This window comes from Micromys minutus, assembly GCF_963924665.1.
Source record: "Micromys minutus genome assembly, chromosome: 5".
NCBI classification, from domain to species: Eukaryota; Metazoa; Chordata; class Mammalia; order Rodentia; family Muridae; genus Micromys; species Micromys minutus.
In genome coordinates, this window is record NC_137974.1 from 58,529,657 (window position 1) to 58,601,745 (window position 72,089).

The 72,089-nt window shown below is 48.9% G+C and overlaps 1 pseudogene across 1 annotated transcript; it reads left to right on the forward strand.

Annotated features, from left to right (window-relative positions):
- The first annotated feature begins 18,536 nt into the window (after positions 1 to 18,536).
- On the forward strand, positions 18,537 to 49,593 carry LOC308421156 (eukaryotic translation initiation factor 1-like; annotated as a pseudogene). The gene is made up of 3 exons: positions 18,537 to 18,683; positions 49,054 to 49,166; positions 49,357 to 49,593. The product of its transcript is annotated as a eukaryotic translation initiation factor 1-like (transcript).
- Positions 49,594 to 72,089: the final 22,496 nt, after the last annotated feature.

Below are 72,089 nucleotides of genomic sequence, written 5' to 3' on the forward strand. Positions count from 1 at the left end.
CATGCTGCCATGTTCCCTCCATGATGATAGTGGACTGAACCTCTGTAACTGTAAGTCAGCCCCAGTTAAATGCTGTCCTTTATAAGAATTGCATTGGTCATGGTGTCTCTTCACAGCAATGGGAACTCTAGAGTAGATCCCAAGCCTCAGGTGAGATCACAGAGTACCCACACTTTTGTTTAAGTGCAAGGGCCCTGTGCAAAGAACATAGCTATACAGTGCCCAGACTTGTTACCCACTAAGACAACAGTTAAAACACAAAAGTCACTACCTGTCTCCAGAGGCTGCATATCTATGAGTTCATCCAAGGTAATCCGATTAAAGAACTCCAGCTGTGCAGAACGTGTAGAGACTATTTCTTCCTGTCATTATCCCCTAAGTGACACAGTATAACATCTGTTGACATCATAACAGCTGTGTATTATTATAAGTAATCTAGAGACAATTTAAAGAACATGGAAGGAATGTGTGTGAGACATGTGTGAATGCTATGCCATTTCAATTAAGAGTCTTGGGTATCAGAAGTACTTGGGAGATCCTGGAACCGAGCCCCCTCGGATGTTGAGGGACAGCCATAATTTCTGTGTGATAAGAGAAAGCCAACTCAGAGTGGGGAGGGTGACTGGGCACTTGGCTCCTTTGGTAAAGGCCTACCCAGTATGAAGGAAGTCGGAGTTCAGGCCTAGGCATTTCATAAACCAGGTGGGCGTGGCACACACCTGTCTACCCAGCACTCCGGAGGCAGGAGAGGAAGGATGAGGAAAAGTTCAAGGTCATCCATGACTACACAGTGAGTTTGAGGCCAGCATGGTTCACACAGGACTCGGTCTTAAAACAAAATAAAAAATGTCCTTTCCCAGAGTCTGGCCGCCAAGTTCTTACTCCCTGTCATACATATTTTTTCCAGTTGCCTTCGTTGGGGTGGGGGCGGGGGACATTAGAGCCTTCTCTGTTCGTGCCTTTAGCTTGGTTTGGGTTTTCTGTTTGGATCCCAGATTTACAGACTCCTTGGTCCGTGGCAGTCTTATTAATGGTCTGCGCTCTGCCCACTTTTATTGACACTGCTTAGTAACATTGGTTTTACTAATGTAATAAATGTCCATAAACCCATCATCCAGAACAATGGCTCATCCTTCACGCCAGTCTTCCCCTCACTCTGCCTTAGGCCCCATCTGGGGTAACTTCCATTTTAATCCCAGGCCCACATTCCCTTGCTTAACACTTTTGTATAGTTTAATTACATGCATATGAATTCCATAAAATTAAGATTTCCTACTCAGGGTTTTTAATTTTACTCAAGAGTGTCATGCAGCAAGCCTTCTCTTGGGACCTTTTTGTCTTGGTTTCCTGTTGCCAGGTTCCATCACATTGTGGCATGCCAGGCTAGCCGTTCGTGTTTTTTTTTTTTTTTTTTTTTTTGACCGCTGTCTAACGTTTTCCCATGTGACCACACAACCACAGCTCATTCATCCTCTCTGCTGCTTATGGGCACTGGGGAAGGCTCCAGATTTTTCTTTCATGAGCAATACTGCTCTGAACATTTTTACTCTGGCCTCCCTGGTTCAGCAGTTGATGTCTCAGAGTCAAGTTGGCTTAAGTAAAGTAAGGCGGGAGGGTTGTGTGTCTTCAATAGAAAAGAAGCAGGCTCTTAAAGACACTTCTCAGCAGGGCCCCCAAAACACCCCCATCACCCCCCACCCCTGCTCTTGACTGTACTCACTGAACAATGGATCCACATACAGGCTTCCAAGCCTAGTGCCCAACCCAGCACTGTGGAGCAAGAACAACTGGAACAACTCTCCGACCACCAGAGACTTTAACCATCCCAGACCGGCAGTGAGGAAGGTAACCACAGGGGCTGCTCACTCTGGGCTGTAGCCCCAGTGTGTCTCTCTGTACACTTGGGATGCACCATCCCAGAAAGTAACCCCTACTCCCATGCCACACCACAGTGAGCATGCACTGATTACAGTGCATACAGCTGACAAGTGTCCCAGATGGGAAGGAAATAACAACTCCAGGCCCACCCTTGCCCTACCAGGCTTCTCTGGGGACCCTGAGTGAATCACCAACCTCTGTGAGACCAGAGTGTCCTTACTGAGCCTAAGGGAGGTGCATGCCCAGTGAGATAAGAGGTCTAACATCCTTTGGATGGAAAGTTCAAGAAGGTGGGGAGCCTGAGAGCAGGGCCAGGGCCTCCAAACTACACTGTCACTGTCACCTCAGGAAAGACGATAGCTCCTTCCCAGGCAGAAATACTGTATCAGTGTCCCTCACCTACACTACCAATGGGAGTGGACCATTCTCACAGGAGCAGGAAGGCATATAAGGACAGGGAAATCCAGGAACCAGGGACACAGCATGTGAAGAAAACAAAATTAAAACCTGGTTCTCTCCTTCACACACAGCATGTGACACAGCATCTGGCTAGAGAATTTCAAGTTGGCTTTCTCATCTTCAAAATAAGAATGTCAAGATGGCACAGAGGCTCATGCCTTTGGCCCTATAACTCAGGGGTCAGATCTCTGGAAAATGGGCCAACCTGGTCTATATATTGAGACTTTATGTCTTACTTACCTTTCTATTTGCTGTGACAAACACCATGACCAAGGTAACTTATGAAAAAAAAAGCATTTAGTTTGGGAGCTCATGGTCCCAGGGAGTTAGAATCCATGACCATCGTGGCATGGAACATGGCACAAACACACAAGCAGGTGTGGAGCTGGAGCAGTAGCTGAAAACCTGATCCACGAGCACAAGGCAGAGTGAGAGAAAGCTACCTAGGAACTGCCCACCCCCAGTGACACACCTCCTTCAAGAAGACCACACCTCCTAATCCTTCCCAAACAGTTTCACCAACTGGGGACCAAATGTCCAAATATGTAAGTGTAGTGATTAGAATCAGTTCTACTTCCCAGTCTCATGCTCCCAGAAGTAAGACTCAGACTCAAAACATATTTACAAATACCTTGGCCATATAGCTAGACTCTTGGCTAGAATCATAACTTAGATAAGTCATTTATTTTAACCTATGTTAATTCTGCCTCGTGGATGGCTACCTGTGCTCAGGTACCATGTGTCCAACTCGTCACATCTCCCTGGTAGACTCTCCCACCTGGGAATCCTATCCCACAGTGCTCTCTCCTCCCGGTTCTCTCACCTCCTATTCCCTGGCTAAGCCACAGGCCATCAGATTTATTACCAACAGATGTCACATCCGGAGACGTAAGATACTCTCTTTGCATTTGAGTCTACAGGGAGCTAGTCTCACTCAAACCACCACATCTTGTCAAATAAAGGCAGCAAAGCCTAAGCACTTTTCACCTGGCAGACAGAGGAAAGGCAATAACTCTGGTAACTCTAACCTGAGGACCCAAGCACTGTGGAAGTGCTGAAGCCATTCGAATATTCAGTGTCCCGTTGAAGAGAAATGGTAGGCAAGTTTCAGTGGGAGGGTGGTGTTTGGTGGGGGGATGACAATTCTATAGGAAGCAATCTAAGAAGGGATAGTGGGAGGGGCCGGCAAGGCTTCTGACCCAAAGGCCACATGAGACATGGCATACCCAACATGGGATCAGGCCAAGTTAATCCATCTATCAATCCAGTTTCTTACCCACCACTTCTGCAGTGTCTCCTGTCCCAGTGGCACACTAACTAGGTCCACCCCCAGGTATTCCAACCTCGTGTTCCTCCATCTTCAGGAGAGGGAAGCAGGAATCTTTTAGAGCTCCTGCCTAGACAGGTGACATGTGACCTTTGACTTTCACGAGCCCAGAGGAAAACAGATTTTGAGTGTCACCACCATCATCACTACCCTGGGGGTAGAGGCAGACCCTGCCTTCCCCAGCTCTGCATAGCATACCCTGTGTGCTAGGTCTTCCATTGCGACAAGCTCAAAGCATGAGTCTTGGAGCACATCCTTGGCTGCCAGAGTTGAGAAGTAGATCAGACATGAGGAAGGCATCTGAAAGAGTCTGTTAGATCCCCAGCGCCCATATAAAAGAGCCAGGCAAGCCAGAAATGTGTGTTTGTAAACCCCTAGTTCTTGGAGGTAGCTGGTGAAGATGATGGGAGTGTTGGGGGTGGGGACCAGTGAGGCTTGCCTAGCTGAAAAACAGTGAGTTCAGGTTCAATAACTCTGTCTCAGGAGAATAAAGCAGAGAGTGACAAAGGAAGGCCCCTTATGTCTTCCTCTGACAATGCAAGCATAGATGCAGGTATGTGCACGCACACACACACACACACACACACACATCAGAGAGACATGGGTGTGCAAACAATAAACAAATAACCAAATGTGCATGGTAGCATGGACCCTGAGGAGCACATGACAGGGGAGTCAGATGTTCAAGGTCATATTTAGCAATATAGCAAGCCGGGGGGCCATCCTGGGCTATGCGAGACCTTGTTCAAAACCAAGTGGACCATTTCACAGGCTCCCACTGACAGACACCAGGGAATTCTCTGTCTACTGCAGGGACCCTAACAGCCAGTTTGGAACTGGCCGCAGCAGGAGCAGGAGCAAGTAGAGAGGGTCCCGATGTCCAGTCCAGGCCCCCTCTCTGTATCCTCAGCAGGCCAGCTTCAGTGGCATCTTGCAGGGCCAACTTTTCAGTGTATGAAGTGTATGCCCCTTGGATAAGAGGGGGCTCGGGGCCTGGACATCAGGGTGGAAGTAGGCAGATGCCTACTCAGCTTTGTTCGGCTCAAGAGTCTGTCTGGCTTCGCTACTTGAGTGCTTCCTGTGCCAGGAGGCCTGGGGCTAGAAGGAAGGAAATCTCTTTCTTCCAGGAATGACAGCCAGACCCCTCCTGAAGAGCCCCTCCTCCCAACTCCACAGCCCCTCACCCACTCAGCATTATTAGCTGCCCAGGTGCTGCCCTTCTCTCTTAAGCAGCTCCTTCGGGAATCCCACACACCCTCTCCATTCTCCCCCCACCCGGGGATGACATCTGGATGCCCTCCCCCCCCACAATTCATTCCCAGCCATCAGCATTGGTTTTTCCAGGCCCCTTTGTCTGGCCCTTTCTGAGCCTGTTTGGGGCTCAGCCCAGATCAGCGAGTATAAGTACCCACTTTTCCGCTTGGCTCACACAAGGTGCCCATTGTCCACTGTGCAAGGGAAGAGCATCCATGTTCATGCTGTGAGAGAAGAAGGGTGTTTACTTACCCAAGGTTGGCTGCACCACCTTGCAGGCTGTGCACAACCACACCCCAACACTGGAGGAACACGTGCTCCCTATGGGCCCTGCGGTAGATAAAGCAAACAGAGCTACAGGGCACAGAACGACCGCATAGACACAGGACAGACAGTGGAACCCTTGAGACCAGGTACAGCCCTCCTCGGGATCTACCAGTGCTGTTGCTTCCGGGACTGCCCCATACCAGTACCCACAGATGCCCAAATGTGTTGTGCAAAACATTTTATATATAACCTACTCAAATCCTCCCATCCACCTAAGCTACATATAATATCTTATACAATATAAATGCTATGTAAACGGTTTTTATACTGTATTGTTTAGAGAATAAGGATGAAGAAAAGGAGTAACAAAATATGCAAATTCTTCCGTTCTTTTAAAATATTGACTGTTGGGGTCTGTGGCTATAGAGCCTGAGGATAGAGGAAGGTGGCCAGGTCCTTACAGGCTATAGCTACCTTGACCCAGGCCCTTTGAGATCCCCTCCAGTCTTTTCTCCTGTCTCTTTATTAATCCTCAGGCCTGCTCGCTCAAGCAGGGATCAAAGCTCCTGGAAGAGAGCTAAGGGCAGGCGATCTAGGAGACTGAAGCTTTCCCTGAGCTTATCCAAGGAGAAGGAGAAAGGAAGGGATGGAAGCTACCAAGAATCCAGCACAGGACTGGTTGACGAGGGGTTTTCTTGTTTTGTTTTGTTTTAAATATTTGTTTATTTATTTTAAGTACACTATAGCTGTCTTCAGACACACAAGAAGAGGGCATCAGATCTCATTACAGATGGTTGTGAGTCACCATGTGGTTGCTGGGAATTGAACTCAGGACCTCTGGGAGAACAGTCGGTGCTCTTAACCACTGAGCCATCTCTCCAGCCCAGGTTGACATGTTTTGAGGTGAGATCTCACTATGTGATCCTGGCTGGTCTGGAGCTCCCTACTTTTACCAGGTTGACTTCAAACTCACAAAGATCTGCCTCTGCCTGGCATTTCTAATATTCTTCATGGGAAAATGAGCTGTGTCTTGCTCAAGATCCAAGGGCAAATCCCCTGGCCCAGACTGGGGCTTGGAGACTTAATATGAGGATCAGAGAGTGGGTGGGTCAGATGCTGGGCACACTTCTCATCCTGTAAGCACACACGTGCATACACACCCACCTGGAAAGGTCACACACACACATACACACACACACACACACACACACACACACACACAAACCCTGTGAGTAAATTGTGGCCTGTGATACTGTGGTACTAGCTGTTTGAGCCACAGTGCAAGTTAACGCATGTTCAAAACAGCAGAAGTATTCTGCCTTACAGACCTCGAAACCAGAAGGCTACATTCAAGATATTGGTAGGCTCCAATCCCTACACCACACTAGGAAAGCATCCCATCTGTCTCCCTGGTGACAACCACTGGAGCTCAGCTGTGGCTGTACCACCTCAGCCTTCAGGTGGCTTGTGTCTTGTGTCTGTGTGCCCTTTGTTCTTTTAAAGACATCAGTCACTGGGCGTGGTCCCCTTGAATCTAGGATGACCTTATCTTCAACTCTTCAACCGAGTTACACCTACAAGAACCTCCAAACAAGGTCACATTCCAAGCTTTCAGGTGCATATAACTTCGAGGGGTGGTGGTGATGGGCACAGAACACTATTCAATCCACAATATCAGGGGTTCTCAACCTTCCTGATGCTGCGGACCCTTTAATACAGCTCCTCCTGTTATAGTGACCTGGAACCATAAAACCATTTTCGTTGGAACTTCATAACTGCAATCTGGCTACTGTTATGAATCATAATGTAAATATCTGATGTGCAGGGTGTCTGATATATGACCCCTGTGAATATGTCAGATGACTCCCTCCACCCCAGGGGTCGCGACCCACAGTTTGTGAAGCGCCACACTACACTCACTCACTGAGGATGGGGACAGTTTTTGTGGGCCACTGCCATTTACCCACTACAAATATATTTGAGGATTGTAAGAGATCAGGAGGAAAAAGTAACACAGAATAGGAGCTACTTTGGTAGAATGGGGGGGGGGGGACTGAGGAGAATAGTGGATCAGGTTATAGTCTTGAGAAGATTCAGGGGAGGCCCTACTCAGAAGACGATTTGAACAAGGTTCTCATGAAGTAGAAGGGCTGAGCCATTTGGGAGTCTGGGGAAGGGCATCTAGGAGGAGCAGTGCAAGGTCCTGAGGCAGGAGATGACAGGTATGAAGGCTAGAACAGCCAAAAAAAAAAAAAAAAAAAAAAAAAAAAACGGGAACCCACGGGTCCTGCAGGTCCCTGTAGGAACCTGTCTCCTTCCACCACTGTGAGGATTGCCCAGGCTGAAGAGAAGTAGAAATGCCTGCGTTGTCACGGATCACTCTGGTTGCTGGTTTGGGCCCAGGCTGCAGGGGGCCATGGCTGAGGCTAACTCAGCTTCCAGCTCGCCACCACACCCTGCTGCCTGAGGCAGCCAATCCTCCACAAGTCGCTTGGAAAGGCGCCTCGGGTGCCCTGCCTCCCCTGCTGCTGGACCCCCTGGCCTGCCCGCAGGGCTCAGGTTTCCCCTAGTCAGCTGTACCCACTGAGCTGGGGAAACTCAGCTTTCCAGAAAGAGTTCGTCATTTTTCCATTCGGAAAACTTTGCTGCGCCCGCCCCTGTCCCCTAAACCAAGCAACGTACAGAGCAGTCAGATGTTCTAGAGCTCAGGGGGCCATGAGCCCGGGCAGGGTGGGTCTCACCTGCGCGTGGTTACCCACGGCCAGACCATCCTTTCCACAGCTGGCCGTGCTACTGCCTCCTTAGGGATCCTTCCTGCACTCCGCACATACTCACCATAAATGACACCTACAGCCCACTTACACACTTCAGTCCTCTGCCTTGCTATGAAGGAGCGCGCCCAGCCAGGAAGCTCCTGAGCACCTTGGGAAGAGGGGAGTAGGGCTGGAGTTCGAGTTCCCATCTTCACTGCTGAGGTAATTGAAGAGTTCTCCCAAACTTTGTCCTCCATGGTGTCCCTTGCTTTCCTCGCCACTGGGGAACCTGTTGACACCAGAAACGGTCCCCACGTTTCGAGAGCCAGTGGAGTTTGCAGAGCCCGAGGCTATTGGCCGGAGTGAATTCTTTAGATCCTCTGGGATTACATTTTCTTTCTCCTCCTGCTCCAATTCAGCCCTACACTCCTCTTTGAGTTGTCCACAAGATCAGCTAATTGTTTCCCCCAAAGTGCCTGAGTGAGATTCAGCGCTCCAGATATGTCACAAGCAATCTCCATGTTCCCCCGAAGGACTGTTATTCGTGAGTCCTGTGTAAGTGTCTGTCCACGTGTGAACAGGGGGACAATCCCCTCTTCATTCAGCCTTGGGGGGAAAAAAAAACCAAAAATTGATGTCGTTCAAAACCAGACTCTTGTCCTTTCTTAAATTCGGGGCTTGGGGGAGTATTCCTAAGTGTCCGAGTCTCTCCAGCAATAAAGTGCGGATATGCTTTTCACAGCACACAGCAATGTAGTGATTTAGTTGATATGGCGGATGGAATGAACTCTGAATACCCAAGTTGTTGCCAAGCGTTGGTAGTTTGAATAAGAATGTCCCCCATTGGCTCATATGTTTGAATGCTTGGCCTCCAGTTGGTGGCGCTGTTTAGGAGTAGGAGGTATAGCCTTGATGGAGGACGTGTCTCTCTTGGGGCGGGCTTTGACGTTTCAAAGCCTCTGGGACTTCTCTCTCGGCTTCATGCTTTCAGTTTAAGGATGAAAGCCTTTAACTTCAACGGCCCTGCCTCTAGTCTGCCATGGTGGAACCATAATCCAAAGTAAACTCTTCCAAACAAAACAAAACAAAACAAACAAACAAAAATAAAAATGAAACGAACTCTTCCATAAAATAAATTGCTTTGGTGATGGGGTTCTGCTCTCCCCACAAAAATCTCCAAGGGCTAAGTAGAGGTCTAAACGTGCTTTCTTCTACATATTTTTTTTTCTTTTGTTTCTGGGATTATAAAACAATTACATCATCACCCCTTTCCCTTTCCTCCTTCTGAACGCTCCCTATGCACCTTTCCTCACTTTCTTTCAAACTCATGTCCTTAAAAAAAAAAAAATCATTGTCATATGCATATGTATAGATGTATGTAGAACTTAGGTCTGGTTCTTCCTCCCAACCCCATACTCCCAGAAATAAGACTCGGATTCAAAATATATTACAAATACCTTGACCCTATAGCTAGGCTCTTTTAACTAGACCATAATTTAAAGGAATTCACTTATTCTAGCTTACCTTCTGCCGTGTGGCTGGTTACCTGTGCTCAGGTGCCGTGCATCCATCTCACTGCATTTTCCCCAGGCTGACCCCATGCCTTGCTCTAGTCCAGAGTCCTCTCTGCTCATCAGATGTCCTGCCTCCTATTTCCTGCCTAAGCCATAGACATCAGATTTATTGACGGGTGCCACATCCACGCAGATATTCTCTCTACACACGTATATATGTGTGTTTTTAGATATAGCCTTCTCAGTCTGTATGTTACTAGTCTGTATGTTTTCTGAGCTGTCTATTGGATAGTGGATAGCCAGTGGGCATGCTCTTGCCTGAGGAAGACTATTTCTCTTGCTCTCAGCATCTCTTGGCTGCCTGTAGTTCATTATGTAAGGTTGAGGCCTCGTGGTTTTCCCCATCTATTGAAGCTGTCCTTGTTCAGCACATGTGGATGCTGTCATGTTGGTGAGACTTTATGGCTTCTGACAATGCTAAAGACACAGTCTCACAGCAAACTCCCTGGTCCTCTGTCTCCTACAATCTTTCTGCCTTGGGTGTAGGGAAGTTGTTTTATACATGTGTTCATTGGGACTGAGCTCCACAACTCTGCATTTTGATTGTTCTTTAGAAGAATCCTGACAGGGGCCCACAGTGACAGTGTAGGGACCAGTTAGAGGGGTTTTGTTGTTGCTGTTGTTTTGGTGTTTTTGTTGGTTTTGTTTTGTAATAGTCTCTGTTGCAAAGAGAAGTTTCCCTCATGAGGGGCGAGGACTACACTAACAGCTGGTGATCTGGAGCTACGAGCCTCTGATGAGAGAGAACAGTCAACATTTGTCTTTTGGGGTCCGAGTCCTCACACTCAGTATAATGTTTTCGAGTTCCATCGACTTCCTGGCTAGACCCCGGGGAAGTGTGGGGCAAGTGGACCATGCTACCAGACAGAAGAATTGTTAAGGTTGAAGGGGGTTAAATAACCTTGGTAAATCTTATAATTGAAAACAGCAGGCAGGGGAACCAGTTCTCTACCAGCCTCTACCTGTCTTGGAACATATAACCGTAACACCCCACTGAAAGGACCATAACAACTGCTCATGGTCACATAGCATAAAACCCTAGAGTTCTCCATGCTAATGAGGTATCTAGATAGGCCCTAGTGTTTAGCCAATGAGCTTTCCTGCCTGGGTATCCCTTCCTGCAAAAGGTATTTAATCCCTGGTTCTTCCTGAGTAAGACATATGTATTCACATCCTCCATAAAAATAAAGCAGTTTAAACAAGCAAGGACTGGGCCACACCTAAATCTCCCAGAGGAGGCCTCTCTTTCAGCCCCTCCATACTTTTAGCAGCTGGCTCGGAACCGAACTAGATTCCACCCCAGTTCTGGGCTTAGCCATCCCCTTCCTGCCTGGCAAATAGGGGAAGTGTGGGCCCTCAGACTACTGTTCTCAACTCCTCAAGGTCCACAGCAGTGTCTAAGTACACAGAAAACTGAGAGTCACTGCATCTGTTCCAGTCCCCACTGTTTCTCAACGGGAGGGGGGAATGCCAGTGGGGGTCCGAACCCCAGAACCCCAGCAATGAGGCAGATATGCAGCCTGACAGGGAAGAAAACAGGACATTCTTTTTTGAAGATTTTTCTTTTCATTATTTTTAAATTATGTGTATATGCACACATGTGCACGTGGACACACACACACACACACACACACGCACACATGAATATAGGTGTCCCATGAGACTATAGGCATCAGATCTCCTAAAGCTGGAGTTACAGGTGGTTGTGAGATGGCCACTGTGGGAGGTGAGAACTGAACCCAGGTCCTCAGGAAGAGCAGTGCTCTTAACCACTGAGCCATGGCTCCAGCCCCAAGATCCAAGAAGTCTTGGCATTAGCTCTGTGCAGCAGAAGTCATCCTGAAAGGGTCTGCTCAGAAATTCACCCCATCTTCTCCTAGACTGGACAGAAATCTGTAAGAAGCTTAGAGGGGGTTGATGTGGGGCAGGCGACCGTTACCAGTCCTCCTCCATCACGCTCAGCGGTGATGAGACTGACTGAAAGCTAAAGAGTTCCGTGGGCTCTGAGTGGGTGTGCTCATACTGGGCAACCCACAACAAGCCCCGCCTCCTTCTGGGGACTATTGAGGACAGGCTGTGTCTCCAGGAGATGAGGCTTTCTATGGATGTAAGTCCCCTTTCCTCTATGGACCTCTTTGACCTCCCTCACAAGCCTGAAGGCCAGTCCTGCCCTGTCCACGTTAGTCTGGATCGACTTTCAACGGCCATACCCACAACTAAAGGTAAAGGAAAATCGTTCTCCCAAACCCTGTCTTGATTTAGGTTCTTCTTGCTCACCTCAAAAAGGGAGGCTGTGGTGGGCATGAACAAGAAGGAAGGTGACAGAACTCCTTTCTAACTGACTCCTACATTGTCACCTGTGGGCCCCCGACTCTCCCCGGATTCTGCTGAAGAGCCTTCCCTTCCAGCCTGGTATGTTTATTCCCTAAGAGGTTCTACCAGCACCTGACCAATACAGATACGGATGCTCACAGCCAACCACTGGGGTCCCCAGTGGGAGAGTTAGAGGAGGGACTGAAGGAGCCGAAGGAAATGGCAACCCGAAAGAAAGAACAGTATCGACTACCAGGACCCCCAAGAGCTCGTGGGGACTAAACCACCAACCAAAAAGTGTACATGGAGGGACCCATGGCTCCAGCTGCATATGTGGCAGAGGATGGCCTTATCTGGCATCACTAGGAGGGGAGGCCCTTGGTCCTTTGGAGGCTCAGTGCCCTAGTGTAGGGGAATGCTGAAGTGGTAAGGCAAGAGTGGGTGAGTGGGTGGAGGAGCATAGAGGAGAAGGGGAGGGGGATGGTACGGACGGGTTGTGGAGGGATAACCAGGAAGGGGATATTATTTAAAATGTAAACAAATAGAATGATTAATAATAATAAATAAAATGTCCAGACTTATTTAAAAGAAAAAAAAATAACATTCCCTTCTACACAGGAGTGTCACCCCCTGGGGGGGGGGGCAGTCTTTTGTCATAAACACTGAGATCAACCAACCAAGAAGCAGACTTCTGGCACAAGAAAGTCAGGGAGCCTGGTATGCTAACCTTGCCCTGGGTCCTGCTTTGACTGTTTGGCCAAGGGCAGAGAGGGACCCCAAGAAGTGGGGCTCCCAGGTCCATGCATGGCCACAAGAGCAAGGTCTCAGAACCTTCCCAAGTGCCATTCCAGCTCTTCTTACATGCCACAGAATGTCGTTGCTTCTCCCTTATCCTAGGAGAGCAGGGGTCCTCCTGAGCCTCCTCACAGCCTCTGAAATCCACCACGGTCCCTCAGATCCACACTGTCCTATGTAGAAAACTTGCCTACACAAAGGGAAGAGGAAATAGACTTGGACCGACCCTAAACTCCATCTATCCCTTCTTAGTGACAGTCCAGGGAAAAACTCAGAGATCATGAGCTGTGTGTTAGAGGATAACAGAATGTGGTCTCGTTCAATGTGGGAATACCATGCTAATTTATGTAGAAAGTTTGTTTTGCACTTGTGTGTGTGTGTGTGTGTGTGTTTGTATATATGTGTGTATATGCAGGTGTGTATGCACATGCATGAATATATATGTGTGGAAACCAGAGATTCACAATGATGTCTTCCTCTTGTCTCTCTTCAGTTTAATTTTGTGGCAAGCTCTTTCACTAAACCTGGGGCACATCACCCCCGGACTGGTTGCCTGTGAGCCCCAGAGATCATCCTGTCTCTCCATCCCCAGCACTGCCTCTCCCTCCCCAGCTTTTTACTTGGGTGCTGGGAAGCATAGATCAGGTCCTCATGTTCCTACTGAGCTGTCTCCATGGACCACTGTGTATGTAAAGATGCATTCTGGAGTGATTGGGGTGAAAGGTCACAGTGTCATAACATTATGTTTATGTGTGTGCATGCATGCATGTATGTATATGTCTGTGTGTGCTCAGAGACCCCCATAGCAAGCAAAATGTTCACTATTCTCAGTAGTGAATACCTGCAGGCTCACTACACTACTCTTGTCTGTTTGAAAGTTGGGCTTTTCTCATAGTAAGAAAAAAAATATTTTAAGAAAAAGAAAGGCATTGTTCCGACCTGGGCTTGGATCCACCATCTCCTCGGTATCCCCGCTGTGTGGTGTTCAGCAAGGATTTGTTCAGTGGGGTTCACTAAGACTGAAACACAGAAATGTATGGTGGGGGCTGGCAGCGTTTCTCACAGGTAGCAAGCACTCAGCAATGGCTGCTGTGTGTTAAAGGAGTCGTGTGAGGAGCTAGATGTATGGTAGGCCGGTTCCTTCTCAGCCTGCTCACTTTAGCCTCTTCTACCGTCAGTAAAGAGGGGTTAATGCTGTTTGGAATCCGGCTGGGTGGATGACTCTGTCAGCCAGGTGCTTGCTATGTAAGCATCAGGTCTTGAGTTGGATCCCTAGAGCTCAGATGAAAAGCTGGAGACAGTAATAAATGTCTATAATCCCAGCACTGGAGAGGCAGAGACGGGGGATCCATGAGGCCTGTTTGATAGCCAGAGTCTCTGAATCACTGAACTCCATAATAATAGGCCATTGAATGAGAAACCCAATGTCTGACTCTGGCCTCCACACACATACACAAACTCCCAATACACACATATATACACACATGCACAACCACAAACACATGTGTGCACACATGAGCATATACATACACCTATACAACATACACACAAACTCCAAATGTGTGTGTGTTCACACACACACACACACACACACACACACACACACACTGCTCACTGCTTGGGTCAACAGCCCAATCCCTTACTTAATGTTGGATTCTGTTGGGTGTCAAAGAGAGGAGAATGAGGGGTGCTTTTTTATACAGGATACTAATTGCTACAAGAAACCCCCTATTCTTTAGCCAGCCCAGAATCTGAACAATTTCCATAAGCTACATCAAGATGCCGGCTTTGAGGAAAGGGAGGCTTGAAGGTCAGTCCCTCAATGCCTCCCATAGCTGAGCAGGGTAGGAAGGGAGCGCCCGGCGATGAGACATGGGTAGTAAGGGGAGAAGGCCAGCCTTCCCTATTTTGGGAGGTAGGAAGCAGCAGGTGGCTGGCTGGTGCTGGGACATGTGAACCCTCCCATCAGGGGCCATGTGGCCAGCAGCAGGGCAGCCTGGCACTGTCAGGTACAGCCAGGCTCCAATGAACCCACCAGCCATGTGGAGAATATCTGGTTTCTCAGCCATAGCACGAATCACAACATGGATGGTTGAAAAGCCACCTGACTCTACCCTGTTCCCTCTGTCCCTCTTACCTACCCCCCCCCCAAAATCTCTTTAGGCAAGCAAGCTGCAAAGATCTTGAAATAAAAACACCCCCTCCCATCCAAATAGTGGAGACACAGCCCTCCCATTCCAGCGCTTCTTAAACAGAGCTTCTGTCTGAGGAAGTCTGAAGAGAAGTCAGTTTTACATCCCCCCCCAACCCAAAAAAGGACTTGCCCATGGTGAACTAGGGTGGCTACAGGTGGCTGGTGACAGCCCTTGAGGATCAGTTCCTGTAGGGACTGGGTTATTTTGGGCTGGGCATCCGAAGCAGGAGACTTCCCAGATGAAAATAGCCCTCCCTGGGTGTCATTCCCGAGACCTATTCTGTTCCCGGTGGCCTGCTTGTCACAGGGCACTTTTCTACCTGCCCCTCCCAGGCAGGGTGAGCAGGGCCAGGTTGGCCTTCCTGCCAGGAGAGGGGGGCACCCGGGGGGCAGCAGAGACAAGTCTTGTTTCCTAATCAGGACCTTGTAGGAACACAGCACTGGTCTCCAGGGCCACAGAAAACTGTGTACCACTTGCCAAACTCCTCCTTCTCCAGTTCTGCAAAGCCCTCGGGCTCCACCTGCCTCCCCAGTGTGTGGTCAGTCATTTCATGTGGTCTGGGGCTCCCCCTAAGACTCAAGGTCCCCAGGGAATAGGTCCTGTGTTCTTCAAACTTGTAGTCTCTGAGGGCAGGCCCTGTCTTCCTCAGACTAGAGCTGCCTGGTGTGAGACAGTGTCTCCCTCAAACCAGATCTGTCTGAGGACAATACTCAGAATCAGAGCTCTCCCAGATGGAGCTGTGTCTCGCTCAATCTGGGGCTCCTTCAGGGCAGGGCTCTCATGCTTTCTGGCACAGTCTGCAGGAGTCCTGGGTTCCTGGTCATTACTCTCTAGATACAGCTGTCTAGGGCTAAGAAGTTTTGACACTTGGAAGGCTCCGCCTCCATCACTTCGGGGCATCTGTCTGACTCCTCAGACTGTCCCCTGGGTCATGAGGAAACAGTGGTTCCGGCCCTCAGACCAGTGTGAGACTTAAATGAGATAATATGAACAAGAGTCTTGGCAAGGTGCCCAGCTGAGAGGGCAATTAAAAGGTAAAGAAAGGACTGGAGTCTCGAGCCATTTGTCAGTTAGACAGAGCCCCGGGCCATACGACCCTGGAATCTAGGGCCAAGGCAGACCCTGGAAGGCCACAGAGTGACCCAAGTCACTGTCCAGGCTAGGGAGCCTCTGAGATTCCAGTCTGCAGCTGTCTAGAGACACAGTTCAAGCAGCACTCTGTAGTACGGCTCATTCTCTGTGTCCTCTTTGCCATGACCTAGCTTGTGGTCTGGGACTCCTTTAGGGCAGGATCAGGCTCTAGCTTGCAGCCCCCATCTTAAGCCTCCAGCTTCAGTCACTCCACGATGCTCAGAGCCTCTCTCTGCTTCTCCCACCACCATGTGGAAGAGCCCAGATTTTTTCACACAAGTGACATTTGCATTGTGTGACATTTCTGGGCTGGACGGGGGACCCAGGGCCAGGACCAGACAACATAAATATATCTGGGGAGTTTACATTGTCCGGGGCTTGGAGTGTTCAACACTCCGCAAGCTCTGCCCCTGTTTATTCCCTGGGAGTTCATGGCCAGGGCGCCACCGCCGGAGGGAGGTGGAGGGAATCTTTGGGTAGCTGCAGCTGCAGGGACATCAGCGTGCCGAAGGAGCCTGGGAAAGCCTGAGAGCCTTAGGCCACACCCTCCCACCTCCTCCAGCTGCACCAGCCCTGCTCCAGATGATGCTGTTTGCAGGAGAGCGGATAGAGCATCCTCCCTGGACTTGTGGGTGGAGGCCCTTGGCCATCCTCCCCTCTGACCTCAGCCTCACCCAGCCCCAGCTTGAGTGCATCCTCTCAGGTCAACCCAAGTGGGTTCTGGCTTGGGCTAATCTTTGCTAGCTGTTCCTGTAACTTGCTTGCCCAGGGCTCTTTTCTGGGTTTTCAGCAGTCCACCCGTCCTCCCCCCCCCCCCCGCCCCCAACTCTGTATCTTCCACAGTCTCTGAGGAGCAGGCTGAGCCAGGACTGTCTTGGTCTGCCTGGGAGGGTGGGAACCCAAAGGCTATTCTGGCTGTTCACAGTGCTTTCGTTAAGGGTCAACCAGACAGTGGTAACAGTCTCTCAGTGGCCTGCATAAGATCCACCTAGCAGGAAGAGAGAGAAACTGAGGCAGAGCATTCAAAGACAGCAGATGAGTCAGTTGCTCACAGGTACTCAACCCACGGTGAGGTCAGGATTCAAGCTGAGCTCTAGATGGTTCTGTCTTCTCTGCTTGGCCCTTTACCCAGGACCTGACTCTTACCTAACACGCAAGGACACCTTCCCAGAGCAGTTAGGAGACACCTGTCTGCTCCCCATCTTTCATGTCAGAAGATGAGAACATGGCCATAAGTTTCCATTTTCACAGGCAGGGCAAAGTCTCATGCCAAAGAGGCAAGAGGGGAGAACCAATAATAACACCAGGTACCAGAGCTGCCTAGGGGTGAGTGAGCAAAGCGTAGTCCCCCAGCTCAGGAGCGCCTCGCTGTGCCTCCAGGATGAGGATGCGTGGTAACAAAGAGGCAAGGTGACTTGTTTAAAGTCTGCAAATGGCAGGGCCTACATTAGCACTCAGGGCCCCTGTGCTGTGGGCAAGGAAGAGGTTGAAAGCTGAGTGTGGTGGCTGAGACAGGTGGATCTCTATGAGTTTGAGGGCAGCCTGGTCTATATAGTGAGTTCCAGGTCAGCCAGGGCTATATAGTGAGATCCTGTCTTAAAAAAAAAAGAGTAAAATAGAACTGGAAACATGGCTCAGTGATTAAGAATGAACACTTGTTGCTCTTACAGAGGACCCTGGTTTGATTCCCAGCATCCACATGATGGCTCACAACCATTTATCACTTCAGTTCCAGAGGATCCAACTCCCTCTTCTGGCCTCCATGGGCACCAGGCATGCAAGTGGTGCACAAACTTGCATGCAAACAAAACACATAAAATAAAATAAGTAAACATCCAATAAATCTTAAATAAATAAGTAGAGGCTGATTTTTAAATCCCGGTTTCAACTATGAGTGTGTGAGCGTAGGATGTGTGTGTGTGAGTGTGTGTGCAAGTGCACTTGCACACACACTCAAACACACACACACACACACACACACCAGCCAGTGGTGGGGGCACACAAAGCTAGGTCACATATTTCATGGACCAATGAAAAAACAGTATGAGATTCACAGCAGGGCTGTAAGGAAGTGAGGCTATTTGAACCATTCCTAATGGTGCAGAATCACATGACAGGCCTCATTTCACATGACCTTGACCATAACACCCATGAACAGGCGTTCCTGGAGTACCAACAGTTTGTGGTTGTCTTGACCGTATGGATAGGGTAGATAGTACTGATGGGGGAGATGGTGTGTGGGGGTAACTGTGGAGACAGCCACAGTAGTGACACAGATGAGAAAGGAGCTGGTGACCAAGCCAGATGTGAACCCCGTCCCAGCTGCTCTGGGCAGCCCCTTGCAGTTGATGCCAGCATGGTACACGCCTAGCCCCTGAAAGCTACCTGTGGCTGAGCACTTGGACATTCATTTTACCAAATGAGACACTACACCACAAAGAAGTCAAGTCCTGCTCGCTCAAGGTCACAGAGCCAGGACGATCAACTTGCCTCAGCTCTCTGGCTCCAGCGCCTGTCAGCTGCCTGCCCTTACAGAATGAGGTGCCAGGACAATGTCTCGATGCCCTGAGTAGGTGGGCCAGAACGGGACATGCACTCTCACACAGCAGGCTTCAGCTTGGGCAGGAAGGAGGCACAGAGCCACATGACGGAGGGAAATAGTCCTGGTGCTGGCCCCGCAACCCACATGCAGTGTGACCTTCTCTGGGTGGCAGCCAAGGTGGATGCCAACTGCCAGGTGACAGCAAGCCTTGTCGGCCAGTTGGTGGAACCTGGCAAGGGCTCCACACACCAAAGGGGTGAAGTCAGGAGTGGAAATAATCCTGGAACCAGAGGAGCGCTTTCTTTCCTGGAAAGTTCTGCTCCGATTGGCTTACAGCTGGAGCTTCCGCACAGGCCTTTCCAGTCAGAAGCATGGTTATTAATAACCCCAAACCTGCCTCTGTCCCCACCCTTGGGAGAAGGCAGAGTTTTCAGGACCTCCTCCCTGCCCTAGGCAGTAAGTGGAAGGCTAGAGGGCCCATAGGATCTGAGCTCTAAGCTCTAGATAGAAGGCATACAGTCCCAGACTTCATTCCTTTTGAAGTCCCCCAAATGCTCTCCAATTCAGCCATAGATTGGGGCTCAGAGGAAGTAGAAGACAGAGGTGGGTGGCCTCCATGCAGATGCATCAGTGGGCAAACATGCATGGATGCTTGCATGGATGCTTGGGTGGTGGCTGAACGTGCAGATGTGGGCACCCAAGCAAGGTTATAGGGTGATGATGACTCCTGGGGACACCTGAGGGTGCCTGGGGACCCTCAGGATGGCTGTGTAAACTGCACATTTTAGTTGCTTGCTATTCCTGTGCTCTTGTGAGCCTGGGTGATGTGTGGGTGGCTGCTGTGAGGGCAAGGAGGCCGAGTTAGCACCTCTTCTGCCAGAGCCTAAATATCCCATGCCCCTGCCCTACCTGCTGGACTGACCTCATTCGGCCTATGCCCCCATGTTAGGAGGGTAGGGCTGGGAAAAGAGATGATTCCTTAATCCAAGTGCAGAGTCCCTAGGGCAGGAGGGAAAGTCCTGGAAGCAGGGGACACAGAGCTTAATATAGTCAGGGGGTTGGCTAGGGAAATGTCTCCCGTTACACCTGCCACTTCAGCCCCTGTCATATGACACAGCTCCTGCTTAGTGAAGCCAGCAAAGCAGGGCGCACCCACTCCTGGATGAGGCTGAGCCACCCTACACTCTGCCCCTCTCCATGTCCTCAAATGGAGCCCCTGTCCCACCTGTTGCCCTGGAAAAGAGCAGGGTTCAAAGAGCTCCCAAGCGATGTGGGTTTGCCAGGACCCAGTCAGAAATTAGGATGACTCCTCTAGACCCCAGAGTTGCCAATAGAGAGACATTGATCTTCTATCCAGACTTCCGTCCTCTGTCTCCTCACCACTGCCCCTCGAACCATAATCCTAGACTGTGATAGACCCCTATGGAGGGCCCTGTGTTCAGCCCAGGGTGGAATGGAACTGGGGCAGCCCGGCAGCAGCTCCCTCTCAGCTACTGCAGGAAATTAATGGAGACACCACAAAAGGCAGGTTCAAAGCCAGCTCCTCTTCAGAGAAATCCCTAAACCTACATGACTGGAAGAGGCCACTTTGTCCTCAGGGATCCCCAGTCTGAGTGGACTATATGTCAGCTCCCTTCTGTGGAGAATCTTTTTTGGCCTTGCAGGTTTCACTCAGCTCCTCAGGGGTTCAGTTTGATTGTGATGAAGCCTGCCCCCCTCGAAGCTACTGGCTATCTGTCATATCACAAAATCCAAACCGAAGGTTTGGGGTTATTTGTTTTTGAGAAAGGGGTTTTATGTAACCTGAACTAGCTCAAACTCTATAGCCGAGGATGACCTTGAATTCACAGTGATCTGCCTGCCTCCGTCCCCCAAGCTTCAGGATTACAGGTGGCACTGACACAAAGCCAATTTATGCATTGCCGGGGATCAAATGCAGGGCTTCAGACTGGCTAGGCAAGAGCTCTCCCAGCTCACATGCAGCTCGGTAGATATCTTTGCCAGTTGGGGTTTGTTTTTTTCCTGTTTTCTTTATCTTTTGAGAACAGAACTGATGTGGTTGGCTTTTTCTTTTTCAACGTGTACTTTTGGGTAGAAGTAACATTTCTAAAAAATATATTATTTGCGCATGATGTATGTATGAGTGTTGGGCACACATGCTACAGTGTGCATATGGTAGTCAGAGGACAGTCTTCAGGAATCTGTTCTCTGCTCCACGGTTAGACTTCAGGACAGCCAGCTTGGGCAGAAAAGACTTTTGTCCAGTGAACCATCTTGAGGGTTGTGTATACACGTGTGTGTGTGTGTGTGTGTGTGTGTGTGTGTGTGAGCCAACTCTCCACTCAAGAGTGGAGTTTCCTCCTATACTCACTAAATAATACCATGAGACTGAGTATCTCTAGTGAATGTCACCAAAAAACATCCTTCAATAGCTTCTGGTTAGCCATTTCCTGAGTATCAAATTGCACAACCCACTTAATTTTTACATATGGGTATGCCAGCTTCCCCACCAAGACCAAACAGGGTATTTCCAGCCTTTCAAGAGGTTTCACCAAGCCTCTATGTGTCTTTGAACTCAAATGAAAAGAGCCATAGGGCATGTGTCCCTGTGTCAGCTCTTCCTGAGTCTCCCCCCTTCCCTTTTCATGGCTGGATACTGTTCCCTTGGGTTGATTTGCACAATTTCTGTATCTATTCATGTCAGCCCATCCTTTTACGGGAGTGGCCCTGGTTAAGAACTCTAGGAAAGACGAAGATTAAAATCACTGGGCTGGTTGATCTCAGTCGTCAACTTTATTGGATTAAAACAGACCAAGGAGATTATTAAAATCCACTTCTGGGTGCATCTGTGAGAGCATTTCCAGAAAGGTTTGTCTAAAGGCTGAAGGAGGTGCTGTAATGTGGGTGGCACAATCCCACAGCCTAAAGGCTGGGGTGTGGTTTAAAGGGAGGGAAGGAAAAAGTTGACCAGTGTGAGCATTTTCCTTCTCTGTTCAAGGCCATCACGATTCTGTTCTGTTTCTCTCATGCACCCCCACCCCCGTAATGAACAGGAACTCCAGAAACCATGAACTGAAATAAGTTTTACCGCCCTTCAGCTGGTTTCTTTAGGTATTTGGTCAAAGCAATACTAAAACTAACACAATTATTGACCTATTCTGAGTCTTGAGAATCTTTAGAGCCCTTGATCAGTTTAAAGAAAAGGGGGGATAGAGAAAGTAGTCCCCCAAAAGAATTCCACCAACATCATCTAGGGTACCATACAGAGCATCAGTCTCAATGGCTTCAAATAACAGGAAGGGGTTCTATAGTCAAGGAGGTTAGAAGTCCAACATCAAGGCATACACTGAGTTTATGTCCCCCAATACCCAAAGGCTACGGGAAAGCCTCCTCCATGCCTTCTCCTAGCTCCTAGTGGGTTGCTGGCAGAGCCTGGCTTGTAATCACATCACTCCCATGTCTGCCTGGTCACATGACTTCTCTCTGTGTGCGGCTCAGCATTTCTGCATCTCTGAATCTGAGTCTCTCTTCTCCTTCTAAGTACACCAGTTTCTAGTAAGTCTAAGTCTAAGTGTCCAGTAAGATGTCATTTTAATTTGATTGCAATTTCCGAAGAACCAGTTTCCATATAAAGTTCCATTTCCAGGCACTGGGGATACGGGTCCTAATAAACACACACTAGTATTATAGCTGTAGGTTTGTTTTTAAGTGTCTGAATGGGCGTGGATAGTATGTGGGTGTGTATGGTATGTATGTGTCTGAGTGAGTGTGTATGATGTATACAGGCCTAGGGAGGTGACTGCAAGTGGTAGTGACACTGTGTGTGTGTGTGTGTGTGTGTGAGTGAGTGAGAGAGAGAGACTGTGTCTGGTGTGTCAGGAGGGCACGCATATGTGTGCTCCTGGAACCACAGCTAGGAGAGCCTGCTGGGCAGGCTAGGTCGTGGCAGCAGGCGGAGATGGGTTTAGGCTAAGGAGGCAAGGCCTTGTGAACCCAGAGGCTAGCTGGTAGAGGTTGGCTGTGCAGAGCAAGGAGGAGAATGTATTGAGCCAAGGTGCAGGTGCAGGCAGGCAGGTAGGCAGGTGGTTCCCACAGCAGTGGCTATTCCCATTTTCCCTTCCAGGAATGTTCCTAGAAAGCCCCTCCACCCATGTGCCCATCCTTGGTGCCTCATTTACCTGGTCAGGGAGGTGCTAGGTGACTCATCCCCTCCCAGGCTGAGAAGCCTGCTCTTGGCTACTTGTTATAGAACCACTCAGGGGTGGGGCAGGTAGCCAACCCTTCCTGGGCCCCACCCCCAAGCCAATCAGGGCAGCATCTGGCCACGCCCCCACATCCCTCACCTGTGCCCTGCATCTAGACAGGGTTGGATGCCAGGAATCAAAGGAGGGCTAGGGCAGGCAGCCTCACCTCCTCTTGAGGCAAGCTCACCTTCACAAACTTGAGTAAGGGAATACAAAGGGGGTCCCCCGTAGTTACATCAATTTGGGGCCCGCCCTGAACCAAGACCACAGCTCTACAACCAAGTTTTTTTTTCCGTTACCACCCCAGGTTCCTGAGACAAATAATCTAAGATCCCACACAGTCATTGGATTCATTTTAATTCTCTCTGGTGATCATATCTTCCACCCCCACCCCTACCTCAAACAGGAGCATCAGTGGTCTACCTCTTCCTCCCACAGCCCTGGTTCCTCTACAGGTCCTGATCCTGTCACTGCTGTGGTAATGGGCTTACTGCCTGAGAACATGAATCCCCTGCTGCAGAGAACAGCTTGTACTTGTGTGCATGCCTAGGTATGGGTGTGGGAGCCTTCAGGGACTTCCTGGGGAGCATGTGGGGGGAGTCGGGGGGTGCATCTGAAAGTGTCTCCCTTTTCAGTCTCTTTTCCTAGACTATTGCCATTATCAGTTTCCAGGATGAACCACTTACAACTAGGGTCAGAGACACCTAAGTCTCCAGCCCTGCCCAAGCTGGGCTGCCAGCACCCTTGAGACAGCTTTACCCCACCCAGGCCACAGAATGAGGTGATAGGAGGAGGCAGCCTGGCGGCTTCCAGCTTCCTAGATGGGAGCTCATTACTGCAACACTCAGTAGGTTGTGGGAGGGGGTGTGGAGCCAGGACTTGGCACTGACTACAAAGGGTAGGGGGCACCCCCAGCACTCCTGTTGCTGGCAGCAGAGACTGGAGGAGGGGCTGTGACGTTTGGTGGCCTCATGTGGCTGGGAGGAAGTAGCTAAATTGCTGACCTGATGACTGGGCGGCCTGAGGAGTGGGGTGATGATACCACAGGCGGGTGGCAGCAAGCATCCAGCCTAAGGAGGGGCCCTTCAGCAATAGGGTGGGTGCACCCTGCAGAGGGCGAGCCTGGGGTGGCTGTAGTTAACAAGAAGGGAGGTGGCGGGGGATGCTGAGGCTGTGGCCGTGGGAAAGGGCTTTCCAGGGCCTTCCCTTGGCTTCCAGGAAAAGAGTTCAGATGCCCTGAGGCATGAGGAGCCTTAGGAGGGGTACAGGGGCAAGGGATAAGCCACAGTTCCTATCTTTGCTCCCCTGACTTGCTCACACAACTCCCCAACTCATCCCTGCAGCCTTGGCTTCCTGTTTGGCTCCTTGAGTGGTCCAGGTTGATGAAGATTTCTGCTGCCCCTGGTGCAGAGCATCCTACAGGCAAAGAGATCATAGACAGGAGCAAAGGCCTCAGAGACTGCTGAGGCTGACAGAAGGCTGGGAATCTGTTGAGGTGTTCATGGGCAGAGAGGAGGCCAGCGGGACTACGGCACCAAGGCCATGACCACTCTACTGGCATGAATCTTGGGTACCCAGATCTTAGAGCTCCCCCATAGCCCACTCTGTCCACAAACTAATTAGGAGCAGGTAGACACGGCCTCCAAATGCCCCCAGATTAAAAGGCTTAGAGGACGTGGATACCCTCCTCCAAACTCCCAGGCGCAACATTGCAGAGCACCTCCATGCTGGATCCTTAGAAGGAGGATCCATTCATCTGGAAGCCGCAACCCCCTGCCCCCCTCCCCCGTGGTCAGGAACACTAACTAGTACAGGCAGGGGTACCAGCTCTGCTCTGGGAGAGAAAGATTAAGCTCCAGAAAGCGACAGAGCCTGTGCCAGGAACAATTGGGTATGGCAGAAACAGATGCTAACCCTGGAACTCTCTAAAACACCTGGTAAAAATCAACCCCTGACCTCAGGAAGTTCCTAGTCTGGTGGAAAAGATACTACTCCCAGTTCTGCTCTGATGGGCCAAACCTTGCTTCCCAGTCTAAGGGGGAGAGACTCCTGCCCTCAGGGAGCTATGAACATACTGAATACCAAAAGCATGTTTTCGGGCACAGGAAAAGTATCTGGACTGCCTGCGGGAGGCGGGTGGAAGATATCCAGTTAAACTGAAGAGAAGGCAACAAATATTCTAGCATAAGTATATCCCATACAGCATTTGAGATATACTTACACTTCTGTGTAACTGGATATCCTGTGTTATTTGACAAATAACCAGCAAGTGTCCAGTTTGAGATAGACAGAGACAAGACAGCTCCTCATGACTGGTGTGTGCGCGCGCGCGCGCGTGTGCGTGCGTGTGCGTATGTATTTGTTTGTGTGCTGGGGGGGTACAGGGGGGAAACGTGGTTCCTAGGGCTCAGCTGTAGCAGTTTAAAATTCCTTCCAGGCCAGATCCCTAATCCTCCCGCACAATGCTGGCCTTCTCCCCCGCCGCCCACGCCCTCCCCGGAGGGGCCAGGGCAGTGCCACCGGGGGCCTCTTTAAGCCCCTTTGAAGCCTCTAGAGCGCGCACCGCGGGAGGCCCGGCCGCTATGCCAGCTATGCCAGCTATGTCCTCGCTGCCGCCGGCCACCACCGCGCCCCCATTAATGCGGGCTAATCTGGCTAATAAATAAACTCCCCTCCCTGAGGTAGACCCCCGCTGGCTCCTCCCCTGCTCTCCCCGAATTGATTCCTAGCTGGGCCAGAACTCGCAGCCCCTTCTTTGGGTGGTGTGACTTGACACCTGGCATCCCAGCCTGGGAGAAACTGCGATGCACTTGCCCGGCTCATCTCCAGTGCACCTGCCTTGGGGTAGCCTGACGCCCCGGGAACTAGGGGGAGATTGGGAGGGGTGGATGGGCGGGGGAGATACCCGTCTCGGAGCGCCCCCTGCAGGTGGGACTGCTCCCCCTCTGCAGGGCTCCCTAAAGGAAGGTCAGGCCGGGAGCCCTGCGGCAGGTGACTCTTGGCCTCCTGCCGCGGGAGTCCCTTCTCTGTGGCCTCTGCCCCCCCATGCGTCCTTGCCTCGATTCCAAGGGTGACTCACCGCGGAGCAGGCATCGCCTCACCTCGTACATCACACCGGAGCGCATGCAAAGGGAGGAATTACAGGACGCAGGGCCATAGCTAATGCGTTCTAATTACCCACCGCCGCTGCCATCCGTGGCCTCAAGAGTACAGGACCAAGGGGAGCTGTCATTGTAATTAGCCCCACCTCCTTCCAGGACCTAGAACCCTCACTCTGCCCTCCTGACCCTTCCCAAGTCTCCAGCCTCAGCACCAGCAAAGGCTCCACCAGCCACCATCTCTAGGAGTTGTTCCATACCCTATAGGACTGTCCTCTGACCCGAGATAGTCATAGTCCCCCATACAGGTGGGAGACTTGGGAAGCCCAACCCAGATTCACTTTTGTGAACAAGACCCTGTTTCGTTGACAGAAACAAGGAAGCCTAGGGGAAGTTGTGTCCGTAGAAGGCAATGGGAGAAACTACAGCGTCCCTATTTTTCTCCCAGAGCACAAAAGACTGGGGAAAGCCTTCCTGGAGAGCTTCAGCACTTCCTGGTGGCTGTAGGTCAATCACCACTGGCTCTTCCTGTAAAGAAATGTCCTACCCACCTCTCAGGTCTAGAGTCTCTCTGCTGACCAGCTGTTGCCTGTGGTCTCAAGGGTGCCAGTGAGTAGCATAGTGTACTGTGTGAGCCACAGAGCCACAGACACCCCAGTGTTCCTACCTCTGGGATCCACTCTCCTTTGTCACCTCTAGGCACTTCATTTCTAGTGACAGTGATGACTGGGTGTCACACTAACAACTCTTTTTTTTCTAACCCGAGTGCAGTCTGTCCTGGGCTGCCATTCTTCAGCAGAGCTGGCAGCTGCTTTCTTACCATGAGACCAGCTCCTGAGGGCAGGACCTTCACCGTCTCTCTCAGGGGGCACTTTCAGAAAAGCCTAGGAAGAGAGGCCTCCCAGGGCTTGGGCTGTGTCTCTCCACCCACAGCGAGGCTTCCTAAAAAGAGGTACTCAGTCTCCCCATTTAGACTAGGGGTCCCTAAAGAAAGGCTGTATCTCCTGAGACAGAGGCTTAGGCGAGGGCAAGGCAGTATCTTACACAAACTCGAGTTTCCTGAGGACGGCCTGTGTTTCCTTCAGACATGTATTCCCTGAGGCAGGTTATGTCCCTTCAGACTTATACTCCCTGAGGACACATGAGGGATTTCCTGAGGACAGATTGTATCTCCCTCGAAACGGAGCTCTCCTCAGAGATGGGACCTTTGCACTTCACCCTCCGGCTGCCTGTGCTACACAGACACCCCTCCCAGGACACCATTTGTCATACTTTGATGAATGAAACGGTCTAAGAATAACTCAGTGCTCGTCTCTAAAGGACAGGGGTAGGGGAGGGAGAAAGCCAGTTCTTGTGATGGGTGGGAGATACTATCAATCCCACAGCCCAACAGTGTTTCCTGGGTGCCCAGCTGGGCATCACGGGAGGCACAGGGACCCCACAGGGATCCTTACTTTGCCATATCTAATGATAAGAATCACCAAAACATCCACAAGACCCACCCACCTTCCTAGCCAACACTTGTCACCTTAAAGCCACCTTCTGTGCCTAGACACAGGCTCTTTCTACTTCCTCTCCTAATAGGAGGGAGACAGAAACCAGGGGCCAGCTTGGATGGTGATTATTCTCAGTGGACATGAGGAACCCCTCCCAGATAGTTCTCTCTTCCTTGTCCCCCTCACCCTCCCTTACTCTGCCCTTTGCCATCCAAAACCTCAAGCCTTCAGTTCAGAACTGAGTGTCCTCTCCAGTACAATGGTCCTCAAGGGGACATCTTAGGGGCCCTAGGGAGTGGGCAGGCAGGACCTTAGCCCAGGTCTGTGACAGCGCCTTCCTGGAACTCTGCCCACCTGCTGCCTCCTAAAAGGAACATTTCTGCCTGGTTTTGGCAAAACCATCAGTCTGTGAGTCAGGCAGCCTGGTGTGGTTCTCTGCTACTGACGTCTCTATGACCTTGTGAAGCCATTTGCTCCTCTGGGACTCTGTTTCCCTGCATTTAAAATGATTTTTTTTTTTAGAATGTATGGTTTTCAAACTTTTCTTTTTAAAATAAGTCTCCTCTTAATGAGTAACTCATTTGGCATCTCTCCTCTCTGAGGATGGTGGAAGCAGAAATGGGAGACAGTCCAGCTGGGCCTGGTACACCCTTATCACCCCAGCAGTCAGGAGGCTGAGGCTAGGATTCAATGACAACTTAAGTTGTAAGGGAGTATGGGGACATTCTGGGCTACAAATTGAGGCTCTGTCTTTGATGATGATGATCATGTGGTTAAAAGTGATGGCAGCTCTTTTGGAGGCCCCACGTTCTTCTTAGCATCCATATCGGGAAACTCCTAACTGCCTGTAATTTCAGTTTCAGGGGATTTGAAGCTCTCTGGCTTCCTTGGGCATTTGCACAAACATTGTTCACACATACATACTCATATGTGTACACACATACATAAAAATTTAAATATAATAATTAATAACAACAACAACAATAGGCCCGTAAGCCCCACATTTGGTCCATAATGCACCTGTACACTCCTGTGCACATATTCAGATCAGCACCAGGTAATTGGGAGCTCACTGTGCAAAGCTTTGAGCCTGAAATCCTTTTCTACCCAAGCAATCTGGAGCCCAGGACAGGGTGCTGACAGATGTAAGGAGCAGGCAATGATTGTGTACTGCCCAGGCCTAGGGGAGCTTGACCTGGTGAGGATGTCCTTTCAACATTGGATCCAAAGCTGCAGGCTTGTACACTCCCTTCCCACATACCAAAGTCACTGAAGCTTGTCTTGGGGTTGAGATCTGGGGTGAATGAGCCCATCTCTGCAGGTGAGAAGGATATAGCTCTTCTTTAGGATCCCTCTTGCGTACCCAGAACAAGGGCATCATGGGAGAGATGGAGAGAGACGGCAAGGACTGGAGGCAGCAAGCTGCACTGAGAAGTTCACCCAACTGATCTAGAGGCATAAGAATGTGGTGCCCACAAGGATTTCAACTGACAAGGGGTCCACAGGACCTGGTGACAGGAAAGAAAGCCTGGAGAGAGGAGAAGGTGTGCCTCATGAAAGAAAGATGTTGCCCATAGGAAGCCAGTCTGGGCCTGCAGTCTCCTAGCTAGGGCATCAGGGTAGGTCTTCGGCCTTGACAGCCTACTTGCCAACTGTGGTCCAGGTACTGAGCAAGGCCTGTGTTCTGCCTCAGATGCAAGGTGTCACCAGGCAAAGAAGGTAGGAGGGCCCTCCCTTTGTTTCTGAGCAACCTGAGAGACCATTGTTCCTAAAGTCCCTCAGGGAGCGTGACAAAGGAGTTAAGGATGACTCCAGTCCTTGCCCCACTATCGTGTAGAGTAGTGGAGGAAGAGATAATTCACTTTCCCTCTCCTATCTCAGACACACAGACACACACAAATGTGAACACACAGAGAGACAAGCTCTCACACACCCCATACACACACACACACACTCAGATACACACACACACATACAGAGAGAGAGAGAGAGAGAGAGAGAGAGAGAGGAGAGTGCGCATACTTGTGCACAGACCCAGCTCTAACCATTAGACCACTGTAATGAGAAAGTCAGCTGAGGCCCTGCCATCATGGGACTCACACACATTTCAGGGCAGAAAAGACAGGTTATCTCTAAGTGAAATGTAGACTGGAGTTCAGATCACTGAAAATGAGAGGTATGGAAGCAAGGGGATGCTGCTTTAGATGGGGGGAGGGGGTGTCAAGACACCGTCCCAGGAAGGAGATGACATAGAAGTGGAAACCTGGGCAGCAAAAAGCTAGTCGTGCATCGGGGTCAAAGCATGTAGTAATTTTAAAAAGAAAATAACATGTGCCCATAAAACTTAAGAGGGAAGCGAAAGCATTTCCAGAACTTCTGTTCTCTGTCTAGCGCCAACCTGAGAGTCACAGGGACCTCTCTAGTTTTCCCAGATGCCAAATAGTGCCTTCTTTCCATTTGACAGAAAAGAAAGGTGATGCCCAGCGGATGAGAGTTGTTGAGGGTTTTCTCTGTGCCTTTCAATAGCATGCAGAGGAGGGTCACAGGTCAAGATAGATGGAGTCACCCTGGTCCAGCCAGAGACTGGCAGACAGAGGCAGGATTGAGAAGTGGTCCTGCTCCATGGTCCAGACAGGTCCCTAATGGAGTGTGGTGATGACTTCAGAAGATGTAAGTAGGCAGGGAACAGATGAGACCAACCAGTGTGGCTCTGGGACTGAGCAGGGGGATGAAGTCTTGACCAAGAAAGGCTCTGGTAACAAACTGGCCGCCCCTGAACAGTGGGTTACTAAGAGCGAGAAGATAGTCACCAGCCAACAGAGAAGCCTAGTCAGGCAGCTCACACAGGCTTCCGTACATACACTACACAGAAACACAAACACACATGGAGCCAACTCCTCTCACTTAGCCTCCATAATGAGTGGCTGCAAGGTCAAGGTCAGAGGTGATAGAACTGCATGATGAGGCACAGGGTAGGTAGCTTTTTCTAGAGCCCTCCTCCCAGGGTTCCATTTTCCCCTGGGACTTTACCTGTGGATACCTTATCTAGGATAGTAGGATAGACAGACCAGAGGGCCACACCTTACTGGTCACACCACAAGAAGGAATGAAGTTTCATATTTTGAAGCAAGGAGCAGTTTCAGGCCCAGAGAAGCCTCCGGGGACTGAGGCAGAAGAGCATTTACAAAGTCACCTCAAGGATTCAAAGTCAAAACGGGAACGTGTAAATATTCCCAGAGGGAATGTCCCAGGAAATAGAAACACACTGAGCTAAGAGGACAAATGTCTAGCCAGATACCTGGTGTTTCCTCAGGCTCCAAGCAGATTACACCCTTATAGTAGATCCAGATACAGATCTTCCTTTCCGTGACAAAGAGAAGACTCCAGAAATCCCGATACTATGAGCTGCTGCCTCCGGGGTGGTTAGCCCTGGGAGAGATGACTGTCGTGTGGATTCTTTCTATTTTTATGTCTGCTTGTTATCTTGTTCTGCTCTTGAAATCCTTTCCCAGATAAAGCTATAGTTAACTATATGATCCTTTGACCTGTGGGACCTCGCTCTCTTGCTGTAGTTCTGTAAAGGGAAGAAGCTGTGTGCTCGCCCAGATTTGTTTCTGAATGGACCCTGGGACACAAGAGAAGCTCAGTAACCATCTATACAGGAAAAAAAAATAAAAAAGGAGAGGGTGAGATCTAGGCGTGTGTGATCTCTCTAGGACTGCCCAGTTAGCCTGCTTCTCCCAGGCAGAAGGATCCCAACAGAAGGTGAACTTGGAAAGGCAGACTTAAGAAACTTCCAAGATTAAATAATAGAGTCTGGAGAAATGCCTTAGTGGCTAAAAGCCCTGGCTACTCCTCCAGAGGACCCAGGAGCAATTCCCAGCAACCACGTGGTGCTTCCCAACTGTCTGTAACTCCAGTTTAGAGGGATCTGACACCCTCTCCTGGCCTCTGTGTGCACTAGTTACTCATGCACAAACAGATCTGCAGGCAGGCAAAGCATCCACAGGCATAAACTATTTCTGAATAAAAGGTCAAGGGACTGGAAAGATACGTCAGCGGTTAAGAGTGGTTAAGAGTTGGAAAGGACCAGGTTCGATTCCCAGCACCCTCACAGCATCTCATTTCTGTCCATAACTCCAGTTCCAGGGGTTCCAGCATCTTTTTCTGATTTCCACGAGCACCAGGCATGCATGTGGTACACAGGTATACATCCTAACAAAGCACTCATACTCATGAATATTAAAAATAAATTTAAAATAATTTTAAGAACTAAAGGAGAGGCCAGATGGTGGTGCATGCCTTTAATCCCAGATCCTTCTGTCTGAGAGAAGCAGGCTAACTGGGCAGGCAGATCACAATGAGTTTGAGCCCAGCTTGGCTTAGTGAGCTCCAGGCCAATCCGGGCTACATAGAGGAGCCCTGTCTCAAAACAAACAATTAAAGATCAAATGATTAAAGAATGGAATGGGTGGCTCCATTTTTAAAATTATTCTTGTTTAGGGTGTGTTGGTTTTGGGGGGGGGAGGTTGTTTGCTTGTTTGTTTTGATTTGTTTTGTTTTTGAGACAGTCTTGTGTAGACAAGACTGGCTTAGAACTCATTATATAGCTGAGAATGACTTTGAACTTCTGAACCTGCCTCTAACTCCTTAGTGATGGGATTCCAGGCAAGCTCTATAATGTCCTGTTTCTGTGGTCCTGGGATTGGAAGTGTTTGAACCCAGGGCTTTGTGTTTAATCAACAAAGCATTCCTCTCAGTTTCGTCAGCACCTAGAAAGATGTTTAAATGGATCGAGAAAAACTTTCTCAGAAGTGCAGTAGCTTGAATGAATGAGTGCTGTGTGTGTGTGTGTGTGTGTGTGTGTGTGTGTGTGTGTGTTTGGATGAGTGAATGGAAAGAAAGCATAGGTGGATGAATGAGTGGAAAATGGCCAGAGACTGCTACAGAGACATTCAGATGCTGAGCAGAAGGCTAGAGGCATCCCTCTGCCTTTGTCTCAGAGCTGAGTCGAATTGGCTCTGGACCAGACCTCAGGTACAAGACAGCTGAGTTCAAAAGGCTCGTGGGAGACACATAAGACAATCATTCAAGGCAGGAAAGTGCCTTGAGTCACTCCACCCTCACCAGCTATGTCATGCTATGTGACGCGCTCAGCTGGCAAGAGCTGTCTTGGAAAGACTTCAGCCCTGACTCCCACACCTCCCACCGCCCCCTCCCCTGACTTCCCAACGCGCTCACATCCTGCAGCCCACATTGTTGAACTTCCTCAGGAGTGACTCCTTGACGCTAGTCTGCCCTGCTTTAAGCACCCCCTTTCCCTTGGGGTGTAGGGTAGAATTAATACCTGTCCTTACTTGGCAATAACTCATTCTACTGTGATTAGAGGTGGGAGCCCCACAGTGTCACCATCAGGAACGAGTCAGGGGTCCTGACCCTGAGCCCACCGGCAAAATCAAAGTCCAAGATACAAGTTCTACTTCTGACTCTTGCTGGTGAGCCTCCTGACCCCCCCCCCAGCCTCAGTTTCCCATTGCAGGTAGTCTATGAACATGAGTTGAGTGTAGAAAAGAGCATGCAGCCCCCGGAACCCCTAAAACTGGCATCTGGTAGGTCTTGTTTTCTGACCATGTTCAGGACTTGTCACCAGCTGCCTTGCTGTGGCCAGTGACCCGCTGTTGACTCACAGCCAGCTGTGGGTGCTGCAGGGAGAAAGTGGCCCCCAGCTGAGCTCATGAACTTGCAATTAGCTCTCTATGCCCCCTCACCACGAACAGCCTCCTGGCGTCCACAAGCACACATGTCCCAGGCTGCCCTTTCCCAACCGCAGCGGTGGCTCTTGCATCTTATTTTAGCCTGGCGAAGCCTCTTGAAATGTCAATGTTGCAACTGAGCTAGCGACCATCCAGTTCAACCTGCCTGTTCCTTTCGTTCAACGTGGGGAGCCAGAGACAGTGGAAGGTTTCAGGTCGCACAGCAAACCAGTGATATGATGGGAAATTGATCGAAGGCTTCAGCAACTCACATCCGACTATCCTAAACTTAAGGGTACGGTCTGCTCCAGGCAGCTCCTTGCCGCACACTCCTGGTGCCTCCAGAGCCAGTACCTGTTGGTTTGAGAATTTGCGTGAGTTCGTAGATCTGAAATATTGTGAATTCACAACTATTATCACACAAGTGTTTAATCCCCAAACTAAAGAGGCAGAGGCAGGCAGATCTCTGTTGAGCTCCAGTCCAGCCTGGTGTGCAAACTAAGTTCCAGATCAGATTGCACAGTGAGACCCCCATCTCCAAAACAAAACAAAAATCCTATTAGCTAGCTGGAAATGGCAAAATATACTGCAGCCTCAGCTATGGAAAGTCTGAGAAAAGAGGGTTTTGAGACTGAAGCCACCACATAGTAAACTTGTGGCTGGTTGCGTAGAAGACCCTGTCTTAAAAGAAGCATTCCCTCCCCACAAAAAAATGCACACAAAAAGTTCACTAACATTCTTATGTGTTTGCTGGTTTTGCCAGACTTGCTCCTTGGTGTGAAAGTTCCAGAATTAGTTTTATCGGTTTGCGCACAGGTGAACAGATTTCCAGAAGCAGGCCACAGACCCAGACTTCTGAACAGCTAACATGATGCTTCTGTGGTCAGAAGGACCTCAGAGCACATAGACTCGGTCTTCCACTTGGTCAGCCACTGCTTGAGGCCCAAGAGTCACATACAACACAAGGAGAACAGCTGGAGACTCTCCAGAATCAAACTGGGAAGCCTAGGGAAAGAGTGAAGGTGGCCTCAGTTTGTTCTTCAACAAAACGGGGCAATCACAGGCTTTGGGTGTGGTTCAGGGATGCATTAGACCAGGTGACAGGATGCCTGGCATGTTTCTTTCTTTTCTCCTCCTTCTTTTATTCCTCCCCATCATCTGCTGGAAGTCAGTTGTTACTCTCAGCTGCCTCCCCCAGAGCCTGCTGCATAAAACTGACAAATCCCTCCTGTTCCAGGCCCCTCCTTTACTGGTCACCAAAGCTCTGGCCCCACAGGTCAGATAAGTCATGGTCCCAGAACACGTACATCATGGAGGTGGTCTTGTTGCAACCCCAGAGAAATTTGTCAAGTTGATGACGTGGTGAATTAATAGATGAAACTGTTCCCAGAATCTCCTGCAAACTCATCCAGGGCTCTGAATATTGGGCAACATTTGGGACTCCTGAGAGCCACAGCCCTACTCTACCTCAGGCTGTTCCGCAGTCAGCTCATTACTTCTTGTCACTCAGCCACTCTCTGTGACAGGGTTGCCTTTCTTGTGCTTCACCCCACCATGCAGCCTGGATAAGCAGAGGAATGGAGTGCAGCCCCAACCATTATGTTTCCAGTAACCACCACAGTCTGCTGGCCAGTCTGGAGCCCCGTTCTGCTCCCCAAAGTCACACCTGTCCCCACCCCACCCCACCAAACCTTCTGTGAAAAAAGACTATCTTTTCTAGCTGTTGATTCAGTCCTAGAGCTAGCAGAAATCCAGAGCCCCCACCTCCCTCATCCTCCAAGAGTTCTGCTGTGGTGAACTCCCTCCTCACATAGCAAGACGCTGCAGACTCTGGATTCTGACCATGGAGGAGAGCAAGTATCTAAAATGGAAAAGCCAACAGAGCCCCCTAGGAACTTACATTACTCTGAATGTTGGAAGGCTTTCTCTCCTCAGATATTGGGAAGTCCCTTGGGTACTATCTCCAGCTCGGTTTCAGCTTTTTCCCCCACCATTGGTCCTGTGCTCTGGTCCCCATATGTTTCTGAACCACCAATGGCCCCTATGTATTGATGGAAGACGTCTAAGAACTTCTAAACTGGAAGACCCTACCTAATGGACCACCCTGTCTATGTGAGAAGACCCCTAGAGTCGTTTGGATACATTTCTAACAGTTGGATGAGATGAGCTCTGGCCTAGGGTACCATGGGCCAGGGATGCTACAAGCATCCTAGACTACAAGGAAGTTGGCACAATAAAGAATAGCACTCCTTGCCTCCTTGAATTCTAGTCCAAAATACATACCGTGAAGTCACAGAGGCTAAGAGCCAGCACAGAGTAAGACACCGGGCCAGGTCACCCAGCACCTCTGTCTTACAGTCATCCTGTCAGGGGGCTGTCAGGTGTTCAAGTTCTTAAGTATTCAAAATGACATACATCCATTTTCAAACTCTACCCACAGTTCTCGTGGGAGAGACAGAGCATGTAACATGAAGAAGGCTTCATACAGAGGTTATTTGAGTGGGACCCCAGAGGGATGTGTGACTCCTGGGAGTGAGGAAGAGGCCATCATGGGTAAGGACTGGTGTCCAAGAAAGCGGGTGGCTGAGAGAGAAGCACATCTAAGAAAAAGAGATGAGGATGGAGCTAGACCTCATAGGACTGTACATGCAAACTGAGCAATGGAATCTTCTTCTTCAGACACTAAGAACTGCTGGAGAGACGGCTCAGCAATCAAGAGCACTGGCTGCTCTTTCAGAGGACCTGGGTTCAATTCCCAGTACCCACATGGCAGCTCACACCTGTTGACCATAACTCCTGTTCCAGGGAAATCTTTCATCACACAGACACAGACGCAGGCAAAGTACCAATGCACATGAAATAAAAACAAACAAATGAATAAAAGCCACTGAAGATACAGAAAGAGGAAGGTAAAGACTTCATATTTCATCAGTATCTGGAAGCGGAGGGAGGTTTCCCCGGGTGGGAAACCACTTAGAACAGTTCAGAAGAACACTCAGGGTGGATGGTAACAAGGTCGAGAGAGTGCCAATCAACATGGCATAAATGGGAGATGTCCTTACACTAAAGCAAAGGACTGTTGTCTTGATTTGAGTTCTCCTGGAGACAGACATAAAGAATTTGAATATATTCTATGTGTTTTATATATATATATAAATTGTATTTTCGTTATGTGTGTATGCGTATATTTGGATCATATGTATGTGGGTATGTACACATGAGTGCCTTTTCCCATGGATACCAGAAGAGGGCGTTAGAACCCTGGGCAGTGGAGTTACAGGTAGTTGTGAGCTGCCCAATGTGGGTGCTGGGAACAGAAGAGCATCAAGCACTCTTAACTGCAGAGACACCTCTGCAGCCCCAGAGGAGAGTTTATTTAGAAACGAGCCTGAAGGATTCCCAGTGGAGCAGCCAACAGTCAGGCAGGGAAGGATGTTTGTCAGGTCAGTTATCAGTAATCCCAACCTGGTTGGACTCCAGGAGACAGTGCAGAAACCAGCTCTGAGTAATGGGAAGATGAGGGAACCCTGTGTCTGTGTACTGACTCACTCCAGCCTACTAATACATTTTATTTTAAGACCCATTTAGTCTGACTGTAATGTAACTGCATTAGCTTTTTACTTTAGTTGGTTACAGTTCATATCTCTGTGCTTCAGGTATGTCTCTATTAGCAACATATACTTGCAATTTGGTTCTTATACACAGTACACACAAGAGCCAGCAAGATGGCTCAGTGAGTAAGGAATCTGCTGCCAAGTCAGACAACCAGAGTTTAGTCTCCAGGATCTGTAGGGTAGAAGGAGAGAACCAACTACTGAACATTGTCCTGCTTCAGTTCTCTGAGGCATGTGTGAGCACACACACACACATACACACACACATACACACACACGCACATACGCATACACACACACACATACACACACGCACACACACAAATATACAGAGAGAATGAAAAATAAATACAAGAAAAGTTTGAGGTCTGGAACTCTAAAACTCTTTGCCTTTTAGTGGGAAAATGTTTTACCATTTTACGTATGATACTTTTATATTTAGATTTAAACCTAGCCTCCTGCTAACTACTTTTGACATGTGTTACTTCTTTTCCTCTGTCTCTTCCTCCTTTACTATCTGTTGGAATTATTTTTATTTAATCGTGTTCTTTATTAAATTTAAAGTCACTCATCATTTTTAGTTTATTGAGTTGTATAGACTTTGGGTCTGGTTAGTTTTGGTGTGTGGTAATTTTATTTATTCACAAATGTTCTTATAATAACATTTATACATTTTGGAGAAAAAAAGAAAAATTTAGAATCTTCCCAGCAATTGCAGCATGAGTTTGCAAAAAATTTTTAACATTGATTGACTTTTTATTCTTTTTTTTCCAAAATCCATGTAAGGGCTTCAAAATCTTACCCCCTGCATGCTATCATTACCATATATACTATATGTATGTATACACACACACACACACACACACACACACACACACACACACACACACATTATATATAGTCAACATCCTATAGTACGGATGCTGCCGTTTTCAATCGCTCTTAAGTTAGGGTCTCCCTACTAAGACGATCTATTCATGTGGATCTTTGGTAATTATATCCAACTTAAAATGTTTTAAATATTTTTTAAAACCAAGGCAGAGTCTCACTCCGTTCCCCAGACTGGTTACAAATGCTCTGTGCTCTAGTGACCCTCCTGTCAGCCTCTCCAGGAGCCGGGACTATATTCTCAGGGCAGGAGGGTGCTACCACGCCCAGCTTCTCTGCGATTCTGTTTGTCTGAGAGCACACTTATTTTCCTTCACCTCTGACTACCTTTTCTAAAGATTGAATAGACAGCATTATTTCCTCCCAGTCACTGTGGCATTCTGAGTCACAACACACATATAGCTGGTTTCCATTTCCAGGGAGGCAAGTAAGATTCAATGCTGAGTTGCTCACTTATAGCCAGCGGGATAATCTCTCATGCATGAACTTCTGTAAAAATATAAACAACTGGGTTAGGAGGGCCTGCAGTTTGCTGAGCACAGTTAGAGAAATGGCTCAGAGGTTAAGAGGCCTTGAGTTTAGTTCCCAGCACCCACACCGGATGGTTACAACCACCTGTAACTTCACCTCCAGGGAGTCCACTGTCCTCTTTGGCCTTCTTAGGTCCTTGTACTCAACTCACACATACATACCCACACAAACTCACCACACAAATACACATACATACAAGCATGCATACATACATACACTTTTTTTTTCAAAAGCAGGCATAATAGTGCATGCCTTTAATCACTGCACTCCAAATGCAGAGGCTGGCAGATCTCTGTGAGTTCAAGCCTGGTGTACTCAGGGAGCTACAGGCCAGCCAGAGCTGCACAGATTGCTGAACCTATGGAGGTGTTCAGGGGATGATGTGTTCAGAGAAAGCATAGAAACTCTGTCTCTGAACAGATCCTGCCCTAGGCATTTCCCCCCAAGACAGGGTGTCTCTGTAGAAGAGGCTGGCTTTGAACTCACAGAGATCTACCTGCCTCAAGTGCTGAGATTAAGGGCCTGCACCCCCTCCCAGTTGCCTGCCTCATTCTTTTGTGGGATATTCTTTTATACCCTCCTAAATAGCTTTGTCTTAAATCACAATGAGGCGTGTCACCTTGAGGTCTGTACCTCTCTGGCAAGTGACCTGCGCCCAAAGAATGACCTGATCCTGGTCTTTGAAATGGGTACCAGCCAACCTTATGGGTCTGAACCTTTAACTTGGAGTTCTGACACCTCTGGTGTCAGACAGAGTAAAATTGTGAGGCACCCAGCTGGTGTCTGATGGAGGACAAATTGTTGGTGGGGAGAATCCTCACACACCCATGAGATGTGTTGGATTTTTTTTTCTATTTTTACAAAGCACTCCAAAGAATTCCAGCCTCCTCCAGATTCTACCCTTCCGTGAAGAGATGTATCTATGGTCGCTCCTTTTAAGTCAATCAGTACACATCTCTCACTTTTACAAAAAGATTTAATGTATATTATGTCTTAGTTCGGGTTTCTGTTGCTGCGAAGAGACACCATGACCAAAGTAACTCTTATAAGGACAACATATCATTGGGCCTGGCTTACAGTTTAATCGGTTCGGTTTGTTATCATCATGGTGGCCAGTGTGGCTGCCTACAGGCAGATAGGGTGCTGGAGAAGGAGCTGAGAGTTCTACGTCTTGATCCTAAGGCAGCCAGAAGGAGACTGTCTTCTGCAGGCAGCCAGGAAAAGACTTGAATTCCACACGGGGCGGAGTGTAAGCATAGGAGACCTCAAAGCCCACCACCACAGTGACAAACTTCCTTCAACAAGGCCTAATAGTGCCATTTTCTGTGGGCCAAGCATATTCCGACACATGAAGCAACAGGGAGCCAAGTCTTTTCAAACCACATGTAACTCTATGTTTGTGAGTGTTTCATCTACATGCCTGTTTGTGCTCCACATACATGCCTGGAGGTCAGAAGGCAGCAACAGATCCCCTGCGATTGTGGTTACAGATGCTTTTTTAGCCACTATGTAGACACTGAATCCGGGTCCTCTTCAAGAGCATCAAGGGCTCCGAACCACTGAACCATCTCTCTAGCTTCTCTCTGATTATTTTTAAGGTCTCCTTGTGTCTGACTTCACCTTTGGCTGTACTCACAGTGTGTGTGTGTGTGTGTGTGTGTGTGTGTGTGTGATTCTTCTATACACCCCTTTATACATATGATTCTGACTCATTACTTCTTTCTTCGACCATGTCTAATATGTCCTTAAATCTAACCTTTAAATCATTGTTTTCAGGTATAATTTTTAGATCTAAAATTTCTACTTAAAAAAAAAAAGTTTCAATTCTGGGCCAAAATTCTCCGTCATGTCTCTTATTTCTATGTTTCAGAAATAGTGTTTTTTAATTAAATATGTGTCTAATAAACTCACACCCAGAACCCCTGAAGTAGTTTTTTCCTCCGTGTTTGTTTATGTGTTGGATTTGCATCATCTTGTCTGCTTTCTCTGTTGGGTTTTATGTTTTGTGTTTGTTCCTATTTTGTTTCTTTGTGTTTTGTTGTAATTGTTACTGTTGCAGTTACAAAGTGTTTGTTGAAATCTTCTGACACAGGGAGTTGAATATGAGCCAAATGCAATAATATATGTATAGAAACCATGATGAAACTCATTATTTTGTGTGTTAAAATGTAAACAGATGAAGGGGCAGGAAGGATTGCTCAGTGGTTAAGAGCTCCAGCTGCTCCCACAGAGCCTAGGTTTGGTTCCCAGCGGCATATAGTGACCCACAAGCATCTGTAACCCCAGTTCCAATAGATTCAGTGCCCTCTTCTGACCTCTTTGGCCATAAGGCACATATATGGAACATGTACATGCATGCAGACAAAACGTATACATAAAATTTAAATTTGTATTAAGGACTTATTAATTTCATTTGGAATAGTAAGTAACACACACCTGAAATCCTTGCCTTACAGAGGCAAAGACAGAGGAGAGTCATGAACTTGAGTTAAGCCTGGACCGAACAGTGAGTCTCAGGCAAGCCTGGGCTACATACTGACATTTTGTCTTATAATTGGGGGAGGGGAGGGAGGGAAGAGGGAGGGAGGGAAGAGGGAGGGAAGGAGGGGAAATGTTTGGTTGTTAATGCGTTCAAATGTATTATAGTTCTTTTAACAAATAACTTTTGAAAAGAAACGTGTTAAGTACTTGTGAATAAGCTGATGCGATATATAGAATGTGTAAAAATTATCTAGTTGAGGAGGAACAAGAGGTTAGCTGGGAGGCAGAGAAACAAGACTGATCATTATTGGAGTGAAGTTGGGAGTGTTTCCGATGCATGGTGCTTTGCCTAAGAAAAGCCCTTAAGGTTTATTTTTATTTCATTTATTTTACTTACATAATTTGTATATTGTCCTGTGTGTGTGTGTGTGTGTGTGTGTGTGTATGTGTGTGCATGCATATGTGTCTTTGTGTGTGTGTGTGTGCGTATGTGCGCCTGCACGCACACTTGAGAGAACAAATGCTGAGTTCCACAGAGACCTTTTTCTAGAGAGAATTTGCAAAGGCATCAGCAGCCACGGAGGGTGTAGGTATTGTATCCCCTGGAGCTGGAGGTACAAGTGGGCCACTGATAGATGGCATGAGTCCTTTGGAGCTGGACCCCGGTCCTCCAGAGAAGCAGCCAGGGCTCTAAACCACTGAGCTCCCCAGCTGCAGCAGTGCTGGCCTACCGTCTACCTTCTAAGAAGGGCTGAGAGTGTAGTAGCTCAGTAGCAGAGGGTTCACCTCATGTGTATAAGGTTCTGGGGCATTCCCAGCATGCAAAAATAAATAACGACTTAGTTTTAAAATAGGTTTTACTGTTCACACACACACATATAGACACACACAGGCACAAACACACACATGAGCACGAGTGCACACACACCAACACACACAGGCAGGCACACATGCATGCACATATGCACACACATGTGCACCCACCCTGACACACACAGACAGACACCCTACAGCTTAAGTTGGATGTGGTGATACACCTGTAAACCCTGTACTTGGAAGGCAGAGGCTGGGGGATTGCAGTAACTTCCAGGCTAGCCAGGCCTTAGTAAGATCCTTGTCCTACCCACCACTATCCCCCCACCAAAAAAAAAAAAAAAAAACAGCTTGTGCATATGAATGTGCTACGGGTCATCAGAGCAGTTTATTTTTCTGAGTTTTTAGAAAAGAAAAGAAGAGAGCCCAAGATTTGTATAACTTATTGCCTTTCATACCAAACAGGATCCATCAGGATAATAATTTTAAATGAGCATAGTTAAAGGATGGGCAGGCTCCGTGTTTTTAAAATAAAATTAGATTCCGTGTGCATTGCAAGGGAAGCTTGAACCAGGAGGTTCATGAACGGGTGGTGGGAAGAAGGAGAAGCTCAAGCAAGGTGCTGGGCAGGAGAGCCGGCCAGTGTGTCTGAGAAGGTAAGACCACCTTCACTCAAGGTGCTGGATAGAGTCTTGTAGGGAACAGTCCGAAGCCAGAGGCAGGGACCAGGAGACCTGGTGAACTTGGATGAAGTGTCTGGGGAGGAGAAAAGCACCTAACAGCAGCATCACAGCTTCAGAGGCAGAGGTCTGGAGATGATGGGACAGGCCATCCCAGAGCAGATTGGTTGGCACTCGATCCTGCAGGCCCTGGCAAAAGGCGTTTAAAAAACCTCGCTTGAGGCTCAGCAGGTACATGTGCCTGCCATCAAACCTGAATTTGATCCCCAGGAACCACGGGATAGAAAAAGAGAACCAACACCCTCAGGCAATCCTCTGACCTCTACACCACCGCACACACTTACACATATGCAAATTTGTACAATAATCAGTGTTTACAAAGTTAATGGGCAGTGGTGGTATACTCAGGAGGCAGAGGCAGGCAGATCTCCATGAGGTCGACACCAGCCTAGTCTCCAAAGTGGGTTCTAAGGCTGGTTAAAATGAAAAACAGTGTCTCTCGAGGAGAAATATATATGACTGATTTGCTTGACCCTGGAAGCCATTTCTTTCTAAGGGGCTGAGGCTGTGAAGCACATGGGGTGGGGCCTCTGCTGACTGGAAGAGGCCTTTGACATCACTGGGACCCGGAGGTGCTGAGGAGGTGAGGAAGCAAGTGGGAGACCAGGAAGCGACATCAGGGGCCTAGGCTTCGTTTTTAGAATGTGTGGGACTCTGAAGGAACGAATTGGCTGATGATTCAGGGTAGGGTCTGTAGGAATGACTACAGGAAGTCTGTGGGCAGAAGAAAAAAGCCCAGAACAGACAATGGGACTGAGGAATCCTTAGAGGCAGAGGAAACTGAAGGAGTCCGAGCTTGCCTCCGTGAGACTCGGAGCCCTGAATGCCACCAACAGCTCTTATCAGTGTCCTCCTCCGAGTGAACATCGGAGAGATAGGCCCTACCCTCCTGACTACTTGGTACTCCATGGTGAGGATGGACAAGCTACAGAACCCACATCTCAACCTCCATCCCTCCTCCATCCCATTATGGTTTCAGGAGATTCCATGACCATGACCGCCCCTGTCAACACCACAATGTTTCCGTCATTACACCCACTGTGACCGCCATTGCTGTGACCACCCCCATCACTGTCCATCCCACCACAATAATTACTGTCACCAACACAGTTCCTGTCCTTAGAGGGGTCTCCTATTCTGAGAACATACACACAGCCAAATAAAGCAGCAGAGGCCAGCTAGCGCCTATGGATTATGCGGCTCGCCTGTAGCTGCCAGGCCTTGTGCTTCTGGCTTCCTTCCGGAGAAGGACATGTCAAAAGCTGAGTTTTCTTTTACCTCCGCATCTTTCCCATGGCCAGCTATACAGCCTTCCTTAATTCCTACCCCGCCCCACCCCAAATCTGCCATTCACCGTCTCTGAGATGGAAAAATTAAACAGATTTTTCTGAGGAAACAAATCCTTAGGGAAGGGAGTGTATGTGGAAGGATTAGGGGCTGGCTGGTGCCCAGTTGTCCTTGGTCCTCTGAGATTCCAGCTCCCTGTAGGGGCATGTTTCCCCATTCACCAAGGACCCCTTCATTCCCCACCAACCATTTCCTCACGACAACCTAAAAACCCCAGCAGCCCTACCCATAAGCCCTCTCGCGGGCCTGGGTGGATGGAGCCCCGAAATATGAAGATAGACAGGAGGAGGCCGGGAAGAACAGCCTGGAAGAGCATTTCTGTGTTGAGCAACTTGTTCTGAGTGGCTTGCCAGTTCCCCCTCCTCACTAATCCCCAGGGGCTGGGGAAGTCAGGAAGCAGCCTCTGGAACAGCTTGGCACAGCCATGGTGAGGGGAAGCAGACAGGCTTGCTCACACAACCACTGCTGGGAGGTATAGGCACGGCACCAACCTCTCTGAGCTCCACTGCCTCCTATGCCAAGGGAACACTTGGGACACAGCCCATTCATAGCCACACAGGCCATCTCCTCGCCTCAGCATCCTTGAGCACATGCCTCATGGTCTCTGCCTCTTCCCCCTGCCCCTGTCTGTACCCAGAAAAGTCCAGGCCTGCTTCCATCCTCCTTAGCAGGTAGGGAGGCTTGTGCCACCTAGTTTGATGCTTTTGAGGCAGGACCTTGTTACAGAGCCCAGGCTGTCTTTAAATCTGCTGTCCTCTATGCTCTGCCTCCTAAGTGTGACAGTGACAGTCACACCCAGATTCGGCTCCCCTATTTAACGGCCATACCTTTTGCTTGTCTTCTCAAAAACCATTTTCGCCTGTTACTCTTTTGGTTCAGGGGCTTACCATAGCTCCCCATCACCATGATGATATTAAAGGCCCCTCTCCTGCAGCCCCAGCCCTAGCTCCTCCATTCCCCCGGGAACCCCTCACCCAAGGGCCTGACTGACCCACAGCTCCAATCTTCTGCTGCCTCCTGAATCCTTCCCTGACTTCTGAATAGGGACTAATTCATCCATCACTGACCTCCGGCAAACTTAATAAGCTATCAACAAACCGAATCTCAAGCAGCATGGCGGGGGGTGAGGAGGAGGGCCTCTCAATAACAAGTTATAACCCACTTACCAGGCGGATTTGCTTAGGGAAAGAAACAGGTAATTGAATCTCTCCCTCCGGGCACCATCTGTCTCTGTGGCTGGAGCCTCACCCATCCAATGCACACCTGTATCCAGCAGCCCAAAACCAATGAGTACCGGTATGGGGGGGGGTTAATAAAATCATTGCATTATTTTATTGGAAAAGGCGTGGGTGTTTTGGGAGGACCGGGGGGGAAGGTTTTCAGAAGATGAGAAGAAATAAAGACCAAAGTCAGGAGAGAACAAGATAGGAACAGCACCCCCTGATTTACCTGAAATGAAGTGCACTCGGAGAGCCCGGTCCTCGGTATTTCTGTTCCCTTTGATGCTCAGCCACGCTTCTGTACTTGCAAGTTTCTGGCATGGCTGCTTAGTACACAATTTCCCAGACAGTGGAAGACGCTTGGATGCTGCAGTTCCCCAGGACAAGGGGCTCCACCCAAGACTGGCTCCAGCTTTCTGAGGGAAACCCCACCCTTTCCCTGACCCCCCCCCCCTAACACCTGCGGCAAGCTATCTCATCCCTGCCCCGCAGAACCTCTGGAACCTGGGAAGCATGCTGGTAATATTTGTCCTCGATAGCTGAGGATTACAGGGAGCAATTACAATCTTAGAGCCGTAGAATCCCAGCCTGCGGTACGCGCCCCCTTACATTACCCCCATTACCCTGGAGACAAGGCTTGCCTTCCGGTATCACTTGTGGTGATTCAGGACCTGACAGCTGGACAGTAACCAAGATCTGCTTTTGGAGTGGTAACTGAGCCGTGCTCCTTGCTTTGAGCCCTGTTCCTCACTATGCTCACAGTTCCTGTTGAGACCAGCAGACATGTAGCCCCCGTCCCCAAAGCCAACCTTCCTCCAGGCTCCCATTACAAAGGAGGATGAGGCCCACATTTAATTCAAGTCAAGGCTGCCTAGCAGCAAGGACAGGCATCATGGGGAGAGCTGTAGGGCCCGTCAGGGAGCCAGGCCAGAGAGGTCATCAGGATCAGAAGCCACAGGATGCCCAGGCCACTGGGGATGCTGGGCAAGAAGAAAAGGCAGGATGATGAACTGTATTGGTAAACGAAGTGAAGAAGATAGACATTTTGTGGGCATCTGAACTGTCTTTTAAAATGTTATTTTATACCCCTGGCTGGCCTAGAATTCATTGTCTAGACCAGACTAGCCTCACATTCCCAGAGATCCTTTGCCTCCTGAGTACTGGTATTAAAGGTGTGCGTCACCATGCCCAGGTCTCTCTGGGTTGCACAGGCTGGTCTTAAACTCTCAACAATCCTCCTGCCTCTGCCTTGTGAGCAACAGAATTACAGGAACTGTTCCAGTACACCTCAGCTCTGTCTGACATCTTGATCCCATGTCATGACAAATGGGTGTGATTATCTGTACACATCACTCCAGACACGGAAACGGGAGGCCGTGAGTCTCTCAGGCCTGGTGATGTTCAGAGATCATCAGATGAGTCGGCTGGAATGTTGGGAGGACTCAGACAAAACAGACAGCAAGAGGCTACGCTGCTCTCTCGCCTTGGGAAAGAGTCCCACGACCTTATTTAGGTCATCGTATGAGTTTGACTTAGCAGAACCAGCTGTGTAAATCATGAGTCCTGAGTTCAACCTTCACCCTGACTCTTGCTACGTAACCTACGGTTACAATCCTAAATTCTCCAAGCTTTAGATCCCTCTACTACAAAGAGAGATTAGACTGGCTTGCAATTATTAAATGATTAATACATGCCAGGTGCTTCACAATGATTTGCATGAATTAGTTCACTTAATTCTAACAAAAGCCCATGGAACAGTTACTATTACTTCCCTCGTTTCATGTATTAAAAAAGTAAAAAGCACAAAAAAATAAATAAATAAAAATAGAGGCAGGGGGTAGTGGTGCAGCACTTGGGAGACAGAGGCAGGCAGATCCCTGAGTTCAAGGCCAGCCTGGTCTACAGAGGAAGTTTCAGGACAGCTGGAGCTACACAAAGAAACCCTGTCTCAGGGGGAAAAGGCACAACAGAGTTAATAATGAATCGATGCTTTTCGATTCCACCATATGCACTGCCTAGAGTCTCCTGAGGTTAAGTGACGTTGGGTAATGTGCTTCACAACGGAAACACAATAGTTCACATTGGAAGCCAAGCATGGTAGGGAACGCCTCTAAATCCTAGCACTTGGGAAGCCGAGGCAGGAGGATCTTTGTGAGTTCAAAGCTATCTACACATCGAGTTCTAGGCCAACCAGACCTATAGGGTAAGATCTTGTCTAAAATATGAAAAAGGGGTGGGGGGGGATGAAGCCTCCTGCATCATGCTCAGTAAACTTCCCGAGTTTATATCTACATTCAGTTCACAGATCGCCAGTGGTCATTGCACTCCAGTATTTGCACAATGCACATATCAGCGAACCAGAAAACAGGAAAAAGACTCTGTCTGAAGACAGACTGTGGTGGTCACCATGGGGTGAACCAGAAATGGATACCAGAAGGTTCCTAGACAAGAGGGTCAGAGAAGTCTCTGCTCAGGGACATATGATAAGACAGAAGAGCCCAACTTGTAGACATCTGGGTGAGTTGTCCAAACAGAGGGGACAGCTGGTACAGATGTTCATCACAGGCTCTCACCTGGAATGTCCATGAAACAAGAAGGTTCGAGGGACAAGATAGATGAGAGACCAAGGGGTAGAGTGAGGAGCAACGTGGGGTGGGTAATTAGGATTTCGTAGACAGCCATGTGGTGTTGGCTTTTTTTCCAGAGGGAGAAGAGAGTCTCTATCTGAGCAACCCATGGTATTCTGCTGTGTGGTTCAAGATCCCTGGCTACTAAGGAGAATCTGAGCAAAGCGGGGATGGTTCCAAGCCACTGTCAGAATCCAGCTGAGACAGGATTGCAGGCTTGACCAGGTGCTGATGGTGACCCTTGAGAGCAGTCAAATGTGGATGCATTCTGAAGACAGAAGCAGTTAGATTCACTCACCGTTTGCACTGTTGCTGTAGAAATAGAGAGAGAAGCTTAGGTTAGAATGGGGATGTGGCTCAGGATAAAAACACTTGTATGAGGCTGGGTTCTACACCTAGGTCTGATGGGAGAGACAGGAGAAGATAGAAGAGGAGGAGGAGGAAGGCACTGAGCTGGAGAAGGCATAGCCAGAGAGTTGGAAGAAAAAGTGGAGAATCATGTCCTGCAGGCTGAAATAAGAAAAAACACAGAAGACTTCTCTGGAATGAGGCATGAGTGCTTTCAAAGAGTAAATGTCTTTCAACTAAAACATCGCATTTCAAGAATGTGTTCTGAGTAAATACAACTGAGTGTGCATTTAGTTTCACTGCCAAGCAGGGGTGTGTGTGTGTGTGTGTGTGTGTGTGTGTGTGTGTGTATGGGGGAGGCAGGGTTCTTGACTTTGTAGACATAATATCAAAACCAGAAAGCAGCCTAATTCTTTGCAATCAGGTGATCACCAGAATTTGAATACTCAATGACCCTTGGACAGATTTGTCTGTGCTTTCTTACTAAGTACAAACAAGCAGGTTATAAATTGTGATCGTCAACAAGACACCACATTAGTCAAGAACAGGGAGACCACTCCAGGTACTCCCTTCTGCCTAAATGCAGGGAATTCTATATTTACAGCGCTGGGAAGGGCTGGCTCAGCTTTCCTGTTAGGTTTTAGGAAGTCAGGAAGTGGCTGAAACCACAAGACACCTGAGCCTCTAGGATCAAAGCAGAGCAAAAGCCTAAATCTTGTATCTGCCAAAGCCCACACATCTGCCCTCAGACGCTGAGCAACACTCCAGCTGAAGTTTCTCTTCTATTCACCAAACCCTGTGGCAGTGTCTCTCTTTGGCACCCAGGGGATTCTGAAGACTCTAGTTCTCTGGCTTCTGGTCCCTTCTGGGCAAAAGAGCTTAGACTATAAGAGGGAAATATCCTGAGCTGCCAGCAGACAGTACTGCACACGTTCTTAGTATGACTTTGCAAAGAAAACATGCCAAAGACAAGGCTGATAGGATAAACACTGTGGTGAACCAGATAACATCCCCTCCTCGTCCACACCCCCTAATGCCTGGAACTTATGAGTGTCATGTCACCAGGCAAAGGGGACTTCACAGACATGATTAAGTCTATAGATCTTGAAATTAGGAGACTCTCAGGAGTCCTTAAAAACAGAGACTATTCCCTCTGGCTTCCTATCTTCTTCTGCAACCTTCTCCCAAGGCTTAGAAAAGAATTCTCCGCCCCAGTCACTGAGCTGCTGCCGAGGACTCAGCTGCCCCCCCCCAGCTCCCTCACTTCCTGATACTCCATCCCCCCTGACCCCCCTCTCTCACAGTCGCCTTCCGCAGGCTGTTTCTACCGAGAAATAGAAATTGTATCGTAAGTCCACTATCTAGAACCTCTGCTCTTTCCACCCTTTTGCTGATGCAAATAAGGGTGATGATCTGCTTCCTGCTGGCACTGAGGATTATATCAATATAAGAATTCAACAGAGAGGGCTGGAGAGATGGCTCAGCGGCTAAGAGCACTGACTACTCTTCTAGAGGTCCTGAGTTCAATTCCCAGCAACCACATGTTGACTCACAACCATATGTAATGAGATCTGATGCCCTCTTCTGGTGTGTCTGAAGACAGCTACAGTGTACTCACATACATAAAATAAATAATTAAAAGCAAAAAAGAATTCAACGGAGAAATAGTGATCCCTTATAACTGTCCAAGGGATCACTGATGATTATAATAAAAAGGAACTAGTGAAGGCGTTTAAGAAGAAATTTGCTTACAATGGTCCTGTAATTGAGCATCCAGAATATGGAGAAGTAACTTAGCTACAGGGTGACCAGCTCAAGGACACGTTCCACTTCCTGGTAGAGACTGGACCAGCTAAGGACAATCAGCTGAAGGTTCGTGGGTTTTACGTGCTTGTGGCTTTCTGAAGCTTACGTGAGGATTTCCTTGCAATGAGTAGAATTTCCCTTCTGTCCCTTGGTCCCTTGTCACATGTTTAAAAACCTCACAGCTTGTATAATGTAATCATTTGGGGTCCACTTTTAACTTGGACCAGTGTAACTCCTTCATGCAATAAACTGAAAAGAGCCAAAAAAAAAAAAAAAAAAAAGAAAAAAAAAGAAAAAAGAAAAAAGAAAAAAGAAAAGAAAGGAAAAGGAAAGGAAAAGATTCTCCAAGTCCAAAGACCCCCAGTTCAAGGATGGGAGGTGTCATTTTCTCTAAGTAACACCAAGTTGTTGATCCAAAGGAGAAATTGCATTGTTTCTCAAAAGAGTTGCTCTCTTGGCTTCGTCTCCCTCAGCACATCTGGGATGTGTTTTCTAGAAGCTTCCCCCTGAGGCCTGGGCCTGGTACAGAAATTGAGGAGACTGGAAATGAGTAAGACTTAGGCCAGAACACACCAACAGCACCTACTTTCCACAGAAAGCCACATCAGTAGCGATGCCGCCATGGGATGCCGCCATGATTTTGTAAGATAGTTCCTGGGAAAGCCCTCTTGGGTTCTGGCTGAGGGAAGAACTCAAGTGCCCCAGGCTCCCCACGTTACCTAACACTGCCTTTGTTCCTTGTCAAAGACCAACCTTCAGCACCTATCTTGCCTCTCCAAGTTTTCCCCTCTGAGCACCCTGCCCAGGATCCTGACTCCATCAAACTAGGCCATCCTGGCTCTTCTGCCTTTAGCCTCCTTTAATAACAGAGATCTGCCCCATGTGACCACCTTCTCTCTGTATTCCCAAGTCCCTGTGGCTGGAAAACAGAGTCAGTCCAGGTACTCCTTCTGAAACATACCAGAAGGTAGCATGGAAGGCTCATAAAAGTCCCCGATACTCCCAGCACGGCAGCTGTCTAGTCTCCTGCCTCTGGAGCAGGCCTCTGGCCTTTCTTGCTAGACATAGACACCCATGCTTTGCTTGTTCCTCACTCTGCTTAGAGCCCCACTGATGTGCTTGTATCCATGTTCCTGCGAGTGTGAGTGTGTGTGTGTGTGTGTGTGTGTGTGTGTGTTGTGCATGCATGTACGTGTCACCCATGCATACACGTATGTAGGCCAGAGTTCAGCATTTGATGCCTTCTTCAGTCTATATTCACTTTACAGAACCTGGAGCTCAGTGCTTTGACTCCACTGCTGGCCAGTGAGCTTCCTCCAGCCCCACCCCCTGGGATTCTCTGGTCTCTGCCTGCCTCCCAGCACTGAAATTACAGATGTGTGCCACAGTGCCTGAGCTTGGTGTGTGTGCCTAAGATCTGAACTTCAGTTCTTTAGCTTCACAGCCAAGCACTCTCCTCACTGAGCTAAAGTTCTAGTCCCCCGCCACCCCTGTCCCCTGAATTTGTATATTTTTGATCCTTTCTCATGAGAAGAAAAGGAAGGTGTCTAACCCCTACCAGCAATAGAAACAAAGCCCTAAGGTCACCTCCCATTCTCCTAAATGACCAAGGGCCCCGGAGGTTTGTTTCGTTCATGCTTCCCCTGTGTGAGGGCTCAGACATCTGAGGATTCCTCTCCCCTGACCACCGGGCCTCATCCCATCACCCACACAGTGCCCACAGCTCCTCCATCTCCACGTGACATCTGCCCTGGAAACTCACCCAACTTTTTCCCCACCCCCCAAAATCCCTGGCACAGAAATGGTTTCTTCAGGGTAGTGATGGTATTACCCTACCCAGGGGAAACGTGGGAAGGTAGGATGGGTTCACCTGAGGTAAATGGGCAGCCCAGGGCAGGGAGGTAGACTGCAGTGCCAAGGAGAGAATGGCTCTGAGGAGCCTGAAGGAAGAGGCTGGTAAAGGCTCTGACATTCGCAAGCACCTGTCTGGAGGAGCAGCTGAGGTAGGTAGGCAGTTTGTCCTGCCTTCAGCCTCAGAGCTCTGTGTTCTCCCATCCCCCACTCAGTGTGGGACATCTGCCTCACCCGTGTCCTTCACCATAGCGTGGGAGAAGTCAATGGCTCCTGACTGGCTCTCACCATAGACATAGGGGCTCAAGAAAGCCCTGAGGTGAAAGACAGACAAGCTTGACAGGACACAAGTATCAGGATCTCAGTGTTTTGTTTTGTTTCTTTTAAGATTTATTTATTTATTACATATAAGTACACTGTAGCTGTCTTCAGACACACCAGAAGAGGGCATCAGATCCCATTACAGATGGTTGTGAGCCACCATGTGGTTGCTGGGAATTGAACTCAGGACCTCTGGAAGAGCAGTCAGTGCTCTTAACCACTGAACCATCTCTCCAGCCAAGAATCTCAGTTTTCTCCCTATGAAAGGTGTCTCTGCTCCTTGGCACCACAGCCTGCCTTCCTTCCCTGACCCGCCCATCTCCCTCCCAGCCTTCCCCCACACCCTGTCTTCCTCCACCCCTGCTTACCTCCTTCTTCTCCATCTTGCGGGGATCTCCTCCTTCTAAGCAGTTTTACTCAAAGGAAAATGCTGTCTATGGTTTGGATAAGTGTCCCTCAGTGCTTGAAGTCTTGCTCCGTAGCCCATGGTGACACTAACAAGGGTGGGAACTTGAAGGGCCTGGTGGAGACACTTAGGTCGGTGACTCTTGCTGTACATCCCTCCTGAGGTAAACAAGCTTCCTCCACCTCATATTTCGCACTGTGTACTGAGCAGGCCCACAGTGACTTAAGAAACCTTAGAAACTGTCGGCCGAAGTAAACCTTTTTTTCTCCTGAAGATGGTTTCTGGGTAGCCCTGACTGTCCAGGAACTCACTCTATAGACCAGGCTGGCCTCAAACCCACAGAGATCCTCCCACCTCTGCCTCCCCGAGTACTGAGATCAAAGCCACCACGGCTCACCCTGTCTACATGTAAACTGAAGAGATCAGTCTGTTCAACACATTTAATGGACACGTTCAGGAACAGCCCTGTTAAAGAAATGTCACTATTGCCAAAAATGACCACCATCAGTATTAGCACTGACCTGGAATGGTTTGACCAGGCTACTAGGTTAAAATAAAATTGACTAAGAGATACATACATACTTTTTTTTGGAAGAAAGAATTATTACCACTGGATAGTGTTATTCCATACATGAATATTCCACAAAAATCACTCTCGTGTGGGTAGAGCAATTGCTGATCTTGCAGAAGACAGGGGTTGGATTCCCAGAACCTACATGGTGGCTCTCAGTAATCTAAGACTCTAGGTCTGGGGGATCCAGTGCATTCTTCTGGCCTCTGCCAGCACCAGGCATGCATCTGGTGCACAGACACACATGCAGACTAAACAGCCCCACACATAAAATAAAAATAATTTTTACTTAAAAGACATCTGCAGGCTTTTTTCCCCTTCTATATTTTTTCTTTAAACATTCATACTTTTATTGTTTTTTTTTTTTTTTTTTTTTTTTTTGTTCTGTTTTGAGACAGGATTTCTCTGTGTATCCCAGACTGTCCTGGAACTGCTCTGTAGACCAGGCTGGCCTCAAACTCAGAGATCTGCCTGCCTCTGCCTCCTGAGTGCTGGGATTAAAGGCATGTGCCACCATCACCTGGCTCTTTTCTTTTTTACATAATATATTCTGTTCTTTTAACATTTTATACATTTATACAATATATATTTATCATCTCCACCTACCCTCTGACTCACCCCCATGCGCTCACCCTATTCCCCCCCATTTCATCATTTATTTTCTGTTATTAATAATAGCACTTTGAGTCCTATCTGGGATGCCCGTGTGCACAGTGCATGTAGCCATCCACTGGGCTATAAGCAAACTGCCAACAGCCATGTCCTCAAGGGAAAGAGATGTTTCTTTTCTCAACATCCATCAACAGCCAAAAGTTGGGTGCATTTCGGGGGCCCATCCCCCTTGCTTTTCCTGTGAGACAAGGCATCACTAATCACCCAGCCAGCCTTGAACTTATGATCTTCTTGCCTCGCCCTGCCCAGTAGCAATGATTACTGGCTTGTGCTACAAATGGTTAATCTTCATCACAGAACTTAGCAAAGTGTCTAAAAACACAATGTCCTAAGCACAAAAGGTCACTAACAAAATGATATGGGGAGGGGGGGTGGTCTCCACTTATGAAAACAACAAGAACATCACATAAAATACATTTTAAAATGTGCAGGCGTAAGTAGAAAGAGCTATAAAACCCAAACAGGGAACATATCACAGACCTGAATAAATAAAGGGAGAGCTTTCTCGTGGATAAAGCTTGTGAATATGTCATTATCACTGTAAATGAGCTATCTGTTCAGTGGACTCAGTACAGGCATGAAGGGTCAGCTGCTGTGGGATAGTGACAATTTTAACATATATAAAATAATAGAGTGAAACATTCTTGGAGATGTAATAAATACACCAAGCAAGGAAAAGTGGGTCTGCAGGACATTTTGCAGCCTAGCACAGCAAGAGTAATGAAAATGGCTGGAGGCCAGAGTCCTCACAGAGATCAGCTGTGGGGAATAAAAAGAAATTTAGAGACCCATATAAACAGGGGAATTCATAAACTGAGTCACTTTACCAGATATCTGGATTTCTTACTTCACTCTTAGCATGGAAATAAATTCCAACAGGATCAAAGAATTTGAAAAAAACATTAGAAAAATAAAATTATAAAAGTACCCCCCCCCAAAACCATATGTAAGTCAAGGGATCTGGCTCAGTGGCTAAGAGCACCAGATGCCTATGCTGAGACCCAGGTTCAGTTCCCAGCACCCACATGGAAGCTCCCAATTACCCATAACTCCAGTTCCAGATAATTCAGTACCCTCTGTGGGCATGCACATGGTTCACATACAGACAGGCAAACACTCACACACACGCACTCACACACACGCACTCACACACACACACACACATACACACACTCACACACACACACATACACACACTCACACACACATACACACTCACACACACACATACAGACACTCACACACACACACATACACACACTCACACACACATACACACACACATACACACACACTCACACACACACACACATACACACACTCACACACACACACACTCACACACACACACATACACACACTCACACACACACATACACACACACACACACATACACACACTCACACACACACACATACACACACTCACACACACACATACACACTCACACACACACACATATACACACACTCACACACACACACACACACACACACACACACACGCTTTATAAATGTGTGTGAAAATGTTGTATGATCCCAGGATATCAAGTTTCCTAGTCACAGAACAAATGGAAGTCCTAACAGAAGTGATTGATAAATACACCCACAAAGAAATTACAAGGGAAAGTGCTATAAATGAAAGCCAAAAGATAAAATCAGAGATCAGAGGGAGACACCTGTAAGATGCATGAGAATGTACCGATTTTCATGAGTTAAAAGCATCATCTGTGGGGCTGGAGAGATGGCTCAGTGGTTAAGAGCACTGACTGCTCGTCCAGAGGTCCTGAGTTCAAATCCCAGCAACCACATGGTGGCTCACAACCATCTGTAATGGGATCCGATGTCTTCTGGTGTGCCTGAAGACAGCAACGGTGTACTCATATAAATAAATAAAAATAAGTCTTTTTGAAAAAGCATACATTTTTGGTTAGTTTGAGTGTGTGTATGTGTGTGGATATGTGTGTGTGCGTGTGAGTGCATGTTCTGTGAATGCATGTATATGTGTGAGTAGATGTGCATGTGTGTAGAGGATACAAGTCAGCCTCGGGTGTTGTCCCTCAAACACCGTCTACCTTGGGTTTGGAGACAGGGTCTTTTACTGAGATGTGGGGCTTGCTGCTGATTCAGGTAGGCTGGCTAGCCAGAAAGCCAGAGGGCTCGCATGGCCCCACCTCTCCAGTGCTAGGATCATAACGGCTTTTTATGTGGTTTCTGGGAATCATGCACAAGTTATTGCACTTGTATGATAAGCAGTTTACCCACCAAGCTCTCTCTCCACCCTGGCTTGATTTTGTTTTAGGAGGGGTCGCACTGTAGCCTAGGCTGGCCTTGAACTAGCAATCCTCTTGCCTCAGCCTCCTGAATGCTGGAATTCCAGATGTGCACCACAATAGCTGGCAAAAAAAAAAAAAAAAAAAAAAAAAAAAAAAAAAATGAATGAATGAATGACTAAAACTTTCAAAGCACAAGAAGGAAGGCCAAAGATTCAATTGAAAATACAGCAATAAATATAGCAGCTCTCTCTCTCTCTCTCTCTCTCTCTCTCTCTCTCTCTCTCTCACTCACTCACACACACACACACACACACACACACACACACACAAAGCTAGCAAATAAAAATATATCTAGGGGCTGGAACAATGGCCCTGTGGTAAGGGAACTTGTTACTCTTACAGAGGACTTAAGTTCAGTTCACAGCACCGCACAGAGGTTTAAAACCATCCTGAACTCCAGTTCCAGGACAGCCACCCTCTTCTGACCACCTGAGCCACCAGGCACACTCATGGTACACACGCGCACACACACACAGGCAAAACGCTCACACAGTTAAAATAAAATAAGTAAATCTTTAAAAAGACTCATACATAATGTTCTGCATCATTAATGATTTGAAATGCAACTGAAAGCAGGGTCTACGTTTTCATTTCTCAACCCAGCAAGAATTAGGAAAGTCAGTGACACCCAGCGGTGTGGAGGATGTGGCTACATGGTCAGTCTCCCATAAAGCCATCAGAAAGAACATTAACACATTCTGAAGGACATTCCAGCACTGTTAGTAACTTGGCGGTCTTCCACCTAGTGTGAAAACCTTGAGGGTTTTATTTGTGTTTTCCTTTTTTTTGTGAAGATAACTTTAGAAAGGCCAGACAGACAGACAGACACACACACACACACACACACACACATCTATAATCCTAGTATCCCAGAGACTGAGGCAGGAGGATCTCAAACTCAAGGTCATCCCTGGAATAAATAGCAAAAAACACCTGCCTTTAAAAAACAGAGTTGGATATAGGGCTTCCAGGGCTGAATATAGTAATTCTGATGTTGGGGCGCTAAAACACAAAGATTGATTAGGAGTTCAAGATCAGCCTGAGGTACACTGGGAAGTTAAAGCCAGCCTGGTGCATATACAAAGACTCTGGGGGGGGGGGGGCGGGTAACAAGTTGGGAGGGAGGCTATTGCTTTTTTTTTTTAAACTTTATTTTAAAAAACAAAGATAAAAGAAAAAAATTTTAAACCTTTTTGCATAAATGTATACAAATACAATTGTGTCAGTGCTTGGCTTTTTTTTTTTTTTTTCTTTTTTTTTAGAGGCTATTTCTTTTCATCAGCAGAGGCCTGTGAACTCCAGGCCAGCTGAGTCTACATAGTGAGACCCTGTCTTCAAGAAAACAAACAAACAAAAACAAAAAAGAGAGGAAAGAATTTTAAAACAGAAAGAGATTTTTAAAAAATCAACAAGATGCCTCAGGGGTTAAAAAAATGTTTGCCACCAAGGCTAATGCCCTGAACTCCAACAAGACCAAGAGCCCTTCTTCCTACAGCTGGCAGTAGTACCACAGAATATATGCTGCCACCTTCATGTCCCCTGACTTTCCCTCTAACCACCTCTTCCACTCCACACTTGTCCTTCAGGATGTGAGAGTAGAAATGACCATCTGGAAACCTCTGTGGTATCCTCTGGGGTCACAGGTGAGAGGGCCTTTCGGATACAGGGGGTGGGTGGGAGCCAAGAATTCCAACAGCTGGCAACTGGGCTGGTGGGTGAGTGAGTAGTGGTCATTGTGGTTAGGAGGGAAGTTTGTGGGAAACATGGCTGACAGAAATAGCCGGAAGTTCATGCACCCGCAGCCTCAGAGAGGGGCTTCTTGCCTTCAGCCAGTTTTTCCCGTGTCTGTCCTGCAGACTGCTGGCCACCTGTCTCCTTTGCAGGCTTTGAGTCACTTCCTGTGTTTTTCTTTTCCCCCAGGTATGCTTCTGACTCACAACTCTCTTTCCTGTCCCTCCCTGTCTCCAAGGCCCACCTAAGGGTCAAGAGAAATGTCAGATACCTTGTCCCTCCTGTCCCTGGATCTGTAACCACAGATGTAAGGAATGTGAATTCAAGGATTACCTCACTTCATGACCCTGACCCTCTCCACAAAGGACAAGGGCTGCAGGGCAGCTGACTCCAGCTTCTTCCCTGTGTACTCATCCTGTATCCCAGGATGCTCAGGAAGGGTTTTATTGGCGGTCAGGGGAAGGTAATGAATCCAGGCAATGAACCCATTGAGCAGTCAATACTCTCGGCCCTTTTGCATCCACTAGGTAAAATGTTGATCAAGAAGGCAAGCTCAGAAGCATGGGGCACACTTGGCCTTTATTCTAGACTGTGTCTTTTCCCCATTGGCTGGGGTCCAACCTCACATCTTTTCTGTTGGCTTGAAAGGAAAAGGGCTGAGGGGAAAGGGCTCCAGCTTTAGGCCACAATGCAGGGAGCCTTCGAGTACACCTAGTGGGGCTTTAAAACATGCAGAAATGTCTTACTAGGTAAGGAAGACAATGACAAGATTTTAATTCCTTGTCATAAAAACAAGTCTTAGAATACATGATAGAACATGTATAATGCTTCTTACAATCCCCGCTCTTAGTTTTCAACAGTCTTCTTCAAAACTGGTGAGCCATTGACTCTTTTTCTGTCAGATCCTACCTTTTCTGTGTTGTTATTTTGTGACGGGAGTCTCATTAAATTTACCCAGTCTGGCTTGGAATATGTGATCTCAAGGCTCCTGAGTAACTGGAATAATAGAACTGAGCCACCAGATTGGGATCCTTCTCTATGGAAGGGTTGGGGACCAGTCTGTTAAGAAAGATACCCAGTGGCACACATACTCCCAGCAGGTGGATGTCTGTGAGTTCACGGCCAGCCTGAACTACAGAGCAAGTTCCAGGATGGCTAGAGCTATAAGGAGAAACCCTGTTTGCAAAACAAAGGTGAAGAAGAGGGGATGAGAGGAGGAGGAGGAAGAAGTAGAGGAAGAGGAGGAGGAGGAAGAAGAAGAAGGAGGAGGAGAAGAGAACAAAAAATACACCCAGGTGCCTTCCCCTTGGGGAGAACTTCTGTCACCCCAGCATCAGATCTTCAATCTCTCTCCACAGCCCTTGCCTCCTCTAGAGTTCACACAGCCCATGACTCACCTGCCAGGCAACGAACCTTCATCACCCCGACTGGGAGTTTCCGGAATGAGCATGTGGCTGAACTTTGGCTGATCAGACCTAGAAGCAGGTTCTGGGAACACTTCTGGGGAAAGTTCTCTAATCTTAAAGACGGATCTAGACAGACAGTTGGGTTCTGCAGCCTCTGGACCCGATCTTTAGCGCTTGCTTCAGAAGCTATTGTACAAGCTTCAGAATAAGTATAGCACCCAAGGAATGAACGAACGCTTGAAGATAGGGAGACAGGACTAAACTCTGGAAAGTACAGTTCATCAGAGCTTTCCTTTCCCCTCTTGACTGTGCATACAATATGAACAGATGCCTCAGGGCCCTACTGCCATACTCTTCCTCCATAATGGACTGCATCCTTGAAATGGAATGCAAAGGCCACAAAGACAGTGTGCCTTGCCAGAGGACATCAGCTGATAGTCAATGAACCAGACAGGTTGGAAAGAAAATAGCCCATTTCCCTGGGTATTTGTAGCTGGGAATTTGAGTGTGGATTTGATTTCCATCAATTCTATAACCCACAAATGAAATTTGAAAGATGCTGCTCAGACCATTGTTGCTGATCAGCAAATATCTGACCACATGGGATTGTCTTTCTATTCAAGACCAGATAAAACGAGAGGGGGTGTCGGCTAGAAAGACGGCTCAGCACTTAAGAGACCACATAGCTCTTGCAGAGGACGTGGGTCAGCTCCCACCACCAGCAACAGGGCAACTCAAAATCATCCATGACTCCAGTTCAAGGGAGATCTGACACCCTCTTCTGGCCTCCATGGACACTATGCACATGGGATACACATACGAGTGCAGGCAAACACTCATATACATGAAATAAAAACAAATCTTTCAGAGAGAGAGAGGGAGGGAGAGAAGGGGGGGGAGAGATTCAACTTCATTATAGACACAAGTAGACTCCAAAACCAGCACAAAGCCTACCTTACTGTGAGCATCACTACTTCTTAAGACACAGGGGATAATACTGTAACTTTTTGAAGACTTTTGCTTCATTTGTGTGTGTGTGTGTGTGTGTGTGTGTGAGAGAGAGAGAGAGAGAGAGAGAGAGAGAGAGAGAGAGAGAGAGAGAGAGAGAGAGAGGAGGGGGAGAGAGGAGAGAGAGAGAAAGAGAGAGGAGAGAGAGAGGAGAGAAAGGAGAGAGGGGAAAGGGGGAGAGAGAGAGGAGAGAGAGATAGAGAGGAAGGGGGAGAGAGAGGAGAGAGAGAGAGGAGAGAGAGAGAAGAGAGGGGGGGAGAGAGAAGAGAAGAGGAGAGGAGAGGAGAGAGAGAGAAAGAGAGAGGAGAGAGAGGGGAGAGAGAGAAAGAGAGAGAAGAGAGAGAGAGAGGAGAGAGAAAGAAAGGAGAGAGGGGAAAGGGGGAGAGAGAGAGAGGAGAGAGAGAGAGAGAGAGAGAAGGGGGGAGAAAGGAGAGAGAGAGAGGAGAGAGAGAGGAAAGAGGGTGAGGTGAGAGAGAGAGGAGAGAGGGGGGAGAGAGGAGAGAGAGAGAGAAAGAGCGAGGAGAGAGAGAGAGGAGAGGAGAGAGAGGGAGAGAGAGAGAGAGAGAGAGAGAGAGAGTGGGAGGGAGAGAGGGAGAGAGGGAGAGAGGAGAGAGGAGAGAGAGCCTTCAGAGGCCAAAAGCAGGTGGTGGATCCCCTGGAGCTAGAATTACAGGTGACTGTGAATTACCTGATGTGGGTGTTAAACTCTAGTCTTTTGGAAGAGCAGCCAGTGCTCTAAATTGCTGAGCCATATCTCCAGCCCATGTGTAATTGAGGTGTTGTGGTGGTTGTCATTGTGTTGTTGTTGGTGGTGGTGGTGGTGGTGCTGCTGCTGGTGGTTGCCGTTGTCGTTGTTGTTGTTGTTGTTGTCGTTGTTGTTGTAACTGTTGAGACAGGGTCTCACTGTGTAGCCCTGGCTGGTGTGGAACTCACTCTGTAAACCAGGCTAGCCTCGGGTTTATAGGTGTAACTGTGTGTTGATATCCAGGATATGGAAAATGGGATTGAAAGGCAGTCTATTGTAAGCACATAGTCAGACATCCAGAGTGAATCTTTCATCCAGTTAATTTGAATACTTACTTTTCCCCTTTGTGTTGCTCTGTGTATGCTGAGTATTCAAGTGGATAAAATCCCTTGGTTAAAGAAAAAATATAAGAACTTCATAAGATAGAGTAGCATCTGGTCGATTGCCCCCGAGCACATAGCCACCACGCCTCAGGATCTCTCTTCTTGGGCAATAATAACTTCCTGTGTTCTCTTACTCATTTGATTTTCTATTACTTGCAGCCAAAGGGCCGTGACATTACTGGGCACATGGGAAACCAAGGGTGTCTTTGTCAGCACATGGGTTCCATGGCCTGAGAGGAAAGGAGGTGTGTTTTCCAAACCTGCTGTTTACTGTTCGGTAAAGACCCTATGAGCAAGCCACCAGAAGGCTGAGGGAGGTCTTAGGAAGGAAGATCATGTGGGATGAGAAGACTGAGAGACATATCTGGGGACCTGAGGGAAAGGCTCAGAGGTGTTCTGTACTCTGTTGTTTATCACCCTTCATTTTACCACAAAGTATGGAAACCCCCAGAGGCTCATTCATAGAAAACTGGTTTTCTATAATAAATTTGGATATATCCAGAGCGTGGTCATGGGCTCCCCAAAACAGGAGATGACAGCCAATGGGAATTAGATAGTGCCATACCGTGGGCCTCCATCAAGAGCCTTCCCCTCCACCTTGAAGGAGAGCTCTCTGCCAGGATCCTCCCCAGATTGCTCCAGGCTCCCTCACTTATGAAAGTTTTGCTTCCCCTGAAAGACAGGGACCCTACTTCTATGTCTCGAGGCCATGAAGACCAAGCTTAGCAGTCGGACTGAACTACCTGAGCCTCCTGAAGAACAGACCAACTGCTTAATATAAAAGAAGAGATAATGTGGAGAAGAAATCTAAGTAGTCAGGAAAGCCGGGCTTCCAGCAGGGTACCGTGCAGAGCCAGACAAGGAGGGCCTGAGAGAGGAAGAGGAAGGGACAGGGAACAAACTAAAGGAGGAGACAGAGTGGGAGTAAGGTCTGCAGGACTTCAAGGAGATTGAAGTCTACACAGCATGGAGAAGGACAGAGAGACAGCCCACAAGACTGTGATTCCCAATACAGGATCTGCACAGCCATGTACACAGAAACCTGAAGTCAATGCCTTTTAAAATGAATATAAGATATATGTACTCACATATGCTTTTTTGGTTGGAAGCAGATTGGACCCAGTTCCAGTGTGTGACAGGGACACAGTATGAGACCTTTAAGGAGGACAGAGTGAAGGAAAGGAAGAGCAATGGAGAAGTTGGGTGGAAGAGGGACAGGGAAGAAATGGCTCTATGAATGGTTTCCAAGGAAGAAAAGACTGAACCCAGGCCCTTCCCACACACTGAAGCCCAACAAGGCCCTACTCCAGGGCCAGGCACAAGAGAGCTGGTAGGGGCCTGAAGAGCAAGAGATGGGTTTGCTTCTCTAAGCCAGGCTTTCTGGGGAACCTGGGGGCAGCTGGGAGGAGAGGAGACACAGTGGATAGCGTTCAGCTGAGGACTTAGAGACAAGCGTTTGTTCTTGTGGGACAAAAGCAGACCCTCTCTGGTTGGAGCTGGTGGTCTGCACAAAGAAGGCAGGCTGAGTGCACAAATATCAGGAAACAACCCTAGGTTTTTTCCTCCATCCTGACTCCAGCCCACACTCCCTACCCCAACACACATGCTCCCTTGGCAGACCTATCGCCTTCAGCCTGAAGGCTCTGCTCATGTGGAGTTTTTCTCTGTGGCTAGTTGGCTTATCATGTCTCGGCCTTCTCTTCTCTCAAACAGGGTTGGTTAACTGGCACGTAAGAACTACCAATGAACTGAAGGAGCTGCAGGGATTCGCGACCCATAGGAAGAACAATAATCAACCAACCAGACTCCCTAGAGCTCCCAGGGACTAAACCACCAACCAAAGAGCACACATGGAGAACCCATGGCTCCAACCGTACATGTAGCAGAGGATGGCCTTGTTGGGCATTAACGGGAGAAGTTAATGCCCTGTGAAGGCTCGATACCCCAATGTAGGAAAATGCCAGGGCAGGGAGGTGGGAGTGAGTGGGTGGGTGGGGGAGTACCCTCATAGAAGCAGGGGGAGGAAGATGGGATAGGGGCGTTTCCAGAGGGGAAACCGGGAAAGGGGATAATATTTGTAAATAAATAAAATATCCAATTAAAAATGTTTTAAAAAGGAAGAAAAGGAGGAGGAGGAGGGAGAAGAAGAAGAGGAGGAGGAGGGAGAAGAAGGAGAAGAAGAAGGAGAAGAAGAAAGAAAAGGAGGAGGAGGAGAAAGAAAAGGAGAAGGAGAAAGAAAAGGAAAAGAAGAACTGCCTATGAGTAACAGAATGGTCCACAGGAAGTACTGGGGGGTGACCACTGGTCAACGTCAGTACCTTTCCCAGGGCCCCAGGCTACTTCCTGAATAACAATCAGCAAACAAACTTAGACCTCCATCCCTCCCACTGACTGTCTGCTCTGAGACCTGTGACCTCCTTGGGTCAAGGTGAAAGTGAGCTGAGTCAGAAGAGAACAATCAGAGAAGGCATCCCAGAGGAGGTGAGGTGCAGGAATGAAGGGCTGAGGACCAAGGAATTAGAAAAGCAAGCTTCTCATGCAGGAGGGAGCTATATGGGGTTGCCTGACAGCTTGAGCTTGGGCCAGCTCCTGCACCAGCCAGAAGTACAGAGGTCCAAAAGGCAGAGGTCCTTGTGCCTGAGCCTGCCTCCTAGAAGCAGCATGGAGACAAGGGAGAAACATGCAGGAGCTCGACCACACACCACCCACCAGGTGAGCAGCCTGCACCTCCATGACAAAGCTGCCATCTGCCACCAGGAACTGGCAGTGCTAGCAGAGACAGGGGCAGAGACAGGGAGAGGGGAACAATGCACTTTGTGTTCAGTAGCCACAGTGGGACCAGCTCGTGTCATTTTCCTAGAATAAGTGGAGGTGTGGGAGTGGCTTGAGTCCTGTTCTGCCTGGGAAACCTGACTTGACCCTGTGTGCCCGGCAGGAGTTCCTGCCCTTACTCTCCACCTTCAGCAACCCCTCCACAGCCAGCCCATCACAGACCCAAGCTCAGGCTGCTGTGCCAGACATCCCCACCCCAGCTCCCTTCCAACCAGTCTTTACAGACAATATTTCCTCCAGCCGCACACACACACATGTACACACACACACACACACACACACACACACACACCACAGCACCCACTGACATACACGCATGCCTCACCTGCACCTACTGCATACACACGCCCTCACTTCGGCCTGCACCATACACACAAACACCTCACCTGATTCTGCTGCGTGCACACACAACTTCACCACGCCAGTGTATATACTCATGGCCGTACCTGAGTCTGCTGCATACACTCACACAGCATGCCTCAAATGGGCCTGCTCCATGTACACACACCCTCACTAGGGCTCAAAACACACACACACACACACACACACACACACACACACACACACGGCGCAGGGGACATCCTGAGCCCTGTAGTTGATTGAGAGGCAATCTTCCATGAACCAGAGAGCTCAAAAGTCATCATGTGAGAGCCAAAAAAAAAAATTTTTTTTTTTTTACTACTAGCCGGGCATGGTGGCACATGTCTTTAATCCCGGCACTCAAGAAGCAAGTGGACCTCTGAGTTTGAGGCCAGCCTGGTCTACAGAGCAAAGGTACACAGAGCCAGGCTACACAGAGAAACCCTGTCTCAAAACAGCAAAAACAAAAACAGAAAAACGTTACCATCCTCAAGGGTACTGAGGCAGACTCATGCCTCCTCCTTTTCCTCCTCTTCCTACTCCTCTCCCCCCTCAAACATACACAGGCTAATAATAAATAAAATTAATGTTACTTTTAAAAGAGAAGAAAGACTAAGAAAGTCGGGAACAGAGAGAAACGGGACAACAAAGGAAAGGAGATGCTACAGAGCTGAGAGGGAGGACCACAGAGGGAGGACCACAGACACAGAACCACATAGGCTGCCTCTCAGCTCCAGCAGCTATGGCAAGTAATTAACAAAGCTCAGGAGGCAAGGTAGGGGACTAAGGACGCTCATGCGCTCAGGTCTGGGAGGGCTAGTCTTCTCTGAGTGGCAGGTACTCCCTAGGCATGTGTGCGTGAGTGGGTATGCCCACTCAGAGGCCAGGTGGCCTTTATCACCCTCTACCCTACTCTTCTGAGCCCATCTCTCAATGAGCCTGGACTCCTCTCCAAGTAGTCTGGGCAGCCGGCAAGCCCCGGAGATCCTCCTGTCTCCCCAATATTCTCTCCTTCTCTCTTCCCTGCTGACTCCAGGCTTTCTGCAGCCACGGCAGCAGACCAGAGAGCTGGATCTGAACTCAGGCCCCGTGCTTAAGCAGCAAGTACTGCTGCTCACAGCCCCACCTCCTTCTTTAAAAAGCTGTCATACTGTCTTTGGCAAAGCAAGACTGCTCTGGGCCCCTGTGCCTAATGCTCTGTCACAACCTCTCACTAGGCCTGCTGTGGAAACAGATCGGCAATCCGAGGACAGCTGGATCCCGTCTCCTCTGACCCTAGAGAGGAGGAAAGGCTTTCTGCACAGAGCCCCTTGCCAGGCCCACCTACAACCCCACAGTCTGCCTTCTTCTCCCCCAGCACTGCTACCGGGCACTGGAAGACTTTGTTCAGGAATGAGGGGGAGCCACAGTTCTAGAAGAAACAAAGGAGAGGAAAAGACCAAAGGAGACCATGAAGGAAGAGCAAAGAGAGCCAAGAAAAAAAAAATGAACAAAAAGAGAAGGAAGGGGCTCCACTGTGGCTGTCTCCACAAAAGACATACAAGAATTTGGCAGGAGACCCGGCTTAGATAACAGAGAAAGTCTGATGGCAGCTAGGGCCCTAGGGCTCTTCCCACAAGGAGGGGGAGCAGAAGGAGCAGGCTAGATGAAGTGTGACAGTCAGTCTTCCCTCCATTCTCAGCCCCAGGCGTGAGTCAGGGTTCCACGGAACTGTTTGCATCTCCCTCCTGACGTGCAACCATCCCCTGAGTGCTCTCCCCCTCCACCCCCCAAGCTGGAGAAGTGAAATCTTCAACTGTCCTGGAAGCCTCCCTGTGAGTCGCTGCCACTGAAACCATCTTTCTGCCTGGCCCAGGGCCAGCCTCTAAGAGCGTGGAGCTTCCTGGTTTTGCTCATGTTCTTTCCCTCGTCTCAAGAACTCTCTTCCCAGACTCAGCTTCCTCTCAGCCGCTGGGAGGGATGTCTGAGGCTGACTGCTTTTCCCGGAGCAGGCACCTTCCGTGTGGATGGGAATGAATGAAGAGATCAGAGGATCCAAAGCACAGAAGACAACATGATGGGGCCGTGTCTCCGGCCCAGCGCTCGGGGAGCCTCAAGAAAGCAAGGCTGAGTCTAGGGACTACTCCCTAGATTACTCCCTGAACACCATGACGCAGTAAATATGTGTATCGGTCAAGGTTCTCTAAGCGGACTGAATGGATATATATTAGATTGACTTTCCAGACTGGGAGTCCAGTTAGCTATCTGCATGCTAATGAAGCTGAGACCCTGGTGGCTACTCAGTCCACAGGGCTAGAGGCCTCTGCAGTCTGACTCTGAGGGCCTGGGGTGGGGGTGGGGCTCCTGGGAGCCACCAGTCCACTGCAAGACCGATGAAGCTGGGTTCCGAAGTCGGAGAAAGATGCGGTGGTGGATGCGGCAAAGCAGATGTGCGCACCAGCTAAGAGAAACTGCAGCTGAGCTTATTGTCCCTTTTAGTTCTTTAGAGTGGAGCCGCCACCAGCTGAAAGTACCACCTACTCTAGGGAGGTCTTCCCCTTCAGTGAATCCTCCAACGAAATGCCTTTAAATACCCACCCATCCGTCCTAAAACCCAGATCCAATCAAGTTCGAAATCACTGCCCGTCTGTACCTGTGTGCAGGGGCTGCTCACCAATGCTTCCAGGAAGGAGGGGGGAGTGTGGAGAGGAAGAGGACAGGGACTCCATCTCTGCCCCAGTGCCAGGCAGATGCAGACTGGATGTGACATGCTAGGGAAGGAAGTTGAACCATATTTCTTTACATCTAGAAGCTAGGCCTCCTGGGACTAGAGAGATGGCCCAGCAGTTAACAGCACTGGCTGCTCTTCCAGAGGTCCTGAGTTCAATTCCCAGCAACCACATGGTGGCTCACAGCCATCTGTAATGGGATCTGTTGCCCTCTTCTGGTGTGTCTGAAGACAGCTACAGTGTACACATATGCATGAAATAAATAAACCTTTATAAAGAAGAGGAAAAAGAAGAGGAAGAAGGAGGAGGGAGAGGGAAAAGGAGAAGAAAGGAGGAGGAGGAGAAGAAGGAGGAAGAGGAGGAGAAGGAGAAGAAGAAGGAAGCCAGGCCTCAGTGATAAGGCTTTCATACATCTGCCTGCAGCTCCAGTGGAGGTGCTGGAGTCGGGCAGGTAGGCTCCACACAGGCAGGCAGTCAAAGCCATGAGGCGCTCTCTGGGGCACGTGGGTGGATGAACTTCCATAGCACCGCCAGTGTGGCTCTGTTTTAGAGCACAGGTGGGACACAGGTCTTGGGAGGAGAGAACCAGAATGAGGAGAAGGTGAAGCTCTCCGGAAGGCCCCGGAAGTCTCTACAAGTTTCCAGCACAGTGTCGGAGGCGGTTCCTGATCAGACCTATAGCTTCAGGAAAGTGTGAGCTTACATGAATGAACCCTTTCCAGCCTCAAACAAAAACCTGAGCCCACAGCCCAGTGGGCAGAACTTCCACGTCCTTTCCAGAGCAGCTGGAAGTCACAAGGCACTGGAGAGAGGCTGGCCATATGGGGTGCCTTGGGAGCGGCTGCTTTAGCCACAGAGGGGGAAAGACACAAAAGGAGGAACCTCCTCAGTCACTGGTCTGAGATGAAGGCTGAGCAGTCAGCTTACCTGGCGGGATGGGATTAAAGAAGAAAGTTAAAAGGCAGAGTCCTTCTGGGTTAGGGACTGGAATTTAGTGCAGAGAAGAAGCGGGTTTGGGGGTAATCGAATGGATGGCCCCTCCTCCAGCTACCTCCACCTCAGCTGCTCATAACAACCACTCATACAGACTGAGGTCAAGTTCAGGGGTCAAACAAACAAGAACTCATTGAATCTCAGAAAACAAAAACAAAAACTACAGCATCAGTCTTATTGACATCCCCAGTAGCAGGTGGGAGGCACCAGAAAAGTTATCAGACGTGCTCAGTACCACATGGCTGGGTAGAGGCTGAACCAGAATTTGAATTGGCATAATATTGCCCATCCCCCTCTCTGAGCCCTGTGGCTACTGTGACTTCAAGACCTAGCCTCGGCCATACAGAGTCAGGATTAAGAGGCTGAGATCAGGACTGACCTGCCTCTTTAGAAAGCCTTAGCCTTTCCTGGAGAGGTCAGGGGGCCTCGCCCAGTGAAAGCCCTGGTCTGGGCAGGAAGCTGCTAATACAGTTGCTCTCCTTTGCTGAAGTTGGAGTTGGCTCAGGTCCAAGGGGTGTGCCTGTAATGACAAGGGCCTGGGCCAATGGCAGGGCCCCAGCCACCCCCACCCTGGCTTGCCAGTGAGAAAGAAAACCCCTCCTGGGTGTTTCTATTATCTGAGAAGAAAGTAAGGCGGGAAGAAAAGCTGGCAGGAAACACACTGAAGCTGCTACTTCATTGAATAAACCAATCCAGTCCTGCGGTTCCCTCCCGCTGTCCCCTAGAGGGAAATCCAGGCCAGGCCTGAGGCTGGGAACTGTAAAAACTGTCCAAAGGACCTCCCAGCCTCCAGCTTCCCATTAGAGCCTCGGAGATGATTGGAGTCCGTTCTCCTGGAACCAAAGGCAGCCCTCTCCAGCTCAGCTTCACTCTCCATGGTCAAGTCGGGGGTTTCTGGACACTCCCACAGCTCAACAAGAAGGAGGTCCCCCAAAATGGATTCCTGTATCTTGCACTCCTAATCCAGAACATGGATCTAGGCCATGGGGGTGGGGAACATCGGTTCACAAGAACAATCCTCAGAAGTGCTGGCATATGACCTCCTTCCCAAAAAGGGAGCATGCCCCTTTCAGTACAGCTGTGGGGGGCAGCTTTGATTCCTCATTACCCCCATTCCCCACCACCACGTTCCTTCAAATACTCACATGGGCTCATATGCACCTTGGTATACACCCTCACACTCATTCACACATGAGCTGTCGTGCACACCTACACACACCTATGCCTACACAGACACACACTCATGCAGACTCACTTTACAACCACAAATATACACAGATTCACAGACACAGCCATGCACATACCAAGACATGCTCACATGGTCTGTCTATGCACATCGAGACACACTCAGGTACATAGATAGGCACATATGTCCTGCACATGGATTGCATGCACACATCCACATTGTCACACTGCCTGGGCCTCCTTCTGCATACCTAACCCCCCCCCATGGGAAGTTGAAAGTATTTGGGTGGATAGGCTGGGTGGTGGCTGCCAAGGGGCAGGCAGTGCCTGGGACCAGGCTGGAAGCTCAGGAACAGGGTGGCAATGTAGGCTGCCATGCAGAGGGATATGAATGAAAAAGGTCCTGCTCCTGCCCCTTGGCTAGCCTGCTCAGGCCAGCCTTCATGGCTGTACTGTCTCAGACACTTCAGGCAAGGTTCCCAGGGCTGCCTGAACTCAAGCCCTGCCAACCAGCCTTCCAGCCTTTCTGCCTTCCCCCAACCTTCAGGCAGAAGTAAGAAAAAGGAAAGTCCCCAAACCTCTGGTGTCCAACCCTCCACTACACAGGGCAAGGCTGACCCTCAAAGCCAGGCTCCCCCAACTCCCCTACCCTCTCTAGGTATCCTGGTTAGTACGTGGCCCAGCCTACCTGTCCCTCAACTATGATACCAGCTCCACCTATTCTTGGTGGCATCTGCCCTCCTCATGTGCTGAGCTCAGTTTAAGGTGGGCTGTCTCCCTTCCCAAGCACCCAAAAAAGGCAGTGGGAACCACGAGCTCTTTAAGTCTTAAAGGGCAAGTGAGGGCTCATGATAAAGCTTGGTTGTCTGATAGCATGCTCATATAAGCATATACAAAGCCTTGGGTTCCATCCCCAGCAATACATATAGTGGGCATGGTGGTACACACTTGTAAGCCCAGCACGGGTGACACAGGAGAATTGGAAACGCAAGGTTATCCTTAGCTATTTAGTGAGTTGGAGGCCAGCCTAGACTACATAAGGCCATGTTTCAAAAACAAAGCAAAACAAACAAACAAAAAGACAAATGAACAGCACATGAACATACATGTGAGAGGAAGGGTGCATGTGCATGCACACGTGAGCACACGAAAACATGTACCTGGTGGGAACAAGGGAACATAAGCAGCCCCTACTCAGGAAACTGTCTCTTCCCTGGGCCTATGAAACCCCTCCATCTGCTTTCAGCAGCCACAAGCATGAGACCCCTCCCCTCCCCAGAGAGTAGAACCACCCCACATGGTCATGACCCAAGCATAAAGTTCCTTCTCTCCCCAGAGAGTGGGACCACCCCACATGACTATGGTACCTGAACTTAGGCAAGAAAGAAGAGCAGCCATTCCCCCGAGTCTCCTCTCAGAGACTTGAAACACACACCCCAACTGAACCCCACTGGCTAACAGTGCCACCATGCCAGCTCACAAGGTTCCTCCCTATTCTGGGTGGCCCTGAGGCAGGTCAGGCTTCTTCCCAACCTGCTCTCCACCTGAGCCAGAAGGTTTTTTCCAAAACACAAATCGGATGCCGTCCAATCCTTGCTTTCAAAGCCTTTGAAGGAGTTCCCAGAGCCTTCCGGATGTTTGCTGAGTGCTCATGCTATGCAGGTCTGCACTGTGAGTGCTCCACCCTCATGGATTATCTTTACCAAATGAAAAGAGTCCTCCCTTCCTGGATCCTGCCTCCCACCCCTCCTCACTAAACAGTGCTTTGCTGGGACACACTCCGCTTACATTAAGATGGAGCGTTTTGGATGAGTTCATGCTAGCTTCCCTAGGGCTGCTGAGTTCCCCTGAAGAACGAGGCCCTTGGCAGACAGAACCAACAGATGGCCCCTTTGTCGATGCTGGACATTCACGAGGACGTTCTATTTGTCCCTCACCTGGGCTATTGGGGAATCCCATAAGCAACTGAGAAAGAATGCCAGTTCCTAGCATTGAGGATCCACAGTCAGGGAGGAGCCTGGCAGGAGAGGAAAGCAAGCCTTCTTAGAATAGGCTCCACCAACAAGACCCAGGAGAGGCCGGGAGCCAAGTATAAAGTGGGGACTATGTGGTCTCCCCCTACATGCACCAACATAGCAGCCACTGTCATGACTCAGTCACCTCCCACCCAAGTCTCCGGTGCTCTCAGTGCCTATAAGCAGAGGGCAGAAGCCTAGTGCATATAGGACTGGCCGGGTGACGCCTACAGTGGGCAGGAAATGCAGCAAAGCAGGCACAGGGCTGACTCTGATGCCTTGGTTCCACTTCCTGACCCAGCATGCAGGCAATTTCAAGCTGCCTTAAAATGGAACTGAAGCCACAAGGCAGGAGAAGGGCCTCAAGGATAGAGCTCGAGACATTGTTTCAAGTCTCAGAGTAACCAGAGCTGGTGACCTGTCATCTTCCAGTGCCATCTACACGGATGATGCCCAGGAGGCCCAGGATAGCTGCTGGTGATGTCAGTGTAAACACTTTATAGCCCACACCAATGGGAGGCTCCTTGCTACCCTGGCCATTAATGCCATTATGGAGGGAAACTCAGCTAACAACATCAGCTCCATCTCCTGCAGAACATTCTTCCTTCATTTCCATGGTCGTGCTAACTTTATTTCCCTCACACATAGGTCTTCTGTTCCTTGCAGAGTACACATAGTACGTATGGCTTTTGCCTTCTTCCCGCAGGGCCTTTGCTTATGTGGTCCCCTCCTCCTGCTCCCATTACTGCTTCTAGAACGTACCGCCATCTTTCAAGATCAGACTATAGTAGCATCTCTCCTGTGAGGCCTCATTCCTCAGCACAGTCAAAAGTAATCTTTTCCCTTCCCTGGGAGAACTCTGTTGAAAACAAATAACCACAGCAGTTCCTGGCACTGTGTTCATGCAAAGAAAGTTGTCACAACCACGCCCGAGCTCCAAACACTTTACATTCACTGACTCATGTAATCCCTATTGCCACCCGATGGTTACAGGACTTAGTGTCTCACTCTAGGGATGGAAAAATCAAGGCAGGGAAAGAAGCCAGGTCCCCTGTGTAGGGAGAGCTGGACT